The sequence below is a fragment of the Macaca thibetana genome, chromosome 1 (genome assembly GCF_024542745.1).
Source record: "Macaca thibetana thibetana isolate TM-01 chromosome 1, ASM2454274v1, whole genome shotgun sequence".
Classification (NCBI taxonomy): Eukaryota; Metazoa; Chordata; class Mammalia; order Primates; family Cercopithecidae; genus Macaca; species Macaca thibetana.
Window position 1 is genome coordinate 81,806,226 of NC_065578.1, and position 72,089 is coordinate 81,878,314.

General features: G+C 35.8%; 1 long non-coding RNA gene across 1 annotated transcript; it reads right to left on the reverse strand.

Annotated features, from left to right (window-relative positions):
* Nucleotides 1–7,571: 7,571 nt before the first annotated feature.
* On the reverse strand, nt 7,572–59,724 carry LOC126943000 (uncharacterized). Its single transcript, XR_007721680.1, has 4 exons — nt 59,531–59,724; nt 11,956–12,090; nt 9,137–9,380; nt 7,572–7,676 (listed from the first exon to the last, which is right to left on the reverse strand). It is a non-coding gene; the product is annotated as an uncharacterized LOC126943000 (long non-coding RNA).
* Between the last annotated feature and the right edge of the window lie 12,365 nt (nt 59,725–72,089).

Below are 72,089 nucleotides of genomic sequence, written 5' to 3' on the forward strand. Positions count from 1 at the left end.
GCAGGGAAGACTTAAAATGCAAAAGGTCCCATGTATAAGTAGAAAGCGATTCAGCTAGGATGGTCCTAGTTGGAAAGGCAAACCGTTGAACACAGTTTGATTATAAGTGTTCATTTATTCTGCTAAGTTATTAAAAGTCATCATTCTAAGCTAGAAATAATCAGCTTTGATTGACCCAATTTCCAAAGTTGAAAACTGATATTCTCAGTAAATAAATGTGTTCTCCAAATTTATGGAAGAGAATATGATCCACAAATCCAATCATTTTTCAATGTAAGAAAGGGCTTCTAGGCCAGGTGTGGTGACTCTCGCCTATAATCTCAGCACTTTGGGAGGCCGAGGCGGGCAGATCCCAAGGTCAGAAGATCAAGACCATCCTGGCTAACATGTTGAAACCTCGTCTTTACTAAAACTATAAAAAAATTAGCCGGGCGTGGTGTCACGCACCTGTAATCTCAGCTACTCGGGAGGCTCAGTCAGGGGAATCACTTGAACCCAGGAGGCGGAGTTTGCAGTGAATCGAGATTGCACCACTGCACTACAGCCTGGCGACAGAGTGAGACCCTGTCTCAAAAAACAAACAAATGAAACTGAAAGGGCTTCTGGTTTTCCTTAGCAGGTAGGAATTAAATGTTCTGTATATATGTTAAGTCTGTTCCAGGGTATAGTTTAAATCCATTGTTTCTTTGTTGACTTCTGTCTTGATGAACTGTCTAGTGCTGTCAGTAGAGTATTGAAGTTCCCCACTATCATTGTGTTGCTATCTCATTTCTTAGGTGTATTAGTAATTGTTTTATAAATTTGGGAGCTCCAGTGTTAGGTACATTCATGTTTAGGATTGTGATATTTTCCTGTTGGACAAGACCTTTTACCATTATGTAATGTCCTCTTTGTCTCTTTTAATTGTTGTTGCTTTAATGTTTGGTTTGTCTGATATAAGAATAGTTACTCCTGCTCACTTTTGGTGTCCATTTGCATGAAATGCATTTTTTAAAGAACTAAAAGTAGAACTATTATTTGATCCAGCACTCCCACTACTGGATATCTACCCAGAGGAAAAGAAATCGTTATACGAAAAAGATACTCGCATAAGCATGTTTATAGTAGCACAATTCACAATTGCAAAATCGTGGAACCAACCCAAATACCCATCAATTGAGTGGATAAAGAAACTGTGATATATAGGTATCATATATATATATATCATATATATGTATATAATATATATATCACATTAACAGCATTTGCAGCACCCTGGATAAGATTGGAGACTATTATTCTAAGTGAAGTAACTCAGGAATGGACAACCAAACATTCCATGTTCTCACTGATATGTGGGAGCTAAGCTATGAGGACTCAAAGGCATAAGAATGCTACAGTGGACACTGGGGACTTGGGGGCAAGAGTGGGAGGAGGGTGAGGGATAAAAGACTACAAGTATGGTGCAGTGTATACTGCTTGGGTGATGGGTACACCAGAATCTCACAAATCACCACTAAAGAACTGACTCATGTAACCAAATACCTTCTGTACCCCAATAACTTCTGGAAATTTTTTTTAAATTTAGTTACTCAACTGCCCCACAATTTTTGTTTAGAGTAATTGTGAGGTGAAATTACCTACTGCTGGAAAGCTTTGCATGGGTACAGATATTCACATTAATTGGAGGACTCCAAGATATTTTTATTTCTGAATTCATCTACAGGATAAACATGGGCCTTAACTAGACACATTACATTTTTATTTTATTTAAATAGAAGTCAACAAACTTTCTTCCAAATTGCCAGGCAATCTGAATCAATTGAAGATAAGTACAATTTTTATCTTTAAAATATGTTATGGCCTTCTTGTGTTTTAGCTTCATCTTACTTTAACTATAAAACAGCATTTATATACAGATGGTTTTTTTTCTGAAAAAATGCAAAGATTCTACTATAAATGCCTCTCAATTAACAGTAAGTTTAATTATATGAAATTATTAGAACTTTTATGTTTATATTAAATGTATTAAATTTTGACTTTATAATAAACATTAATATTCAATATATAGTCCAAATAATAAAGAGATTAATTTCTTTCTTTTTCGGAGAAGTTTAATTATGCATTTCTTTTATTTTTTTTCTTCAAGTTTTATTTTAAGTTCCAGGGTACATGTGTAAGATGTGCAGGTTTGTTACATAGGTAAACATGTGCCATGGTGGTTTGCAGCACAGATCAACCCATCACCTAGGTATTAAGTCTAGCATTCATTAGCTATTCTTCCTGATGCCCTTTGCCCCCCACCCCACCTCCTCTGACAGATCCCAGTGTGTGTTTTTGTTCTCCGTGTGTCCATGTGTTTTCATTGTTCAGCCCCCACTTACAAGGGAGAGCATGCAGTGTTTGGTTTTCTGTCCCTGTGCTACATTGCTGAGGATAACGGCTTCCAGTTCCTTCCATGTCCCTGCAAAGGACATGATCTCATTCCCTTTTATGGCTGTATAGTATTTCATGGTGTATATGTGCCACATTTTGTTTATCCATTCTACCATTGATTGGCATTTGGGTTGATTCTATGTATTTATTGTTGTGAATAGTGCTTTGATAAACATACACGTGCATGTATCTTTATAATAATGATTTATAGTCCCTTTGGATATATACCCAGTAATGAGATTGCTGGAATATCAATGAAATATTAAATTATATTTCTGCTTCTAGATCTTTGAGGAATTGCCACATTATCTGCCACAATGGTTGAGCTGATTTACACTTCCACCAACAGTGTAAAAGTGTTCCTTTTTCTGTGCAACCTTGCCAACCAACCTCTGTTGTTTATTCACTTTTTAATAAGTGTCATTCTGACTGGTGTGAAACGGTATCTCATTGTCGTTTTTCGTTTTGATGTGCATTTATTTAATGATCAGTAATGCTGAGCTTTTTTCATATGTTTGTTGGCAACATGAATGTCTTCTTTAAAGAAGTATCTGTTCATGCCCTCTGCCCACTTTTTAAAAGGTTGTTTTTTACATCTAAATTTGTTTAAGTTTTTTGTAGACTCTAGATATTAGACCTTTTTCAGATGGATAGGTTGCAAAAATTTTCTCCCGTTCTGTAGGTTGTCCATTCACTCTGGTGACAGTTTCTTTTTCTCTGCAAAGCTCTTTAGTTTAATTAAATCCCATCTGTCAATTGTTGCTTTTGTTGCAATTGATTTTGGCATGTCTGTCATGAAAGCTTTGCCTTTGCCTATGTCCTGAATGGAATTGCCTAGATTTTCTTCTAGGGTTTTTACAGTTTTGGGTTTTGCATTTAAGTCTTTAATTAATCTTGAGTTAATTTTTTGTATATGCCGTAAGTAAGGGGTCCAGTTTCAATTTCCTGCTTATGGCTAGCCAGTTTTTCCAGCACTATTTATGAAACAGGGAATCTTTTCCCCATTGCTTGCTTTTGTCAGGTTTCTTGCAGATCTGATGGTTGTAGGTGTGCGGTCTTATTTTTGAAATCTCTATTCTTTTACATTGGTTTTTGTGTTTGTTTTTGTACCAGTACTATGCTCTTTTGATTACTGTAGTCTTGTAGTATAGTTTGAAGTCATATAACCTGATGTCTCCAGTTTTCCTCCTTTTGCTTAGGATTGACTTGGCTATTTGGACTCTTACTTGGTTCCATATAAATTTTAAAATAGTTTTTTCCATCTGTGAAGAACGTCAATGAAGTTTAATGGAAATAGCATTGAATCTACAAATTACTTTTGGTGGTATGGCTATTTCCATGATATTGATTCATCCTATAAATGAGCATGAAATGTTGTTCCATTTGTCTGTGTCTTCTCTGATTTCCTTGAGCAGTGGTTTGTAGTTCTCCTTGAAGAGGTCCTGCACTTCCCTTATGAGCTGTATTCCTAGGTGTTTTTATTCCTGTTTGTAGCAACTGTGAATGGGAATTCATTCATGATTTGACTCGCTGCTTGTCTGTTGCTGGTGTATAGGAATGCTCATGGCTTTTGCACATTGATTTTGTATCCTGACACTGCTGAAGTTGTTTGCCAGCTGAAGAAGCTTTTGGGGTGAGATGATGGGGTTTTCTAGATAAAGGGTCATGTCATCTGCGAAAAAAAAGACAATTTGATTTCCTCTCTTCCTATTTGAATGTACTTTATTTCTTTCTCTTGACTGATTGCCCTGGCCAGAATTTCCAATACTACTTTGAGTAGGAGCGGTGAGAGAGGGCATCCTTGTCTTGTGCCCATTTTGAAGGGGAATGCTTCCAAGGGGAGTACTATTTTGCCCATTCAGTATGATATTGGTTGTGAGTTACTCATGTATGGCTCTTATTATTTTGCAGTATGTTCCTTCAATACCTAGTTTATTGAGAGTTTTTAACATGAGGGGATGTTGAATTTTACCAAAGGCCTTTTCTGTGGCTGTTGAGATCATCTTGTGGTTTTTGTCTTTAGTACTGTTTATGTGATGGATTACATTTATTGATTTACATATGTTGAATCAACCTGGCATCCTAGGGATGAGGCCAACTTGATGGTGGATAAACTTTTTGATGTGCTGCTGGATTTGTTTTGCCAATATTTTATTGAGGATTTTTGCATCAATGTTCATCAGGGATATTGGCCTGAAGTTTTCTTTGTTGTACGTCTGCCAGGTTTGGGTAGCATGATAATGGTGGCCTCATAGAATGAGTTAGGGAGGGAGTCCCTCCTTTTCACTTGTTTGGAATAGTTTCAATAGAAATGGTACAAGTTCTTCTTTGCACTTCTGGTAGAATTCAGCTGTAAATCCATCTGGCCCTGGGGCTTTTTTGGTTGGTAGGCTGTTTATTACTGCCTCAACTTCATAACTCATTTTTGGTCTATTTAGGGATTTAATTTCTTCCTTGTTCGGTCTTGAGAGGCTATATGCATTCAGGGATTTATCAAGTTTTTCTAGATTTTCTAGTTTATGTGCCTGTAGGTGTTTATAGTACTTTCTAATGGTTGGTTGTATTTCTGTAGGATCAGTGGTGATATTTCCTTTATCATTTCTGATTGTGTCTCTTTGACTCTTCCCTCTTTTCTTCATTATTAGTCTAGCTAGAGGTCTATATATTTTATTAATTTTTTTCAATAAAACAGCTCCTGGACTCATTGATTTTTTTTAAGGGTTTTTTATGTCTCTATCTTCTTTACTGCCACTCTGATCCTAGTTATTGCTTGTCTTCTGCTAGCTTTGTTTGCTTGCTCTTGGTTCTCTAGTTCTTTTAGTTGTGATGTTATGTTGTTGATTTGAGATCTTTGTAATTTTTTGATGTGGGCATTTCGTGCTATAAATTTCCTTCTTAACACTGCCTTATCTGTATCCCAGAGATTCTGCTATGGTGTCTCTTTGTTCTCATTAGTCTCAAAGAACTTCTTGATTTCTGCATTGATTTTGGTATTCATCCAGTAGTCATTCAGGAGCAGGTTGTTCAGTTTCCATGTAGTTGTGTGGATTTGAGTGAGTTTTTAAGTCTTGAGTTCTAATTTGATTGCACCGTGGTCTGAGAGATTGTTTGTTATAATTTCAGTTCTTTTGTATTTGCTGAGGAATGTCTTACTTCTGAATATGTGATCAATTTTAGAATAAGTGCTGTGTGGTCATGAGAAGAATGTATACTTTATTTTGGGTGGAGAGTTTTGCAGATGTATCTCTCAGGTTCACTTAATCCAGAGCTGAGTTCAGGTCCTGAATATCTTTGTTAATTTTCTGTCTTGATGATCTGTCTAATATTGTCAATAGGGTGTTAAAATCTCCTAGTATTATTATGTGAAAACCTAAGTCTCTTTGTAGGTCTCTAAAAACTTGCTTTATGGATCTGGGTGCTCCTGTGTTTGGTGCATATATATTTAGGATAGTTAGCTCTTCTTGTCGAATTGAACTCTTTACCATTATGTAATGCCCTTCTTTATCTTTTTTTTTTTTTTTTTTTTTTTTTTTTTGCTTTTTGTTGGTTTAAAGTCTGTTTCGTCGAAAATTAGGATTGCAAACCCTGTGTTTATTTTGTTTTCCATTTGCCTGGTAAATATTCCTCCATCTCTTTATTTTGAGCCTGTATGTGTCTTTGCATGTGAAATGGGTCTCTTGAAGATAGCATATCAATGGTTCTTGATTCTATCCATCTTGCCATTCTGTGTCTTTTAATTGGGGCATTTAGCCCATTTACATTTAAGGTTAATATTGTTATGTGGAATTTATTCTGTCATCATGATGCTACCTCGTTATTTTGCAGACTTGTTTGCATGGTTGCTTCACAGTGTCATTAGTCAGTGTATTTTTATAGTGACTGGTAACGGTTTTTCCTTTCTGTATTTAGTGCTTCCTTCGGGGGCTCTTGCAAGGCAAGCCTGGTGGTGATGAATTACCTCAGGATTTGCTTGTCTGAAAAGGATCTTACTTCTCCTTTACTTATGAAGCTTAGTTTGGCCAGATATGAAATTCTGGGATAGAAATTATTTCCTTTAAGAATGTTAAATATTGATCCCCCATTTCTTCTGGCTTGTCAGGTTTCCACTGAGAGGCCCACTGTCAATCTGATGGACTTCTGTTTGTAGGCGAGCTGGCCTTTCTCTCTCTCTGCCTGCCCTTTACATATATTTTTTTCTCATTTCAACCTTGGAGAATCTGATGATTATGTGTCTTGGAGTTGATCTTCTCATGGAGTATATTATTGGGGTTTTCTGAATTTCCTGAGTTTGAATGTTGACCTGTCTTGCTAGGTTAGGGAAGTTCTCCTAGATGATATCCTGAAGTACGTTTTCAAACTTGATTCCATTTCCCTGGTCTCTTTCAGGTACTCCAATCATAGGTTCAGTCTTTTTACATAATCCCATATTTCTTGGAGGTTTTATTTGTTTCTTTTCATTATTTTTCCTCAATTCTTGTCTGCCTATCATATTTCAGAAAGATAGCCTTCAAGTTCTGATATTCTTTCCTCTGTTTGCTCTATTCTGCTATTGATCCTTGTGATTGCATTGTGAAATATCTTGTGTTTTGTTTTTCAGGTACCTTAGATCAATTATGCTCCTCTCTAAACTGGCTATTCTAGTTATCAGCTCCTTTATTGTTTTATCATGATTCTTAGCTTCTTTGCATTGGGTTAAAACCTGTTCCTTTAACTCAGTGATGTTCTTTATCACCCACCTTCTGAAGCCTAGTCATTTCAGCCATCTCAGCCTCAGACCAGTTCTGTGCTCTTACTGGAGAGGTGTTGTGGTAATTTGGAGGAGAAGAGGCATTCTGGCTTTTTGAGTTTTCATCGTTTTTGCATTGATTCTTTCTCCTCTTTGTGGGCTTATCTACCTTCAATCTTTTAAGTTGCTGACCTTCGAATGGGGTTTTTGTGGGGTCTTTTTTTTTGTTGATATTTTTGTTGTTGCTTTCTCTTTGTTTGTTTTTCTTTTTAATAGTCAGGCCACTTTTCTATACGGCTGCTGCAGTTTTTTCCCTTACCTAGAGGTATCACCAATGAAGGCTCCGAAACAGAAAAGATGTCAGCCTGCCCTTTCCTCTGGGAGCTCTGTCCTGGTGGGGGGAGGGGGAAAACTCACCTGATGCTGACCCAAATACTCCTGTAGGAGGTGTCTGGAGACTTCTGTTGACAGGTCTCATCCAGTCAGGAGGAATGGGATCAGGTACCACTGGGTGGCCATTGGCACAGCCAGTGCACTGCAATGGGGGGAAAATCCCATGTCCAGACCACCCAGACTCTCTAGAACCAGAAGGTTGAGAGACTAATTTCTTAATATGATATTGAGTAGTAGCTTTGAACATGGTCTCAGACTTAGGTTCTAGTCTGCATCCACTTTTTAACCGGATAGATCTTGGGCATGTATCTTAACTATGCTTCATATTTCTCATTTGTGAAATGGAAATTATAGTGGTAACTAGAGTCAGGTATTGCATAATGACATTCTGAGTAAGAATGGGCCATATACACTGTGGTGGTCCCATAAGATTATATTTTTACTGTACCTCTTCTGTGTTTAGATATAGTTAGATAAACAAATATTAAACACTGTGTTACAATTGCCTATAATATTCAGTATAGTAACATGCTTATAAGTTTGTCACCTAGGAGCAATAAGCTATACATATAACCTAGGTGTGTAGTAGGCTATATTGTTGTGGCGTTTTGACTCTCACAGTTTGGTGGGCAGGAGTGTTATAGCTCTTTTACTCTTGCTGTCCATGGCTCAGTGAGCAGGAATGTTACAGCTCTTTTGCTCCCACAATTCAACGAGTTACGAGTTCTCGTCCCATAGCCAAGAGTAATAAGGTACATGGACACGGGGGCGGGTGGTGGGGTGGGCAAGGCAGAGTAGAATTTGTTGAATGAAAGAAAAGCTCTCAACGGCAAGAGGGGACCCCAAAGAGGGTAGCTGTATATGAGGCTGAATCCAGGGTTTTATGAACTTAGAATGGGGGGAATGCATGCTGATTGGTTTATGGGTGGGCTTGGGAAAGGAACCATTTGATTGGTTAAAAAGCATCATTCAGAAAGAACCAATAGAGAGAGAGTAGGTAAGATGGAAATAGAAGTTCTCATTCTGGTCTGTGAATTCTACCTGGAACTGTTGCTTGGTTTTCAGGCTTTAGACTGTTCTTTCTTGAAGGTTGAGTTTCAACCGGGACCCCATCCCTGTCTGCCTTGTCTGTTTCCTGTTGCTATCAATATCATCTAGGTTTGTGTATGTATACTGTATGATGTTCACACAAAGACACAATTACCTAAAAGTGCATTTCTCAGAATGTGTCTTCATTGTTAAGTGATGCATAACTGCATATTTAAAAGTTCTGTCAGAATTAAATGAACTAGTCAATGTAAACATATTATCAAAGTTTTTGGCATATAGTAAAAGTTCAATACATTTTAACTATTACTATTATAGCATAGATGAATATCTTTCTACAATTCAACTGTGGAATACTCTTTTTTCAGTTTTCCTAGATTAACTTAATTTTAAACTCTGTGACCTGATTTCACTTCAGTGAAATTTAACTTCAAGTGGAAAATTTTACTTCATCTAACTGTGGGGTTTCTCTCTATCTCTGAGTTTTGCTATGATGCCAAGATCCCAGAATTTTTGGTAGTATCAAAAATGACATGGAGAAGATTATCTGGTTACCCATGATCTGTCCAGGTCAGTTAACAAGGAGGCACCCGTTGTCCCATCCTGTAGTGTCCCTTAATATCCTTTGCTGTATTGTGACCTGTTTCAGGCAGAAGAATCTTTGGCAAGTCTTGGATTTCCAGGCCTCATTCACTCCCTGATGAACACTAGGGCAAATGTTTATTCCAAGCTCTGGATACCACCTCTAACCTGTGACCCCATAGCCCTCTCTCCCTCCTTCTTCAATCTTGGAAACTTCCTAAATCAAACAAAGAAACAAGAACCTGTTAACAGCTTTGAACGAAGAAATGGGAAAAAAAATTTAAGGGAGAAAGCGTAGATTTGATATTTTTAGAAAGTCTTTCAATAATATTTAAGATATACTTAATATATTCTAAAGATATTTAAAATATACTTTAGAGAAACTGTACCTTTGACCATGCCCTCACCTACTTAGCACCCCTGGTTTTTCTTTATAGTCATATCCTTAGTGATATATTTTCCCATGGCATGTAAAAGATATTGAAAACTCATCCATGAGGGAATATTATGTGACTCTTCTGTTATTGTTCTTGCCTTAGCTCTTATTGTATTCTTTCTCCCACTCCACCCACCTCATATTGAAGAGGAGTTAGGTGGAATCACCATTTTTACAAATAAACATTAAATTCTGTACTTTCTCATTTCCTTCTTTTTCATGGCAGAGTCCCAACAGTACCCATGTGAAACAGGCAGACCTCATATCAGGTGCAGAAAACAAGAGAGGGCGGTGCTTGTTGTAAGAAAAAAATACTGGTTACACTACCCGACAAGATATCTTTAAATAAGTGCATTTAAATAAATGGCCTTATTTAATTTGAATATTAAATGACATTGGGATACATTGATGATTGCTATCTGTTAAAACTAAGTTCCAGAATATACTTCAAATTTTCCAAATTTGAGAAAAATTGCCAACATAGGGTTGTAGTATATTAGCTCTCAAAAAAGCATACCTTTATTCCACCATGGGAAGAAGCATAAAGGACCCAGAAAAAGAATTCAGATATTATACTGTTAAAGTTAAGAAAGGGTAAAATTTCATATTAATATGTCCTTCTGGTTATTTGAAGAATTTTACCTTTGAGGTGACTATATTAATAATAAAAGTTTGCTTTATGTTTATTTATATGGGGCTCAAAATTTGGAAATTTATTTTGTTACTTTTATCATTTGATCTTTAGAACAACTCTATGAGATAAGCAGAGAAAGTATTACAATTATTTATTTCCAGATGAGAAAATCTAGGCTTAGAGAAGCTTGATCAGAGAAGAGATGCTCAAGGTTATATATAGAGATTTTAAGTGCTGGGCCCAGCACCTCAAATCTGGCCTTTTGATTCAAACCCAGTACTCATTTCATTTATAATCTGAGGACAGGTTATAAATCTGAGGTGGCAAATAGCATCCACTTTGCATGCCAACCCTGATAAATTGGAAAGTGTGCTTGAGATGAGTCCTGAAGGACATACAGGACATAGTCAGGTGCACCTGGGGCATTTCAGGTGAAGATGACTATATAGATACAGGCGCAGAGATAGAAGACTACATATGACATTTAAGGATCTCCAAGTATTTCTCTTTAAACTAAAAATGCCTCTTATTTTAATATTGTTTTCTTTGCCTTCTGACTCTTCAATGGAAAATCCTCCTTGATTATGCCAAGCTCCTTTGAGCCTCACCATGGCTCACTACAGCTGGGTCTCCACAGTCATGTCAGGCCTCTGGATCATTTATTCAGAGTTACTGCCAGGTTAACCCGATGGCAGTTAATTGATGTGTCTTTCTAGAAATTTGTTCTGGATAATTAGAGAAAGACTTCGTCACGCTCAGTGTCTGACTATGAAATATTTTCTGATTCTATACCAATATTATGAACAAAATAAACAATCTACCTTGGTAATGAGGTTCAAAATGTTGTTATTTAATTAAAAGATTTGGGAGATTTAAAAAAAACATTTTCACTTAGTAATTTATGATAGTTGTGGCTCTGATGAAAATTAACATGATAATAATAATTATTACAGCCAAAATTATTTTGCCTTTGCTATGTTTCATAAACTGTCTTAATCACTTTACAAGAACTACTATATTACTTGTAATCCTTACAATAACATACTTATCTCCATTTTATAAATGAGGTAAATGAAGCCTAGAGATGTGAGTAACTTGAGATAAAGTCACAGAATCATTAAGAGATGGAACAGGTTTGCAAACTCATGTCTTTTTGTTCCCAGTTATGAGTGCTTTAACTATCACCCTTTTTTAAAATCATAGATGCTCAATTTTGCAGGTAAAATGACGAGAGCAGAGAGAAAAAAGAAAATCACCTTAAAATATATAAATATTTGAAAAAATAGAAAGTCTTTGCTCAATATGCATGTATGATGCATATTACTTATTATCACATGTAAACATGTCAATTTGGTTTAATTATATTCAGACTATTTTTTTCATCGTATCTTCCAGCAACCTTGCTTTTACTAATCCCACTTTATATTCTGACTCAAGAGTTTTTCTGAAATTCTGCTCCCAAATCAGTTTTTTAGGCCTTATTTGCCATAAGGACACTCTGAACCTGACTTGATTTTTGCTAAAAACAAAACAAAAAAACCACAAACAAACAAACAAACAGACAAACAAAAAAACCACTGGACTCCAGAATCATATATACTCAGACTCCCTTTGGCTTTTTCTAATGCTTGATGTTGTTTTCATACCAATATCTATTGACTGGTTTTTCTACTAACAGCTAATTTCCTTGGATTTCCAGAATATTGCATAAAAGAACATTACCAGTATGGCAAGTTTTCTGGTCAGCATTCAGACTTGTTCCTCCTGTGAATATCTTCCACTGCATGTGAGGTTAGCCTGAGTCAGGAAGGTGTATCCAAGAGCTATAGTGATTCAGAATCACTGGCAAATCCACTTCTGCTAAGACAGAAAGCAAGAGTTCCAATGGATGATTACCAGATGGTTATTTTGTCTATGTTCTAATCTTGATGAGCAGAAAGTTGCTCAAGATAATAGAATCATTTGCCTCATATTCCTTGTTATGGAATAAACCTATTGATTGCTTTGGAATATTAGATATGATATAAGTGAAGTGCTTACCAGAGTACCTGTCACAAAGTATATGTGATAAAAAAAAAATTCACTCCATTATCCTTCATTATTTCTTTAATAAGACCACGTGAATCATTACTTTCCTTTTTGGGAAACTCATGCACTGTCTTTCATGTAAAGATTATTAAAAATACCTGTTTAGCTCTGCTCTTTTGGCCTATCTAAATGGTTCAGTCTTGAGTTCTATCAATTTCAACATTATCATGCAATTTTAAGAAACCATACTTTGGAGTGCTTCATGAAAATAGGTTATTATAAGGTAGATGTATACCATAGGTAGTGATGTTAACTGCCTCTTGACCTGAGAACTCCTTTGTACCTTAATTTTAAGAGTAGAGTCATGAACACTAAGAAAGGCATCGATAATGGGAATAAAAATGCATTCTTTCCGAATTCCTACCTTTTGGTCTAGGGCATGTCCAACAAGCCACTTTCCAAGTGTTTATTAAATCAAGCAAGACAGTGTTTTTCACATGTCTTAATGCTTCTAGAATCAAATCAATTCAAAATAGGCCAGGAAGGGAAGTGTGTAAATCACAATTTACATTGAGAAATTGATTCCTTTCCCCAAATGAAACCGTGCTCCCTGTCAGAGTGCAGGAACATCAAAGCAACTATGAACAACGAAAATAAAATAGGGGTTTTGAAATGGAAACTGAACTTTTAATGCTTTGCTTATAGTGTACAGGATGTTATTTCAGGGTAAAAACAGTCTTCTTTTAAAATTTTTTCACTTTGGAATAAATTAATGATTTTATTAATGTTCATTGTTCTTTAGAATGACAACATTTATATTTTCTTACTGTGTAATCTTTCATAGATTTTTAAGTCTGTTAAAGGAAAATCAAGAAGTTTTTGGGTTTCATTTTGTTGTTTGGTTTGGATATTTTACAATAAAAATGCCTAACTAATCTTATGGGGATACAGACTCACGGATTTTAGCCAAGCCGAAGGCTTTGTTATGAAGTTTTTGGCCCAGAATAGTCAAGTGTGGTCTTTACAGGCTTATGCCTTTTTGATTTGACCCTCTGATGTATAACTTATAAATAAGTTGTGTAATCTAAATTCCAAATGAAGACTGGGATAATTATATCCAGTCATCTTTCTTATTCCTAAATTGCAGCTTAAGTATGAGAGTTCAAGAAAAATTATGTTATATACTATGACATTTTATGTGATGAAAAATGATTCAAGTACTTTATACTGAAAAAATTAGTTTCCATGTTTTCTTTTGGTGAAATGAATCTTCTATCAGGTGTGACCACAATGGTAAAAGTAAGACACTGCACTTTAAAGGTCATATTACTAATTTGGGCACATTTACTTGTTAATCTGCATTAGTAAATAAAAAATCCAGTTTTTAGTTGAATAGGTTTTGGACAATAAAATGGACATGTAATATAAAACTTTATATGCTGTATTAAGTTGGTGTGTCTAGGTGTGAGTATAAACAAGCAAACAGAATGCTTCAAGAGTTAAAGTGGCATTTGAAAATATTATAAGAGGGCTTACAGGAATTATGGGAAATCATAATGCAATTATACCTTCACATAATAGAGGTTTCCAAAGAAGAAAAGGGAAAAGGGCCAAGAAGGACTGGTTGAAAATTTCCCTAATCTGTGGATAGATGCCAACAACCAGGTAGAAGGATAATATAACTCTCCGGTAAAGTTGAAACCAAAGAGGAATCCATGAAGACACATAATAATCAAGCTAACATAATCAAAAACAAAGAAAAAATTTGGACAGCATCACAAGATAAGAAACACATCACATACAAAGGTGTACCAGTGCAATTGTCAATGGATTTCTCAGCAGAAACCCTACAGGCCAGGAGAGAGGGATGATATATTCAAAGTGCTCACAAAAAAATCTTGCTAAGCAATAATAGTTTTCCCAGCAAAACTGTCTTTCTGAAATCAGGTAGAAATGAAAGCTTTCTCAGACAAACAAAAGCTAAGGGAGTTCATCACTGCTATACTTGCTTTATAGAAATTGCTATTGGGAGTTCTTTAAGCTGAAACAAAAATATAATAATAACATGGAACTACAAAAGTACAAAACTGAAGGTATAAAAAAACAGGGCTATATTCAGAATACTCTAGCGTTAAAATAATGATATGTAAGGCAATTTTATCCCCAGTATGAGGGTCAAAAGACAAAACTATGTGATTAGCTATAGATATTATAGCTAATAAGAACAAGAATAATATCTACAGCTATAATTAATTGTCAAGAAATACACACTGAAAAATGACAAATTCTAAGGTCAAAAACATAAAATGTCAAAAGAGGAATAAAAGTGTAGAGTTGCTGTATGAAAAGTTAAGTTATTATTAGCTTGAAATAGTGTAAGAAATTCTACATAAGCCTTATGGTATCCACTAAGAAAAATCCTTAGTAGAAGTACAAAGCAAAAATGAAGGGATTCAAAGCATATAACTACACCGAAACATCAAACTACAAAGGAAGACAGCAAACAAGAGAGAAAGATATGAAGTAGCTACAAAAAAAAAGAAAAAGAAAAAGAAACAAACAAAAAACAGAAAACAACTAACAAACTGGTAGTAGTAAGTCCTTACCTATCAATAATTACTTTCTATGTAAACAAATTAAATTATTTAATAAAACATCATAGAGTGACTAAAGGGATAAAAAAAATAAGACCCACTATATGCAGCCTAGAAGAGACTTGCCTCAGCTTGAAAGACACATAGACTAAAAGGAAAGGGATGGAAAAAGCTATTCTAAACAAATAAAAAGGGAAAGAGAGCAGAGGCAGCTATATTTATATCAGACAAAAATAGACTTTAAGTCAAGAACTATAAAAAATGACAAAGAAAGACATTATATCATTATAAAGGGATCAGTTCTTCAAAAAGATATGACAATTGTAAATATGTATGTACCCAACATCAGAGCACCTACGTATATAAAATCAAATATTAAAGAATCTGAAGGGAGAAGAGGACTGCTCTATAGTAGGTGTCTTTCAACAATAAACAGATGACTGAGACAAAATATTAATATGAAAACATTGGACTTGAACAACACCCTAGACCAAATGTACCTGACATTTACAGAACATTCCATTCAGCAGCAACAGAATACACATTCTTCTCAAGCACACACAGATAATCCTTCAGGATAAGTCACATGTTAGGGCAGAAAACAAGACTCAGCAAATTTAAGAAGATTGAAGTTATATCAAGTATCTTTTCCAACCACGATAGCATGAAACAAGAAACTGACAACAGAGGAATTAAAGAAAATTCACAAATATATAAAAATCAAACAACATGCTCCTAAATGAACAGTGGGTCAATAAATTAATACAGATATTTTAAAATATCCGAGACAAACAAAAATGGAAACAGAACATATCCAAACTTACAGGATGCAACAAAAGCAATTCTAAGAACAAAAGTTATAGCAATAAATGCCTACATCAAAAAAGAATAAGTATCTCAAATAAACAACCTAATATCGTATCTCAAATAACTGGAAAAAAAGAAACTAAGCCCAAAGTTAACAGGAGGAAGAAAATAAAGACCAGAGCAGAAACAAATGAATTAGAAACTAGAAAAACAATACAATGAAACAAAAACAACAAAAAAACTAGAGTTGTTTTTTTTTAAAGTTAAATAAAACTGGCAAACCTTTAGCTAGACTAAGAAAAACCTCAGTAAATAAGATCAGAAATAAAACAGGAGACATTACAACTGATACCACAGGAATGCAAAGAACCATAAGAGCCTACCATGAACAACTATTTGCCAACAAATTGAATAACTTAGAAGAAATGGATACATTCCCAGACAAATGCAACCTACCAAAACTGAATCATGAAGAAATAGAATATCTGAGCAAAAGAATAATGAATAAGAAGATTGAATCTGTGATAAAATCTCTCCCATTAAAGCCCAGAACCCAATGGCTTCACAGCTGAATTCTATCAAACATCTTTAAGAACTAATATCTATCCTTTTCAAACTCTTCCAAAAAAAAAAAAAAAAAAAAAAAGGAAAGAAATATTTCCAAACTCTTTTTACAAGGCCAGAATTACCCTGATATCAAAACCGGACAAGGACATTACAAGAAAAGAAAATTGCAGTCTGATATTTTTGATGAACATAGATGCAAAAATCTTCAACAAAATACAAAAAAAAAAAATTCTACAACACATTAAAAGGATCATTCACCATGATCAAGTACAATTTATCCCTGAGATACAAGTATGGCTCAAAATATGCAAATCAATACGTGTAATACAGTACATTAGCAGAACAAATGACAATAATGTGCCCATATGATCATCTCATTTGATGCAGAAAAAGCATTTGACAAAATTAAACATCTTTTCATGATAGAAACTCTCACCAAATTAGGTATAGAAGGAATGTATCTCAACACAATAAAGGACATCTATGAGAAGCCCACAGCTAATATTACACTCAATGGTGAAAAGTTGAGACTTCCTTTAAGATCTGGAAAACAAGGAGGATGCCCACTGCTACATTTCTATTCAACATAGTATTAGAAGTCCTTCTCAGACCAAGTAGGCCACAGAAAGCCATAAAATGCATTTAAATAGGAAAGAAGGAAGTGAAATTGTCACTGTTTGCTAATGATATGATCTTATATTTAGAAAACCCTACAAACTCCACCAAAAACTTGTAAGTGCTAATAAATGAATACAATAAAGTTGCGGGTTAATAAATCAACACACAAAAATCAGTACTGATTCTATACACTAACAACAAACTATCTGAAAAAGAAATCATCCAACTTACAAGGGATGTGAAGGACCTCTTCAAGGAGAACTACACACCACTGCTCAATGAAATAAAAGAGGACAAACACAAATAGAAGAACATTCCATGCTCATGGATAGGAAGAATCAATATGGTGAAAATGGCCATATTACCCAAGATAATTTACAGATTCAATGCCATTCCCATCAAGCTACCAATGACTTTCTTCACAGAATTGGAAAAAACTACTTCAAAGTTTATTTGGAACCAAAAAAGAGCCCACATTGCCAAGACAATCCTAAGCCAAAAGAACGAAGCTGGAGGCATCATGCTACCTGACTTCAAACTATACTACAAGGCTACAGTAACCAAAATACCATGGCACTGGTACCAAAACAGAGATATAGACCAATGTAACAGAGCAGAGCCCTCAGAAACAATACCACACACAGGCCGGGTACGGTGGCTCAAGCCTGTAATCCCAGCACTTTGGGAGGCCGAGGTGGGTGGATCACGAGGTCATAGATCGAGACCATCCTGGCTAACACGGTGAAACCCCGTCTCTACTAAAAATACAAAAAAAAAACTAGCCGGGCGTGGTGGCGGCGCCTGTAGTCCCAGCTACTCGGAGGCTGAGGCGGGAGAATGGCGTGAACCCAGGAGGTGGAGCTTGCAGTGAGCCGAGATCGGGCCATTGCACTCCAGCCTGGGCCACACAGCGAGACTCCGTCTCAAAAAAAAAAAAAAAAAAAAAAGAAACAATACCACACATCTACAACAATCTGATCTTTGACAAACCTGACAAAGGCAAGAAATGGGGAAAGGATTCCCTATTTAATAAATGGTGCTGGGAAAACTGGCTACTCATATGTAGAAAGCTGAAACTGGATCCCGTCCTTACACCTTATACAAAAATTAATTCAAGATGGATTAAAGATTTAAATGTTAGACCTAAAACCATAAAAACCCTAGAAGAAAACCTAGGCAATACCATTCAGGACATAGGCATGCGCAAGAACTTCATGTCTAAAACACCAAAGCAATGGCAACGAAAGCCAAAATTGACAAATGGGATCTAATTAAACTAAAGAGCTTCTGCATGGCAAAAGAAACTACCATCAGAGTGAACAGGCAACCTACAGAATGGGAAAAAAATTTTTGCAATCTACTCATCTGACAAAGGGCTAATATCCAGAACCTACAAAGAACTCAAACAAATTTACAAGAAAAAAACAAACAGTCCCATCAAAAAGTGGATGAAGGATATGAACAGACACTTCTCAAAAGAAGACATTTATGCAGCCAACAGACACATGAAAAAATGCTCAACATCACTGGTCATCAGAGAAATGCAAATCAAAACCACAATGAAATACTATCTCCAACACCAGTTAGAATGGCAATCATTAAAAAATCAGGAAAAAACAGGTGCTGGAGAGGATGTGGAGAAATAGGAACACCTTTTACACTGTTGGTGGGACTGTAAACTAGTTCAACCATTGTGGAAGACAGTGTGGCAATTCCTCAAGGATCTACAACTAGAAATACCATTTGACTGAGCCGTCCCATTACTGGGTATTTACCCAAAGGATTATAAATCATGCTGCTATAAAGACATGTGCACACGTATGTTTATTGCAGTACTATTCACAATAGCAAAGACTTGGAACCAATCCAAATGTCCATCAATGATAGACTGGATTAAGAAAATGTGGCACATATACACCATCGAATACTATGCAGCCATAAAAAAAGGATGAGTTCATGTCCTTTGCAGGGACATGGATGAAGCTGGAAACCATCATTCTGAGCAAAGGACAGAAAACCAAACATCTCATGTTCTGACTCATAGGTGGGAATTGAATAATGAGAACACTTGGACACAGGAAGGGGAACACGACACACTGGGACCAGTAGTGGGGTTGGGAGAGGGGTGAGGGGTAGTATTAGGAGATATACCTAATGTAAATGATGAATTAATGGGTTCAGCACACCAACACGGCCCATGTATACATATGTAACAAACCTGCACATTGTGCACATGTACCTTAGAACTTAAAGTATAATACAAAAAAATTTAAAAAAATTAAAAAAAAAAGAAATCGAAAGCACAATTCCATTTATAATAATGACAAAATTAAAATACTTAGGAATAAATTTAAACAGGAAAGTGAAGGAAGTGTACACTGAAAACTGTGAAACATTGATGAACAAAATTGAACAAAACACAAATAAAGCAGAAGAAACCCCATGTTCATGGATTAGAATAATTCATTTTGTTGGAAAAATTAATAATATCAATCTTTCATACTATCCAAATCCACACTGCCATACAAATTCATAGTAATCCGTACTTCTCAAAGCAATCTACAGACTCAGTACAATCTCTATCAAAATATCAATGTTATCCAATGTCATAGTAATAGAAAAAATAATACTAAAATTCATATGAAACCACAAAAAATCCTAAATAGCTAAGGCAATTATGAACAAAAAGAACAAAGCTGGAGGTATCAAACTGTCTGATTTTAAAGTATATTACAAAGCAATAATAACTAAAACAGTGTGGTATTAGCCAAATGAAAAGACACATTGACCAATGAAACAGAATAGAGGGCCAAGAAGTCAACATACATATATATAGTCAGCTGATTTTTCACAAAGGCGCTAAGAGTACACAATGAAAAAAGGACAGTCTCCTCAATAAATGGTGTTGGGAAAAGCAGACTTCCAAGTGCAGTAAAAGTAAATTGGATTGTTATTGCATGCCATATAAAAATCAACTCAAAATGGATTAAAGAATTGAACATAAAACCAGATACTCTGAGACTAAAAGAAGAAAACGTAGAAAAAAACTGTATAGCATTGATCTGGACAATTATTTTTTGTATTTAACCACAAAAATACAGGCAATGAAAGCGAATAGACAAATGTAATTTGAGCAAATTAAAAAGTTTCTGCACAGCAAAGAAACCAATTAATGTTGTGCAGAAACAACCTACAAAGTGAGAGACAATATTTGCAAGTCACACATCCAATAAGGAGTTAGTATCTAAAATATGTAAGGAGCTTAAACAATGGCAAGAAAACAACCCAGTTAAAAATGGGAAAGGGGCCTGAACATACATTTCTCAAAAGAAGACATATAAATGTCAAATAGATATATGTAAAAAATGTTCAACATCACTAATCATTAGGAATATGCAAATTAAAATCATAATGAGATATCATCTCACACCTGTCAGAATGTTTTTTTTATAAACAAGATGAAAGGTAAGTGTTGGTGAGGATGCAGAGTAAAGGGAACCGTTATATGGTGTTGGTGGAAATGTAAATTAGTACAGCCATTGTGAACAGTATGGAAGTTCCCCAATAAACTAAAAATAGAATTACTGTATGACCCAGCAATTCCACTTCTGGGTATTTACCAAAAAGATTTAAACTCAGGCTGTCAAAAGATGACTGCATTCCCTTGTTCACTGCAGCAGTTTTCACAAGAGCCAAATTATCGAATCAACCTAAGTGTCCAAAAACAGATAAATGCGTAAAGAAAATGTGGTACGTCTACACAATGGAATCCTTAAAGAGAATGAAATTATGTCAGGTGCAACAACGTGGGTGAAATTGGAGAACATTATGCTAATTGCAATAAATCAGGCATGGAAAGATAGATACATGTTCTCACATATATGTGGAACCTAAACCAGTTGAACTTATAGAAGCAAAAAGTAGAATCATGGTTACAGAGGGTGAAGAGGTAGGGGAAATAAAAAAATGATGGTCAAAGGGCACAAAATTTCAAACATGAGAAATAACATTTTTTTTCCACCAAGATGGAGTCTCACTTTGTCACCCAGGCTGGAGGGCGGTGGCGTAACCTCTGCTCACTGCAACCTCCATCTCCTGGGTTCAAGCAATTCTTATATCTCAGCCTCCTGTGTAGCTGGGATTACAGGCACATGCCACTATACATTTCAAAATTGCTAAGAGAGTAAATTTTAAATATTCTCGCTATGAAGTATGTTAAGTATTTGAAGCAATGGATATGTTAACCTAGCATGATTTAATTACTCTACCTTGTGTTCATAAATTATAACATCACTTCATATCCTATATATTTATACAATTATGGACAGTATACAATAAAAAGATGCAAACATATATTCATTGAACATTGAAAAAGGTACTATATCATAAAAGAATACTGTTTTCTCATGATAATCCAGGTAGGTATGTGTTATTTTGTTTTGTTTTAGTGTGTTCATTGAAAGTACTTCAGTTGTCAAGAACTTTCATGTGTGAGTCTGCATACTGTTTAGAGTATTTTCCATTTTTCTCCCAGATATGCTGTCTATGCTGTTCTGTGCCCAGTGAAACTACCTGTGTGGTGTGCATCCGTGAACTCTCTTACCCTCTGGTTTCCTGGTTGGTTAAGCAAATGAGGAGCATCAGAAAGAGAGAGGGAGTAGAGCGAGTTTCTCTGGCTTCCTCATGACGGCTTTGCCAAGGGCAGTATCAGCTCCAGCCAGGCAGTCCTCTTCTCATAGCGCTCTCTCTCCATTTCCATTATTGTAGTGTCTTTTTCTTTTTCTTTTTTTTTTTTTTTTTTTTTTTTTTTTTTACTGGAGAACTATAAATTCTTACACTATCCACTGTTACTAGACCCAGGTATTGCAGTATCTTTTGTGCTTCCCTTACATCTTATTCAAATCTTTATAAATGGTCCCTTTACTAAACTATTCATAAATTATGCAACTTGAGTGTACCACATATTTTCTGTCAGAACTGGGCTGATTCACATTCTTCTTCACAAGATAATAGAAGAAACTCATGCGTCTTCTAATTGCAAGTGTTCTTAGGTCTAGTACAATGAAACAGAACACTCACACAAGTCAGGCAAAGCAAATTTACTCCTCACAAATAGGCAGAGGATAAACAGAAGCCTAGAAGCCACGGCAAGCAAGTCCCTCCATGTTTAGGAAAGCTGCTGAGGGAGTATGGAGTCTTGTCTGGCCATACCCCGTATTGCACTGATGCTGAGAGACCCCGGAAGTGCTCCACTCTGGGTTTTATACCCTGGGCATAACTTTAATTGCTAGGCACAAGTGTTGCAGAACATACTGTTCTAGAAGAAATGAGAATATAGTCTGGGATGTTCTGGATATATCCTCCTTATCTTAGGGTATTGCATTCTCAATGCATTCTGCTTGAGAACTGAAAGCAAGAAGGGGACGATCTGGGTTGGTCAAACTCATCTAGGGACATTCCCTCCTACACTAATCCATCTTCATAAACCTGGCAGCTCTTTGACTCCAGGAAACTAATGAACATTCATTTTAGGATTCTCTTCCTCATCTCAATGACCACACTCCTCTTTGGCATTGATGTTCTCTCCTAGAAGTTTTAGTTTCATGGATATTGGTTTGCTTTAATTCTTTATCGATGAATTGAGATCCAGCATAAATACATCCTCTTCCATAAAGTCTTATTCACAGTTCTGCCACCTTGTGCTCCTAGTCAGAATCAGGTCTTCGTCTTGGCATTGTATTGGTTCTTTGTTTAAAACACCACTAAGGAGCAATCTCGTCCATTAGCATAGCAGAGTCATGTTTTTAAATGTAGGTTTCTTGAAACCAAGGACTTTCAACAACCAAGGGGCTCTGCTAAATACATTGGAAGGAGGATGTGAAAAAAAGAATGCAAGTTAGTAATCAGATTCAGTTTCTATCAACTTGCTCTAAAAAGAAGGCTGCCAGTAGAACTTAGGTTCTTTGATAATAATTTTCTCCAAACACGAGTATAAAACATTACTATATCACTCCTCTGGCCAGCAAACAAAACTCATAAACAACCTTTGATGTCTTTCCTTGTTTTCAAACTAAAATTTAAACTCCTGAGTATCATATGGAAGCACTCAAAGAATGGGACTCCAGGCAATGTAGGTTTAGTTTTCATTCTGCCATATGACTACTTCCAACACTGCACCTCACTGGATTGCTCAGCACTACATTTCATGCCCTATGCCTCTGAGGTTGCATGCTTTTCTTTTTCTTATCTTTTCCTTTACCATCATTTCTATCTGTTAGAGGAAGGGTGTTCCTGTCAGGAGCCAGACCAAATGCCACTGTTCCCACCAAATCTTTCCAACTCTAATGAATGGCAATATGTTACCGTAGTTTGCCTTTTACCAGCACCCATGGTGTGCTGTACATCTTTCCCATTAGATTCTAACCTCTTAGGTGAAGGAATCAAGTTTATTAATACTTGTAGCCTGATGGTGTCTAGTAGAGGGCCTCTTTTGTACATGTATTTTGAACTCAGTAAGTATGTCTAAAGTGAAATGACTTACTGATGCTGTAACTAAACTAGAGCCACCATTCTTCAGATGATAGCAGCAAATTAGCTGCACAGCATGAGGAGTAATATAAAGTTAGTTAAATTTGCAAGTTTTAGCCTTATTAGCCTTTATTTAAATTAAAAACTGCATTATTTCAGTTTCCGCCTCTGGCACAAGACTATGTTTGGCTTCCATTTCTTCTCTTTCCACATAGAATTACTCTCAAAAGCTGCAAAAGACAAGTTATACAAGATTATCTTTTTTACTTCTTTTGAATTTGCCTTGCACCTTTGAAAATGTGTCTTTCAAAACTTATTGGCCTGCTTTTAAAAATAATTATATAATTAAGTAAAATATGAAAAAATACATACTTGACTAAGATGCAAATATCCATGATTTATAAAATAAAGAATCAGCTTTGGTCCAATTATTAAACCTTAAAAGTATTAAAGGGGCTTTTTTTAAACATCTAAGGATGTTCTTTTTTTTTTTTTTCAAAAATAAATCTCCAAAGCTACCTATGGATTTATTGAAATATTTATGATGAAACGAATCCAGAAGCTTTATGTTGGTGGCATCAGAAAGAGGCTGAGTGATAGGCATGATCTGATTCTTAGGGTGAATTATTAAAAATATATTCTTCTTTTCAGATCAAGAATTGAAAGATCAAGCAGCACAGTTCAAAAGTTGAAAGAGATTAGATAAAAGATGAGTTGTGCAGAAGAACCCAAGGAAGAGATGAAACAACTGGTGAGTTGGTCACTAAATTTCATTGCACCATGTATGAGTGAGAGAGAACTTATATTTCTAAAAAGAGACTATTCCTGGTTGATTAGTGGCAAATATTAAGTTTATATTTGTCCTGTATAAATAAAATATTCTCTTAATACTGCTATTTCTAATAAAAAAAGTATATATAATTTTTGAGCATTTATCAAAGGCCTCGTGTATTATTTTATTTAATCCACATAAGATCCCCTTGAGGAAGACACTGTTATTTCTCCTATCATAAAAAAGAGAAAATAGAAGGAGAAAAATTTCATAATTTGCTTAAAGTCAAACAGAGAGTAAGTGGCAGAGAAAGTATTCAATTGTAGATATGTCTGTCTTTGAGGTCTTAATTATTCTATATCCTGGCTCCCTTATTTCACATATAATATGTAAATGAAAATTAAAACCTGGCCCAGAGTACTCTGATAAGAATTTAAATGTACCCCTAGGTTTTGAATCCATGTATCACATGCCCTATAGTTGTGATATTCTCTGATTATTCACTAACGCATTCCATAAATATTGTTAGGTAACTGTCACAAATCATGTGAACCCAAGCAACTGGAAATATAACACTGAAAAAATTATAGTCTTCCACTCAAGCAGTTCTTCATTTAGGAAGGGATATAGGTAAGTTAATACGTGGTTGTGACATTGCAGATAAATGACAGTATAAAGATAAGTACAGGAAACCCAAAGGGGCCACCCATCCCAGACTTGTCTCTGTATGTGTTTGTAGAGGGGCATCAGATAAAACTTCGTGAGGGAATGTCATCCAAGTTGAGATCAGAAGGATAAGAGTTGAAAGTTAGCTGAGTAAAGGGAAAGAGATCCAAGCAGAAAGATGAGCCATCACAGAGGCATGGAGTTGAGAAAGGATTAAGCATTCAGATAACAGCACTACAGAGTGGCCTGGCATATAACTCGCAAAGACAGAGAGGGTAGAAGGTGGCCTTCCATGTCACTCAGTTCACACCATTGATCCCAAGTATGGAAGATGCTGCCTCTGAAACCAAAAGATATCTGCCTGGATATTTCATTTTGCTTTTAGTGATAGGAAGGGCCACATATCCCAAACTACTGCAGACCGCTGAATCTTTATAATTTTCACTGGGCTCCTTATTAAATAGAGTTTATTTCTCAGGATCTATATACTATGAGTCCTATTAAGACCTCCAGTATACTTACTAATTCTTGCTTAGCTGAACTACTTAATTGATGTCAATGGTAAAGTGAACCACTGTGGCATTCTGTGAAAAGTAGAGATAGTCAGATCCCTTCAAACCATATTATGACAGAGGTTGGGTGTGGTGGCTCATGCCTGTAATCCAAGAACTTTGGGAGGCCAAGGCAGGTGGATCACTTGAGGTCAGGAGTTAGAGATCAGCCTAGCAAACATGGCAAAACCATGTCTCTACTAAAAATACAAAAATTAGCCAGGCATGGTAGCCCTGCCTGTAATCCCTGCTACTTAGGATGCAGAGGTGGGAGGATCAGTTGAGCCCAGGAGGCAGAGGTTGCAGTGAGCTGAAGTTGCACCACTGTACTCAGCCTGGATGACAGAGTGAGATCCTGAAAAAAGAAGAAAAAGAAAGAAAAGAAAGAAAGAGAGAAAGAGAGAGAGAAAGAAAGAAAGAGAACGAGTAAGAGACAGAGAGAAAAAGAAAGAGAAAGAAAGAAAGAAAAGAAAGAAAGAAAGAAAGAAAGAAAGAAAGAAAGAAAGAAAGAAAGAAAGAAAGAAAGAAAGAAAGAGAAAGAAAGAAAGATTCCATAGAAATGTATCTACCACTGAGGCAAAGTACTTTGAGAAAACAAAGAGGATGGAGGAATAGGGATTTCCTCTACATTTTTCAGGCCAGAGCAGTCTTTTTTTCCCAGTTAATTTGGCCAGAGAAACAGGCTGGTGAACATGACAAAACCCCATCTCTGCTGAAAATACAAAAATTATCCAGGTGTGGTGGCATGGGTGTGTAGTCCCAGCTACTCGGGAGGCTGAGGCAGGATAATTGCATGAACCTGGGGTGGAGGTTGCAGTGAGCCGAGATGGTGCCACTGAACTCCACCCTGGGTAACAGAGTGAGACTCTGTCTCAAAAGAAAAAAACAAACAGCTAGCCCCCCTCAAAAAAAAAATACCAAAACTATATTATGACAGAACAAGGGAAAGTAACAAGTCCAGGGTTAGACCATAAATGTATATTGTTGCAGTATTGGGGGCTACATGAATGCAAACTGGTCACATACTATAAAAACTAAGGCTATTCTAATCTAGTCTAGCAAAGATACTAACACAGCAGCTGCAAGTGGGGCTATTACTTGATTGAATTTGTGTTAATATATTGTCATTCTCTAGGATTCATCTGGGTTTTGTGTGGTTATTGTGATGAATTAAATGGGATATGATTGGGACTACCATCTCTGAAACCTGTAGGTTCTAAGGATCACACTAAACTCTGATATTTTCTCCAGAATGCTATCTTGTTTTTAACTTCTATTTTGGCTTAGGAGGGGATGGAGGCAGTTTTAGAGGCTTCCCTGGGTCCTCTCTACTATGGTATAATTAATTCACAGTCCTAAGAATCCATGTAAGTATTCTGCCTACTGCAAAATGTTTCTATTCCACTTCTAACTTGAATGTTTGGAAACTGACCACTAGGTTTGTCTGTGGAAAATGTGGACCTACTGTCAAGTGGTCCTGGGCTAAGTATCTATTTATTACCAGGCTCCCATATCCATATGCCTGCATCCTAACAAAGGGAATAATCTGGATCACCGAGGATCATTGTCAACTAGAACCTTGCGTCTAACAGTCTCTAAATACCTGTATATCTCCATTTTCACAGTATATGGTTACTTAAGGAAGTCATCCCAGTAGCTTTGGAGAAGTTCTGGTGAACTTTCACCATTTTCATAATGTTGCAGGGTACTTCCACCTGGGAAACCAGCCTGTCCTCTTAATGGGTGCTGGATTTGAATACTGGTAAATCCAGAAACTAGGCAAAAGATCATGACTTTTTATTATAGCAGCTTCCCTCAGCCTTATAAGCATGCAATCTTGACTTCTTTTAATTATTTAGATTGAGAACACCCTTGTTAGTTGCTCATCTTCATTGCCCTTGCATATACTATGTTTTGTAATCATCTCCATAGTTTTCTGTAAGTCAGCGCTGCCTCCTACCTACTGTCACTTCAATTTGCTGCTCATTAAGATAACTGTACGCATTGCTCTGATAGTTAAACATTTCCATCTACCTCTATTATCATTATTATTTTAGTCCTATAATCTCCATTATTATCATGAAGCCCTATTCAGTATAACATATTCTATGGTCAGTTCTGGTTTAGACAGCTATCACTGAGATTCCTGGAATATTCCTTACGGTTTTGATAAATGGAGTGTCTTTGGAGACTCTCTGTGGAATATAATTGGCAAGTAGTATTTCCATCCTTAAGAGTATAACTCCTACCATATGCATTCTTCTGACCTTTTGGCCACTTCTTCCACCACCTTTCATGCTAATTCCTGCATTTCTATTTTTTGGTTTTTTGTTTTGTTTTGTTTTTGTTTTTGTTTTTGTTTTGAGATGGAGTATTTCTCTGTTGCCAAGGTTGGAGTGTAATGATGTGATCTCAGCTCACTGCAACCTCCGACTCCTGGGTTCAATCAATTCTCCTGTCTCAGCCTCCCAAGTAGCTGGGATTACAGGTGCCCACCACCATGTTTGGCTAACTTTTGTATTTTTTAGTAGAGATGGGGTTTCGTGATGTTTGCCAGGCTAGTCTTGAACTCCTGACCTCAGATGATCTGCTCACCTCAGCCTCCCAAAGTGTTGAGATTACAGGTGTGAACCATTGTGCCTGGCTTGATAAACTCTCTCTTATTCAACTTTATGGTCTACTACCTACTCTCTGGACACCATACATACTTCTCTGGCTTCTATGGACATATGTTGGCTAAGTTCTGTAGTTTCCTTGGGGTATAGGTTCTTTGTTTCCTCTATAGCTGCAGCATACCCTCAGCTAAGTTATATTGTACCTTCACCTTATTTATTGGTCTGGTGACCAGGAGGGGTGCATTGTCTTGCAAGACAGAAGTCTTTGATGTGTCTTCAAATGATGATTAGTGCTACCCCTTAGCAGGAAAAAAATAGGCCATTTCTGGAGGCCTGGGTAGTTCAGCAGAACCTAGAGATTAAAATTCTGCATGAATAGATCCAGATGTTTCCATCTCAAAAGGTTAGGTTCCACTCCTCAATCAGGGCCCTGATCTTGTCATAATAGAATTGCTAGAATTGAAATTCAACCTTTCCGAAAGTTTAACTACCCTTATAACTAAGCTCTGGGCCAAATCCTTAGCAGTTTTATTCCTCTATGTGCAGGAGAGGAGATTCTTTTTATATGCTACTTATAACAATGCCTGGGGAGGTACTCAGCTGTAAGCCATCAGCAGTAAGTACTCCTAGCTACTAACTAGCAGAATAAATGCCTATGTTCAGAAAACAACAACCTCAGTGACTGGTCATATCATCCACCAGAAAAGAAGGGACTGCTTCTTCTTCCTCTTCTTCTTCTTCTTCTTCTTTTTTTTTTTTTAAGATAGTGGATGTTTTATCATTTTAATTATTGATAAAAATGGCCAAAATTGAAATTACAAAGAGCAAAAGAAAAATTATACAATGGAGTTTTATGAAGGACAAAATACATGAGATCAAAAGCCAATGCAGCAGCATTGGCCTTGGATTGCAGAAGGGCACCTACTCTGTTGAAACCAGAGGGAAAGAGGAAAGATGAGTGTAATGGAGGAAGGTTTCTAGGTTTGTTGGCAAGCAGTGGACTGATTGTTATCTGATGGAAATGAAGTAGGAGGCAGAATTGTGTTTTAAGAAAGAAAGAGTCATTGGCCAGTAGTAATTTTTAGGAGAACAGAGAAATGTTGCAAAGCTTTCATTAATGAAAAAAATTTTGTTTTCCTCTTTTTAAGTTCAGGGGTACATGTGCAGGTTTGTTATACAGGTAAATTGTGTCATGGGTGTTTTTTTTTAATTGTACAGATTATTTCATCACCCAGGTATTAAGCCTAGTACCCTTTAGTTATTTTCCTGATCTTCTCCCTCCTCCCGCTCTCTACCCTCCTCTAGGCTTCATTGTGTGTTGTTCCTCTCTATGTGTCCTTGTGTTCTCATCAATTAGCTCTCACTTATAAGTGAGAACATGTGATATTTGGCTAATGAAAAGAATTTCATTGTGCCCCTACTGTGCGCTTTTATATAAAGTAGGAAAATGAACTATCCAGAGAAGCATGGTAAAAATGACAGGCATTGTTGAGGTCTCAGATGAAGTTGGTGGTCAAGAATGTTTTGTACAGTCTCCCCTGCTTTGTGACTTAAGCCTTCAGTAGTACTCAGCTGAGTCAGAACAGCACAGAAAGAATGCATACCTGACCTAATGTAGAGTGAAATTTTGTCATATGGGCTTAACAAAAGCGGAGGTGAGTGGGATACTGGTGGAGTGTTATACATGGAATTAGAAGAAAACAGGACAAAATCAGAAGATACTAATAAATGGACATGTAACAGACAATCACAATTATATGTTACAATGGCTGCATTAAAAAGAGTTGAACATGCAATCTGAAAATACAAATTGTTTTAGAAAAGTGATTTGGGCACAGGAGTGAATTAGATCATAAGATCTAAGGTGGCCCTTAGAGTAGATGGTGGAGGTGAGATCAAGAGAAGTCATTGCAGATGACGAAGTCAGTGAACCCACTGCCAAATAGTGAAATCAGCAGTTTTTCTATTCTCGTCATGATTGGCCTTTCAGTCGTATTCAATATCATTAATATCTTGTTCCTGAAATAATCGTACCTTAATTTCTGTGCCATCGCACATAACTGGCTTCCCTCTTACCTCTCCGTTCTCTTCTTCTCTCCTGCCTTTGTTAGTTCTTCTTTAACTTCTTTAATGTCTTTTCATGCAGTCCTGTTCTCACTCTAAATTTCTTCCTAGGGTGATTCCATTTAAACATATGGATTCAAGTACTTCTGTGTACTGATGATCCTCAAATTTACTTCTCTTGTCAAGGCATTTCCTTTCAGCTCCAGACTCACATGTGGTCATCCACATCTATATACGGCTTTGTCTCATCTTCTCATCAACATCTTCAAAACTGAATTTTTGATCTTTCCCATGAACTTGGTCCTCTTCCAGACTTATCCATCTAATTAGGTCATTCATATCTACAATTGGATGTTTCATTTTTATCCATACCTGTAAATTTCAAGATAGGAATGCAGCATATTCAGTTACCTTTCTCAATTCTTCTCTTCTCCTTGTATCCATTCCCTGTGACTTGTGACTGCATTTTCCCCACTGGAGACAGAGTGTACTTCTCTACTTCTTGACTTAGGGCTCAGCATGTGACTTGCTTTGACCAAAGAGATTTTATCTGATGTGTTGCAAGCAGAGGTATGAAATGTGTTGTCACGGCTGGGTTTGCCCTTTTACTCTCTGCCATCATTACTAGAAGAACAAATCCTGCTGGCTTCAGGAAATCGAGATGCACATAGAATAAACCTCTCCCAGTAGCCAGAAGTACCTGTAGCCTAAAGGAAAGCCATCCTGCCAACTCTTAGACTGCAGTGTGAGAATAACTGTCTCAAGTCACTGAGCTTTAGGGTGGTATGTTGCTCAGTAATATCCTGTAGCAGTAGCCAACTGATATAGTGAGTATATTAGGGATTTTGGTGCAGGGCAAAAAAGACCAGTTTGAAATGACACCCTCAATGATTTGATATACCATCAGACCTCTGTTAGGTGTTATGTAACCCCTATTTCTTTCCTGACCACTGGCTTACTAGTCCCTGGGTTGGAAAACAGATACAGATTTTAATTGAAGCCATGGGAGCAGATATGATTATTACCAAAGAGTGAGACATGAAAGACATATGAAGTAAATTTCAAGCAGCACTCATATCTAAGTTTAGGTAGAGTAGGAGAAACTATTAAAGGCAGGAAAAGACAATAACCAGAGAGAAGGAAAACTGGGATTTTGATTCTTCATAGAAGACAGTCAAATAGTAAAATGGAAAAAAGGACACAGAGTTTTTTTTTTTTTCCATAACCAAGTATTACAATTATATTCTAGGACATAACCAACATTAGCAAAAGAAAGTTTGTCTTTTTGCTGTATCATTATGAATTATCTGGGTGAGCTAGTGCCTTTTAGGAAATTATAGGATATGAAGAACTAAATATTTATTCTCCAAAATGGATGCAGGACCTTGTGGGGAGTGAGGGTAAAGTTGTTGAAAAAGTCAGATGGAACTAAGGCAAAGGAGAACTGTGTATGAGACTAGAGGGAACAATGACTCCAGCAGGCCTGTCTGTGGGGCACACTGAATGGTGAAGCAGCAGCATGGCACAGCAAGAAGGCCGGGCCCTCAGCTTGGATTTCTCTCCTGGTTCTACCACCTACAAGCTATGTGACCTTGATTCACCTTATTAACTTATGACATGGAAGCACCAACCTTATATGACTGTTTTGAATATTATGTGAGTTAATTCAGATAAAGTGTCTAGAACTGAGCCTGTCATATAATGAGTGCTTGAGTTGTTAGCCATATTATTGTGGACCTGTTCGATGTGTCAGAATCTGGTGACTTTTAGCCAATAACTGTTTGCTTTTTTCCCTGAATGCAGAGTTAAGTTTCATTTCTCAGATCGTCTTATAGTTAGATATGGCCATATGTGTAGTTCTTGCCAAAGGAATGTAAATAAATGATGGTTTCAACGTAAAATGAGGATTCTAAGGTTTGCCTACTCCATGCTGATGACAATGAGACCTAAGGGGGCAGTGAAGTCTCCTACATGAGGTAAGAAGCCTGAATCCCTAAATCACCATGTGTTGAAGAGACACCAGATATCTAGAAATATCTACATGTACAGGCATGTACAGGCATACCTCATTTTACTGCACTTTGCTTTATTACACTTTGCAGATATTGCATTTCCTTCCCTCCTTCCTTCCTTCCTTCCTTCCTTCCTTCCTTCCTTCCTTCCTTCCTTCCCTTCCCTCCCTCCCTCCCTCCCTCCCTCCCTCCCTCCCTCCCTCCCTTCCTTCCTTCCTTCCTTCCTTCCTTCCTTCCTTCCTTCCTTCCTTCCTTCCTTCCTTCCTTCCTTCCTTTCTTTCTTTTTGATGGAGTCTTACTCTGTCTCCCAGGCTGGAGTGCAATGGCACAATCTCGGCTCACTGAAACCTTTGCCTCATAGGTTCAAGAGATTCTCCTGCCTCAGCCTCCCAAGTAGCTAGGATTACAGGCACCCACTACCACACCCAGCTAATTTTTGTATGTTTAGTAGAGGTAGGGTTTCACCATGTTGGTCAGGCTCATCTTGAACTCCTGATCTCTGGTGATCCACCCACCTCGGCCTCCCAAAGTGCTGGGATTACAGGTGTGAGTGACCACGCCCGGCCCAGATACTGCATTTTCAGCAAATTATAAAGATTCATGGCAAGCTCACATCAAGCAAGTCTATTGGCACCATTTTTTCCAATAGCTTGGGCTCATTTCATATCTCTGTGTCAAAATTGGGTAGTTCTAGAAATATTACAAACTTGATTATTATTATATCTGTTATAGTTATCTGTGATTAATAATAATTTATCTTACTATTGTAATTGTTTTAGGCAGCAAAAACGGTGCCCATATAAGATCACTAACTTAATTCATAAATACTATGTGTTCTGACTACTCTACTCACTGGTTGTTCCTTGGTCTCTCTCTCTTTCTTCTTGGGCCTCTCTGTTTTTTGAGACACAATATTGAAATTAGACATATTAATATCCCTAAAATGGCCTCTATATGTTCAAGTGAAAGGAAATGTCACACATCTCTCGCTTTAAAGCAAAAGCTAGAAATGACTAAGCTTAGTGAGGAAAGCATGTCAAAAGTCAAGCTAGGCCAAAAGCTTGACAGTTAGCCAAGGTGTGAAAAGTTCTTGAAGAAATGAAAAATGCTACTCTAGTGGACACATGAATGATAAGAAACTGAAACAGTCCTATATCTGATATGAAGAAAGGTTTAGTGGTCTGGTTAGAAGATCAAAGCAGCCACAACATTCCCTTAATCCAAAGCCTAATCCAGTTCAAGGCCCTAACTTTCTTGAATTCTATGAAAACTGAGAGAGGAGAGGAAGCTACAGAAGAAAAGTTGGAAACTTGCAGAGATTTGTTCATGAGGTTTAAAGAAAGAAGCTGTCTTCATAACATAAAAGTGCAAGGTGAAGCAGCAAGTGCTGGTGGAGAAGCTGCAGCAAGTTATCCAGAAGATCTAAGATAATTAATGGGATGGCTACACTAAACAACACATTTTTCATGTAGATGAAACAGCCTTATTTTGAAAGATGCCATCTAGGACTTTCCTAGCTAGAGAGGATGTCAGTGCCTAGCTTCAAAGCTCCAGAGACAGGCTGACTCGCTTGTTAGGGGCTAATGAAGCTGGTGACTATAAGTTAAAGCCAATGCTCAACTTAAAAGGGTCCCCCAAACCCGAGAGTCCTTAAGAATTATGCTAAATCTACTCTGCCTATTATATCTGACCCATTATATCTTTTCGGGACTATCTCTTTTGAGGAATATTCTCACCTAAAGAAATGCAATGGGTAAAAATAACAAAAAAACCTTACATCACATTCTACATTCTGATATCTATGTATTTCCTTCATAGTATGAGCCTAAAAAGCACTGGCATAATTCTAAACAATTCATACATCATTTGTCACATAAACAAATAGAACATTGCTCTTTAATTTGTTAATATAACTATGGTAAAAGCATTGCATATTATGCACCCATATCAAAAATTTATAATGCACGGAAACATGCAAACTTTAGTAAAGAAAACTCCAGTGTTTTCTCAAATTTAACTGAGCAAAATATCTTTTTTGTAAAGCTTCTGTAAACATTTTTGAAGACATAGTTTTGCTGACTTCAATTTGAATGATGTTGGCAGAATATCCATTTTCAAAAACTCTAGGTGAGAGGGTGAATTGGCAAATACTTTTTGGAGGGCAAATTGGTGTGATGTCCATAAAAACCTCTAAATCAATAAGTCCACCTCTTGGAATTCCTCTTAAGAATTAAACCCCATAGGAACATGAGTGCAAAGGCTATCAGTATTATTGTATTAATAGCAAAACAAAAAACTAAAAATCACCTAAATTTATTTTAATAGGGGTTTGGTAAAAGAGCTTAGGTTATATTCATACTCTGTATATATTAGTTATTAGTAAATAATAAGCTATACATCAAAGAGAGTGCAAGCTTCAAATGGGCATGCATTTTTGTTCGCTAATGTATCTGTCTCCAGAAAATAGAAAAAGGTTCTGGCACATTATAGCTGCTTAGGAAATGTTTGGTGAATAAATGAAAATGCATTGTGATAAAAAGGCATCTGAGACATATTAAGTAAAAAAAGTAATTTTTAGAATAATTCATATTCAAATTCATGGGCAAGTTCCAATTCATATTCAAAGAACTAAACATAAGAACTAAACATAAAGAACTAAACATAAAGAACTAAACATAAAGAACTAAACATAAAGAACTAAACATAAAGAACCAGATGATACCCTTTACACTGCAACCAGAGGTTACCTCTGAGGTTTGGAATAGGAGTGGTGGGAATTAAGGGGAGAGCTTTGGTGGTACTTCCTGTACTTAGTTAGCTATTGATTGCCTCTTTTAAAACAAGTATATATTCATATATTATTTAAAATATCATCATGGGTCTTTTGAAAATAATTTGAAATGATCCGGCCACTGCACTCCAGCCCGGGCGACAGAGCAAGACTCTGTCTCAAAAAAAAAACAAAAACAAAAAAAAAAAGAAAATAATTTGAAATGATAATATAGGGTATTTATATTTTGAACAGGAAATAGTAATGTTAGCTAAAAGCTTGCTGAGTGCTGATCATGCGCTAGGCACTGTTTAGATACTTTACAAGTATTAACTCACCTATTCCTGACTCATTTAATCTTACGAGGGAAGTACTGGAACTATTACCATTGTACAGGCAAGGACACTAAAGATAAGGCACTCGTCTGCAGCCACATAGCTATCAAATGGGGAATTTAGGCTAGAAACCATAGAAATTAGGCTTCAGAATGTACTATATCAAACATCCCATTGAAGCTGTGTTTGAATATTAGGTTGGTGCAAAAGTAATTGTGGGTTTTGCCATTATTGGCAAAAACCTTTGTGCTAACCTAGTAAAATCAATATTCTGAGTCAATGAGGAGCTGTTTGGAATAATGAGAAAGAAGAGAAGTACAATAAGTCTATGAAGGTTGGTAGCAAATCTCAAAATCAAATGCTGAAGTATTTGGATTGTTTTGATACTTAGCAGAGCAATAGGATCATGAGCTCCTTTAAGCTTGTTGATGTTTTTTGCAAGGAGAATAGAATAATTAGAAGACAGTAAATAAAATTTTTTCCCCACCCATACATCTTAGCTAATGTATTGGTAGGGGAAATGGATAGTGGTAAAGTATTCCAAAATCCGTTATTGGAAACAAAGGGAGCAATATTTGGCAATGGTGGTCATAGTGCTGGTGAATAGAAACATCAAAACTAACTGAATTGTGTATTTTAATAGTATTAATGGTAATGGTAACAATAGAGATATTTTCAGGAAAGATTATTTCCTTAGTAAAGCTAAAGTCATCAGGTGGTCTAGCCAGGTCTGAATCACAGTCCCTGGCATCAGACATATGTGAACACCTCTGAAGCATTGTTCATTTCTTTGGCTGGGAATTCCCTTCACCTTCTTGAAATGGCAGATTCCTACTCATTTTTCAAGGTCACACTTGGAGTTATCTCTTCTATAGAATCTCCCTTGAGTATCCTCCAAGGAAAAGATAAAATATTCCCTCTTCTGTGTTTCCTTGCTCCTTTAGTCATCTTTGTACTATCACACTTGTTAGGTTGTCTTCTTGTCAGCTATCCACATAGGTATCGCCCTGGATAGACTCCATGTGTTCTTTGAAATCTAGGGTCTTATTTTATTGTATCCTTGTTTGCCAAAAAAACGTGTTCAGCAGATTAGGTACTTATGAAATAGTAATTGAATAAATGCATGTATTTTAATTTATTTACTTAAGTATAACCCCACCTTATTAAAATAATTAAGATGTCCTAGAAAGTTAATAATGAGATAAGAAACATTCTAGCTTAAGTTTATTGAATATTTTATGACGGGCATTCTGTTAAATTACACACACACAAACACACACACAGTATCTCATTTCACCATTGGCCCATATAACTTCACCATTTCACAGCTGAATAAACTAAGGCTGAGAGAGGTTAACTTGGCCAAATAAGCAATAACTCTCAAAGTTTGGCTTCAACCTCCGGTTTGTTTGACTCCAAAGCTTACGATTTCATTAGGCGAAAATTAGAAGCCGTGAGAAAGATAAGCAAAGGCAACTTAAGTGTAAGAATAAAAAGTCTGCTGATTAGAGAAATGTGATCTCTACCACTTGTCTAGCAAAACAGCATGATGACTCTGGCACACACAATGTGCTAGTTCAAACCTCCATGCCAATCTTTCTAAATAAACCAGGGAATAAACCAACAATGATTGGCTGTAGCAACACTATCTTCTTCCCTGTATTTTAGTAACACTGACTCGTTACACTCCGTCTGTTCAGTTCACAATTTTGTTTCTTGTTCTATCCAGAAACTTGTCTTTGTTTTGTCAAAAGGTAGAAATAGTGCTAAAATAACTTCGGACATCTTATTTCCAGGTTGCAAAAGTAGAGACTCTAGCTGTAATGCATCAGGAAAAATAATATACTGTGGCTATTAACCATTAACTTTCAGTCGAGATACACATTCTAGCAGTCAGTCATCTGAAGCTGATAAATTCCAGACAACTTGCTTTGCATAAATTTTCAATGATTCTGTAGGATAAAATACTCCGAAGAAGAGTTGACTGATACAAATTATTTTTAAAGACCAGGGACAGCCAAGACCAGATTGTCTTACCTACTAATATTTTATATTTAGATAGATAATCTATCTGAATAATGAACAGGATGAAGAAAAATTCTCTAGAACTTAAAGTCTTTAATCATCTTATAACATATTGTAAGTTATTCAGGGAAGTATTTATGAGATGACTATTATTAATTTGCTTAGTTGATGACTGAAGTAGCATGGATCCTGCATGATAGAAAGTTTTACTTTAATTACCACAAGGTTAGCTGGAGATGCATCAAGCAATTTGAGGAGGCTCCTCCCCAAATTGGTTGGGAACAGGATTCATCATTCTCTTGTTTACATAAGAATTGATTGTGAATGGCTGATGTTGCATCTGCCTCTCACAAGATGTACTTTTAAAAAATACAAAAACTAGGTAATCTGCTTACTGGATAAGATAGTGGCCAACCTAATGCAACAGTAAAAATGGGTCCTGGTCATTCTGTCAAGCATTAAATATTTTGCAGGTCTTTCTGCTGAGTTGCAAAAAAAAAAAAAAAAAAAAAAAAAGGAAGTTGGGTCTTATATTAAATTTTGCCCTGGGGCATTATTACTTTGAAAGTAATCCAAATATTTTGTTTATATTGGAAGGGTTCAGTGAGACATAGTTAACTGTGAATAGAATTCAAAACAATAACTCTGGAAAAGAACTATTCCCTTTGGTCAGAGGCTATTGTGTCAGCCGTTGTGCCGAGTCAATCAAAAAGAAGAAAGAGAGAGAACGCCAACTGTGAGAATGGAGCTGTCAAGCTGATTGACTAGATAGCAATATAAAATTTGAAATGTTCTATGTGATAAGGTAAACACGCAATTTTTATCTGAGCATTGGCAAAAGCTAAATGCAACTTGAAAATCTCATGGAAGTGTCATTAAGAAATATAGAGAAACAAAATTATTTCTGTATACAATTGAAAACAACAAAATTCACCTATTTAATGTCATTGTTTGATACCGTAGAGAGCTTTGAAGAAAAGTATTAAGACCAAATTTCAGAACTGAATGCATGTTTATAGTGGCTTTTTCTCTTTTCTACCACTTAGATAAACAAGTGCCTTGTCAAATCCACAAGGTTTGCTTTAGTAGTCAGTTACATTTATGTCAAGTATTTGACTTTTAGGAAAAACATTTTAATAGTGGAGCATTAGAGAACTCTTTTATTCCTGTTGATTTGAGTAATAAGACTGAAAACAATAGAAAATGTAACTTATTTCATTTGTGTTTTATTGCAAATTGCTGTTGAATTTCTTGTGCACTGGCATCAGCTGACTTTTCTGACGTTGTTAAGAAATAAAGCATGAGACATCACGCTGTCAGTAATAGGGCTGCCCTGGGCAGTCATTCACCACAAAACTCCTTGGATTGTTACTTTACTATAACTTGTGTCTTTTTTTTTTTTTTTTTTTTTTTTTTTTGAGACGGAGTCTCACTCTGTCCCCCTTGCTGGAATGCAGTGGCCGGATCTCAGCTCACTGCAAGCTCCGCCTCCCGGGTTCAGGCCATTCTCCTGCCTCAGCCTCCCGAGTAGCTGGGACTACAGGCGCCCGCCACCTCGCCCGGCTAGTTTTTTTGTATTTTTTAGTAGAGACGGGGTTTCACTGTGTTAGCCAGGATGGTCTCGATCTCCTGACCTCGTGATCCACCCGTCTCGGCCTCCCAAAGTGCTGGGATTACAGGCTTGAGCCACCGCGCCCGGCCTTGTGTCTCTTCTTTTTCTTCACTTCAGATCTTAACTTGCCATCCATTTTCTTTTTTTTTTTTTATTTGGCCTATATAGTTTTTGATTAACTTATGCTTTGCAAATTTAATTAAAATGGTCCATCTCATCACATTATTCATCATTTTTTCTGTTTCTTGATAGCTTTCATCATTAAGTCAAAAAATGTTTTCCTTCTCTTATTCAACCTTCTTGTTTAATCATTTTAATCACATATAAAATAATCTTCATTTGGCTTGTTCTGTTCTTCTGGTTCACTGACTGTCTCCCTTATTTTGAACTCTTTATATAAATTTGCAGTTTTGGTTTCAAGTTCACTGCCACATGTAGAAAATACATCTTTTGCCCCTCATTTTTATTTCATCTCTTTCTTTAAAATGCCACCTGAAAACACATTTTGCTCTATTTGCAGTTTTACAAGTTTCTGTCTATATTTCAGTATGTTTATAAAAACATTTTAAAGAGCATTTATATCTCCCCATTTTTCATTTTGTGGTTCAGTATATCATTTACTTTTTAAAGTATTTCTCAAGAAAATGTGCTTGTTATTGTCGCATCATTATCCCAATTGATGTCTGTGTGACCATTGAACACGTCAATCTAGTGTTCAACAGTCAATCATATTAGAAAGAAGCTAAAAAAAATAAATCTGTAAAATTTATATTCACTGTTGAAAGAATTGTAACTGAACATTTGAAAAGATTTCTTTGGTTGAAAAAAGTTAGGAAATAATATGCTAGCATTTCAAATGCATTTTTTATTCATCTGTGAAATACTATGTTTTCTCAAATTCATTACTTGTATTTATTTTCTTGGAGAACAGTGAGTTCTAAACTGACAATTATTTTAATATCCTGTGAAAACTTATTTGTTGTAACTAGCAATCTTTATTTTAACCCACTGAGCACTGTACTTTATTAAATATATATTATTTATATATAATTACATTATTTATATATATGACTATATATAATGATTAAATACTATATAAACTTATTTCAGTGGTTATTCATCCAATAAAAACTACAGTACTATTTCAAACCTTGTCTGAAAATTGTAGCCTTTATTGGATGAATAAAGGTTAACTTGCAAGAACTGGATTTCGTATAGAAAGCCCTGCCAGCTACACTGTTCTTTGGATGCAGTGTGGTGTCTTGAAAGTCCTGGGAACCAGAAAAAGCCTGTCTCTGTTAGTGAGCTTTGTAATATTGAACAAAATATTTGTTCTTTCTGGTCTCCATTGCTTATTTTATAAAATGAGAAGATATGATTAAATTACCTTCAAAGCTCTTAATAGCTCTAAAACTTTGATGATCTTACAACTTTACACCCATTTTTAGAGAATCTTGATGAGGCAACATTATCTTTGGGGAAATCTTAAATATATTTATATGAAAACGTGCACAAGGAATTTATGGTAAATAGGAATATAGTGTAAACAAGTAGTTTTATGAAGTGTAGGATGCCATGACTTTTTCAGTTAGTATTTTATATTAGATTGATAAATACAGTTATTTTATTCTGTGGTTTTTATGCAACAATCCATGATTCTTTAAACTTTGTAAAGACTTCAAAGTTTATAGTATAAAACTGTGATTACCCAAATAGCATCACCAAATCACTGTCTCTGTCTTTGCTCTGAAAACTCGCGTTGGCTGCTCTTGATTAGAAATGGAGATAAAATTAATTGCCTGATTTTTGATAGGGATTTTCAAAAGCTTAGCAGATTTTATTAGCTAATCCAAACAATCTCTGTGCAAGACAATTTGCTGCTTCTTTTCTCCTTCTCCCTGCCCCCTTCACTCTTTATAGTCTGGATCTGGAACAGCGGATTGACAGGCGAACACTGGGGCCAGAGAAACTGGTGCCTTTCCTTTCACAGAGTCCTTGCTCTTCTTAGCTTGGCTTATATCCTAATAACAAGGAAAAAGTCAGCATTTCACATCCCAAGGGCATGAACTTCCTGCCCTGCTTTGACTCAGGCAAAGAACATCTCCAGGCCCAGTGTCCTCTGGTGGGTAGAAGTATCCTTGCAATTTTTATCACATGGCCTGCCCTGCAGCTTCTTCTCCAGTACCATTCCATGATTACTAAATGCACAGATGTAAAAGAAACCTGCCAATGCCTTGAAGTGAAATCTCAGAACATCATAACATATCACGCTGAAAGCAATGTAATAAAAACAGGTATTCAGGTCTGAGGAAATAAGAGAAATCGAACACCTCAAAGACTAGGACAAGGATCTTTAGTTCAACGCCTCAGCAGTCAGCTTTGGCATATGTGAGAATGTAAAAGAGGGTGGTACACCTTTTGCTTTGAATGTTTCACCAATTGATTCCCCTGGCTGCCTTCCCAGAGTCTATGAGTATCATAGTCCCTTAATGAAGGCTTCATCGCATTCTTTTGAACTGATTCCTGCCAATATCAAAGAAGCACAGCAGAAACAAAAACACTGCTGTGATGTTAGAAATCACAATTGTTAACTTTGAAAAGAAATCTTGGTATGCAGGTTAGAACAATATCCAAGTGGTTCAAGTAGTAGACTGATGAATTCACCGGAAAACTCTCTAAAAAATGAAGTGGGTGGGAAAGAATAATACTCTTTGTCTGGGTACCTACTTAGAAAAGTAAGGGAGAATTTAAATATCATGATACCACGGTAAATATTTTTAAGCATTTGCTTCTTGCAGTAAACTTTGTATAAGAATTGGAATAAAAGATGTAAAATAAGAAGTTAGCAATTTTTATAGTAATCTTTTAACTAAAGTTGAAATACATGAAACACATAAAGAAAAAAATGTAGTGGTTCTAGCAAGGTTGTGCTATTTCTTGAAAAATATATAAATGCAACAATCTTATTTTTAAGATTTATAACATCTGTTATCAATACTCTGTTTAATATATAAGAAAATACTGAACTCCCGGCCGGGCGCGGTGGCTCAAGCCTGTAATCCCAGCACTTTGGGAGGCCGAGGCGGGTGGATCACGAGGTCAGGAGATCGAGACTATCCTGGCTAACATGGTGAAACCCCGTCTCTACTAAAAATACAGAAAACTAGCCGGGCGTGGTGGCGGGCGCCTGTAGTCTCAGCTACTTGGGAGGCTGAGGCGGGAGAATGGCGTGAACCCGGGAGGCGGAGCTTGCAGTGAGCCGAGATCACGCCACTGCACTCCAGCCTGGGAGACACAGCGAGACTCCGTCTCAAAAAAAAAAAAAAAAAAAAAAGAAAATACTGAACTAAACATAATGTTTCTGGATTTGAAGGAACCTTAAGGAGCTATTAATAGCACCTTAGAATATGTTCTTGTTCTAGATTTCTCCCTTTGAAGCTAATTACTGATATAAGTAATAGCTGTCTTTCTCATTTTTAAGACTTCCTTCAATTTATTTTAGTATATATAACTAAATTATATTATATGCATCATTTAATGATAAAGCCACTATATCTGATGCTATTGTATGGATTACATCTGGTGAAAATTCTCATTTTATATTAATTACCAAATTCACCAATTAGCTGCAGATTTCTAGTTCTGCTGTGGGGTGAGTCAGATAAGTGCTCTGTGCCACATTTATGTGCTATAGCAGGTCACCAAAATAACTTTATAATGATCTCCGTGTAATGCCAACATGATCCCAAATAATGCTTAATATATATACCTTTAGGGTGAATGTATGAGCAGATGGTTACTCCTCTGCCCTATGCTCTGAATACAACTGCCTTTCTTTAGAAAATATATTCAGTGAGACTTTGCACCATTTAGTGTATCACTCTAATCATATACTCCTTGTTATGATCTATTAACTGTTCACATTCTTCACACTAGCCTTGTGCCCCTTAATGATAAGGACCATGCCTCTCTCTCATTCTTTTATTTCCAGTCCCATTACCAACCCTGACACATTACAGACTCTCAATAAATGCTTTTTAATACATGAATAAATGAGTGAATGTATGCATGGATGCTTAGAATGACCCAGGCCAAACATGCAAATGGAAAATTTGTTTTAGTAGGCTGCTTCTTTTGCTTTCCTTTACACCTGTGTTTATATTAAAATTCACATCATCATAAAACCAGGGTGCGAATCACAACACTCAGCAAGATTACAGAGATGGATCTATTTTTAAAGTAAAGGAGAAAAACAGGATGGAAAAGCTTTCGTAGGTACGGGTAGCACTATTTAGAAAAGAAAATAACTTTGCTATTATTGCAGACTTATTAATGTTTGCAGTTTTCCTGATTATTCTAATGCAAACCAAATGGCATTTAATTTGGGAGAAATTGCTCTGGACGTGCAATCTAAAGAGGCGAGAAATGAAACAGACTTTCTTTATGCAGTGTTTGGGATGTGGTTAAATTATTTTAGGATGTTCAACAATATAGTGTAAATTCAAATCCTGTGGGCAAAGCTAAACAAGCAATGCTAGGCAGCTTAGCCACTTAATCTTTTGGTGTTCAGTCTGTTGGGTCTATGCTGTGAAATGGCTCCTGTGGCTTTCATGTGGAAAATGAGAATGTTCTGTAACGGCTGATGTGGGAATAAAGAAGTAAATACAAGGAAACTCTTACAAGCTTTTAATATTAACTGCACTAAGTAAGTGTAACTAACTGCATTAAGTTATTGATTTATCAGGGCTTGACCAAATACTATTTCCCTTTATCCTTTTTGGGGACAAGGACAAAAAGTACAAAAAAAATTCAATGAGCCAGTTGTTAACTGATGAACGTACTGATTATTCATCTAGCTATCGTAGGAGAATGTCCATGGGGCCATTTACGATGGCTGGAAAACTGACTAAGGCTTATTGATCCTGATCATTTAATGATTGAAGTACCGATAAATACAACTTTTCTAGAAATTTTGTAGCACTCTATCTCCTCAATAAATGAAATTCGATAGGATCATTTGGACTGAAACCACAAATTTCAAGGAGTTGCCTCATTACTTTTTATTTTCCCCTTTAAAATATTACTAAGTTTCTTTAACCCTGGTTTATAATGATGGAAAAGAAACACAGTCTGTTTTCCATGGCTAAAGGAAATAAACTATTAACTGGTAAATAAACAGTAGATTGGTGTTTAGGGATGGATTTTAACACGATATATTTAGGACATGCAAAGGACACTTAGATTTCAGTCACATTTGGGTAGGTTCCAGACCCTATTAAAACTGACAATGAGAGTAACTTTATTTACGTAGAAGCATGAAGGTCTTCTTGGGGTCTTGTCTGTAACTGCCATACTCAAAGGAGCTGCAGTATCCACTCTCTCAAGTTGGTGATTAGACTTTTAGACCATTTCAAAGGATGCAGAGGGGGTTTCTCTCTAAGTTTCTAGGGCTTTTAAGCACAAATCCCAATTGTGAACTTCAACGCACTTGAATCCTGATTACCTTTTCAGTCCCTAATTACCCAGGAATCAGGTTATTGGCAGGAACTGTTAAAAACAACAAAAACAGAAAGCAGTGTATATTGTTTGCTGTCTGAAGAATGAATTGACCTTCAGTTTGTGAACATCGCATAAATTATTTGGTGTGTCAGAAACCTCCCTAGCCTTACGCCCCCCAAATAACAAGCAAAACAAAACACACACAAAACAGGTTTATCTCTCCAACTTGCTGTCCTCTTGAGACCTAGACATGTTTAGGCTGAGAAAGTCAAGTCTTCTGACCATCAGATATTTAAGTTACTCGTGATGCATATTTGTGAATCAGGTCTTTGAATGGCTTTTTTTCTAGTATCTCATTGCTAGTACAATCCGTTAAAACAGAATTCCCCGCCATATCATTGTTTTTTTCTATGAACCATACTAAGAGAATTTCCACAACTGGATTTTCTTGATGACAGGGACTATATCTTATAATTTTCCACATCTTAAAGTTTTGTATATCCTTTCTAAAATATAGTAGAAGGTCAATAATAACTTACTAGCTGATATAAAATAAATGTACGTTTGAGTATTTTTAATCCACAGCTCTGATTATCTTCTTAAAGACAATGCAAAATGTTAGGTTTTGAGATTATATTTTAGAAGTCATAACCAGGGATAGAATTTTCTCTCTCAGAGGGAGGTTTATAAAACAACACAAAAAAAGACTTCTTTTTGTCATTTTATTATTATGGAATATTCATATTTTCATCTCAAAATACACGTTTTCACACTCATAAAAAAATTGCATTTTGGCCCGGAGCGGTGGCTCATGCCTGTAATCCCAGCACTTTGAGAGGCCGAGACAGGCGGATCACGAGGTCAGGAGATCGAGACCACCCTGGCTAAAAGGGTGAAACCCCGTCTCTACTAAAAATACAAAAAAATTAGCCGGCGTGGTGGCGGGCACCTGTAGTCCCAGCTACTCAGGAAGCTGAGGCAGGAGAATGACGTGAACCCGGGAGACAGAGCTTGCGGTGAGCCGAGATCGCGCCACTGCACTCCAGCCTGGGTGACAGCACCAGATTCCGTCTCAAAAAAACAAACAAAACAAAACAACAACAAAAAACTTGCCTTTTGTCAGCCTTAATACATTTGCACTGTAATTTTTTCTATGACTGTATTGCTGTTTGCAATGTTTCCAAGGCTTTGGCCCACTTAAATACAGAGGTTTTGGATATAAGTTGTAAAGGTCTAATGGATTGTAGACTGCAGAAATGGATTGAAGAAATGTTGAGAGAATATTAGATGAATGTCCAGTTAATCACTTTAAAGAATAATATTTCAAAATTACATTGAGAAGATCACCTCCAGCCATTTACCTAAGGTATCATTAATATTCTCAATAACAGCAACGAATACAGCATTTTTTTTGTTTCTCTACTCTTTCTCAGTAGCATACAAATATAATATTGTAATTTGCAACTAAAAAAGAGTGACTATTTTCATTCTACTTACCCTTCCAATTGCTACCTATTTTGTATCGCTCCCAATTTCTTTTGTTTGCAAAATTCCCGGAAAAAAATATGTGTACTGGCTGAAAAATTTCTCTCCTCCCATTCTCTCTTGAGCCCATGCCATTCAGACTTTGGCCTCTCCTAGTACAAAGAAACTGCTCATGCCAAAGCCAACATTGACCTCCATAATATTAAATCCAATCGTCATTTCTGAATCAGGTGATCTCTGTCTCCTGATAAACTTTCATTACTTGGCTTCTGGGGAACCATGCTCTCTAGGTTTCTACTTCTCTGTCTGATTCATCTTAGTCTGAGTTGCAGATTCTTCCCATATCCCCAAGCTCTTAAAGCTTCATCTTTGGAGAGCATCTCTTTTTCATCAACACTTACATCTTTATTGAACTCATTAGGTGTTATGGGATTAAATACTATCTATACACCCATGACTCCCAAATATTTAACTCTAGACTCAACCTCTTCCATGAACTCCACACACATGTATTTAATTACCTACTTGGAATCTTCTCACCTCTACCCAGCACCTCAAACTTGGCGTATTCTACCCAATTTTCTACCCACACATCTCTTTTAGCAGATGTCATCATCCTAGTTAATATCTATTTTAGTAGCTTGGGCCAAAACCCATTAATTTACTCCACACTTACCTCATGGTCTTACACTATACATCCAAAATTTCAGCAAACTCTGCTGGCACAATGCTCAGAAATATCAAGAATCCAACCTTTACCACCACCTCAGCTATTATCATCCTGGTTCAGACTGCCATGATCATCTCGCCTGGATTACTGTGCTAGCCTGTTTACCCATCTTCCTACTTGTGCCTTTGCCTATTATTTTAGGCTGGATTCCCTCTCAGGAACATCTTGAATGAAAATTTTAGTACCTGTTTGGGAGATGATACTGTTAGGAGGTGGTACTAGGAAACCCCACAAAGGAGTGCAGAAATGAGAAAGAGAAAAAAAACAAAATGAATGAATGGTTATTATTGAACACAGTAGGCAACTGAGGTTTGATCTCTCTGGTGAACTCTAGGAGACATACAGCCTGTCCTATTGGGTATTCTGGGGCACAGGGATCACTTGACATTTCCCTCCAGTCCCATATGGACTGGATGGGCTCCAAGGGTCAAAGGAAGTCCTTAAGCGAAGTCAGAGGCAGCATCTTCCGCATAATTTGTGGGGCCAAGTGTCAAATGAAAATGGGAGGCCCCTTGTTAAAAATGATTAAGGATTTCAGGAAGGTGAGAGCAATGCATGAAACCAAGGCCCTTCTGAGCATGAGACCCTATGCCACTGTATAGGTTGCACATCTGTAAAGTCACAGGAACTGGCATTTGGGATGTGTTGAGACAGAGTGCACAGGAATGATGAATACCTCAGTGATGTGAGTGGGCTACCATCAGAGTCTCCTACAATCCACCCAAATGCACTCAACTACAACTCTGATTATCTCTTTTAATTGGATGTCCAGAAAGGGAATTACCAGATAAAAGCCTATAAATGTGTTTATGTCTCTGGACATCAATTGCCAAATTCTATATAGGAAAATTACATGAATATTCCTGACAGTAGCTCTGTTCACTGTATCTTTACTAAGGTGAGTATAATTTTTCTTTATTTATATAAATTTGAAGGTGTCAAAAATGGCATTTCAAAGTTGTTTCTACCGTGCATTGTTTTTGCTAAAGATAATATGGAGAATATTTGCATATATTTTCGGTCATTTGTATTTTGTATCTAAAATTCATGTGAAAATGCAAAGGAGCCACAAAAGCTAAAATAACTTTGACCAAAAAAACCACTTTGTACTTACACTACCTGATTTTAAAACTTACTATAAAGCTACAGGAATCAAGACACTGTGGTGTTGGCATAAATTTGGCATCAATGAAAAGGATGAGAGTTCAGAAATAGATGCACACGAATATGATCAATACATTTTGGGCAAAAAATGTGAAGGAAATACAATGGAAAAAAGATGGTCTTTTCAACATATGGCAATGGCACAATTGCACATCCATATGTAAAACAACAAAAACAAAACTTCGCCCTTAGCTTAGACCATATAGAAAATGTGGTATCTATCTATCTATCTATCTATCTATCTATCTATCTATCTATCTATCTATCTATCTATCTATCTATCTATCTATTTATCTATCTATCGATACAGCCTGTTTACCCATCTGCCTATTTGTACCTTTGCCTACTGTTTTAGGTTGGATTCTCTCTCAGGCTCTCAGGAACAAACGTTGAATGAAAATTTTAGTACCTGTTTGGGAGGTGATACTATTGGGAGGTGGTACTAGGAAACACCCCACAGAGGAGTGCAGAAATGAGAAAGAGAAAAAATGATATCTCCATATATATATACGTGCACACACACACATGCGCGCACACACACACACTAGGGAATACTATGCAGCCATAAAAAAGAATGAGATCATGTATCTGCAGGTACATGAATGCAGCTGGAGGCTATCATCCTTAGCAAGCTAACATAAGAATAGAAAACTAAATACCACATGTTCTCACTTATAAATGGGACCTAAATGATAAGAACTTATGACCACAAAGAAGAAAACAACAGACACTGGGATCCACTAGAGGGGGAGAAGGGGAGGAGGGAGAGAAGCAGAAAAGACAACTATTGGGTATTGAAGTTAATAGCTGGGTGATGAAATAATATGTACAACACACCCCCATGACACATATTTACCTATGTAACAAACCTTCATATGTACCCCCAAACAGAAAATAAAAGTTTTTTAAAAAAAATTAACTCAAAATGAGTCACAGAATTAAAATAAGACTGAAAAGTATAAAACATCCAGCTGAAAACAGAAAAATTTTAGAGACAACAAAGATTTCTGAATAGAACATAGCACAAATTATTAAAGAATAAGTTGAACTTCATAAAAATTAATATGATAACTTTTCACCTTCAAAAGTCACTGCCAAACAAATGAAAAGACAAGCTGCAGACTGGGATAAAATATCTGCAAAAGGCATACCTGATAAAGGGCTTCTTTTAGATATAAACATTTTACAACACAATTAATAAAAAGACGATCTAACAAAAATCGGCAACATATTTGAGAAGACATTTATCAAAGATGTATGGATTGCAAATAAACAAAAGAAATGGCCCTCAATATCACTGGTCATTAAACAAACACAAAATCACAATGAGATACCACTACACATCTACTGTTACGTCTCCAGTTAGAGAAACGAACAAAGTCATGTGTTGGCAGAATGTGGTACAAATGGAACTCTCATGTATTACTGTTGGAAATGTAAAATGGAACAGCCACTTTAGAAAACATTGTCGTAGTTTCTTATACAGTTAAACATACAATTATCATGTGACCCAAAAATTTCATCATTAGATAATTTATTCAAGACAAATATTAATAAAAACATACCCCCATACATGGACTTGAACTTGAATGCTCACAGCAGTTTTAAGCCAAAAAGCTGAAAACAATCTAAATGTCCATCAGTTTCTAAATGACTAAGCAGATTGTAGCATATCCACAGAAATGTTACTCGTCAAGAAGAGTACTGATGAGGCCACAATATATATACATCTCAAGTAGTATGCTTAATGAAAAATATATACTGTATCATATTAAATATATAGCAAATTATCTTAGCATCATTATCTTTCCCATTGATTTATAATGATTTGATACTCTATTACATTGTGTGCGTGTGTCTATTTCAAGACTCATTTTTCATTTTATCTGTCAGTTTACATGCCAGTAACCCTTCTTAATGTATAGTTTTGTATGATATTTAATACCTTTCACGTCAAATTCTCTCATGAAATTCTTCTTTTACAAGATTTCCCAAGTCACTTTTTTTTGAAGCGGGGTTTTGCTCTATCGCCCAGGCTGGAGTGCAATGGTGTGATCTTAGCTCAGTGCAGCCTTGAGCTCGTGGGCTCAAGCGATAGTCCTGCCTTGGCTTCTCAAAACATTGGGATTACAGGCATGAGCTGTTGCACCCAACCCCAAGTGAGTTTTAATAGCTTTGGCTTTCAGATGATGTTTAAGATAATTTTACCAAGTTAATAGAAAAAAGCTGACAACAATAAATTACCAAACTACCTCCAAATGATTTCTCAATAAAAATTGTGATAAATTGCGGATTACTTTAGAATAATTAAGATTTTCAAATCGGTAAGTCCTTCAATTATGATATATAATATATTTCTTGATTTAACTAACTACAGTAAATCCTCCCTTAGCTGTGGGTAGATACGTTCCAAGTCCCCCAACGGATGTCTGAAACCAAGGATGCTACCAAACCCAATTGCCATCCATTGGAACAGACTTCTGTTCATGTCTTCCACACACAAATTTACTGTCTTTTTCATCTTAACTAAATGCCCACCAAGCACTGCGGCCTTAACTTTTTCAGTGTGAGGTACGTCAGCAAAACTAGCATGCATTTCTTTTTGCTTCTTTGCAATTTCACAGATAGAAGATCCATTTTTACTCTAGATCTTAGTAACCTCCGCATATAATTTTTGAATTTATTTAGTCAAGAAATTTGACCTTTTCATTTGATGCCTTCTCTTTAGCCTAATTGCTAGTATCACCACTCTTGTGCTTTGAGGCCATTCATAAGTAAAATAAGGGTGACATGAACACAAGCAACCACAACAGTCAATCTGAGTCCACACATGGCAGCTAAATGACTAATGGGCAGGGAGTGTTTACAGCATAGATAACCGGTGGAAGAGAAGATTCACGTCCCAGGAAAGATGGAGTGGGAAGGTGTGAGATTTCATCATGCTACTCAGAACAGTGTGCACCTTAAAGCTTATCAATTATTTCTGGAATATTTTATTTAAAATTTTTAGATCACAGTTCACCATGGTTAACTAAAACCATGGAAAGTGACACCATGAATAAGGGGGACTACTGTATATTTTCAGGCTTAGGTAACTTGTTAATTCCTATCTATGTATACAGATTTATATGCATATACATTTCAAATGTATTTATGTAGTGTGCACAAACACCTGTATGTATGCTACAGATTTTAAATTGATATTATCCATATACATTGTATAAGTTTTGTTGCGTTTTCCACATTACATTTTCCAAATGGTTATTGAAATATATAGGAATTCTTTTTTGTCTATTCATTTTTGTTCTAGTAAATTCAGTATACTTTCTAAGTAGTTCTAAATAATGTATCTGTTATTTCTGTTGCTATATGTTATTTTATCTTAAAAAGTAACAATTTTGGCTGGTCACAATGGCTCACGCCTGTAATCCCAGCACTTTGGGAGGCCTAGGCAGGCAGATCAGGTCGGAAGTTCCAGACCAGCCTGACCAACATGGAGAAATCTCATCTCTACTAAAAGTACAAAATTAGTTGGGCTTGTGGTGCATGACTGTAATCCCAGCTACTCGGGAGGCTGAGGCAGGAGAATCACTTGAATCTGGGAGGTGGAGGTTGCTTTGAGCCAAGATCGCACCATTGTACTACAGCCTGGGCAGCAAGAGCGAAACTCCACCTCAAAAAAAAAAAAAAAAAAAAAAAAAAAAAAAAAAAAAAAGAAGAAGAAGTAACAATTTTTACTTTTTCCTTTCTAATCATCATAAGTCTTATTTCTGTTACCAACCTCGCTGCAGTGAATAGAGCATTCAGAACATCAGTCTTACTCCTGATTTTAATAGAATTCCTGGAAAAATTTGCCATTAGTAAGAGGTTAGGGAAGATGTTAAAGAAGAATCCTTATTGAAGCAAGTCTAGGGATGGGGGTTAGCTTTTATCTAATATCATTTTAGCATTGAACTAGGAGTTTGTCCAGATCACAGCATGGACAAGAATTATACCAGAAACATGGATGAGGCTGCTTACACTTTAGCATCCTATTGAAGAAGAAAACAAGCAGTGCAAATAATGCACATAATATTAAGGGTATGTGAAAGCGGCAGCTCCTTGATGCCTTCCCAGTTAATCAGAGTGAGAAGACGGCTATCCTGAAGGAGTCTAGGACTAGAAGTTCCCAGTTTGGGCGTGAGGTGAAGCTGGAACAGGGAGAAAGGGGACATGTAAGCACTCAAAGTCCATTCTATTACCACATGAAAGCATTATGCACTGCCATGATATATTTTCAAATTCTATTTCTTCATATATCATTGTTCTTACTTGAGTGTTCAGTATAGTATATCTGGACACAGCCTAACACAAGAAACTATTAAAGTTCCCATATTTTATTTGTTCAAATATATACAATGTATTATAGTAATGTATTGCCTTAAAGCTAAGTGAGCTTTTCATTCTTTATAGAGTTTTTACGTGGTTAGGGTAGATATTGTTTAATTTATAATCCAAATATTTTATAAAAGATTTTGACAACAAAAGCAGATTTCTCAAGTTTTACATATTTGTGTTAAAATTTTGGCAGCAATTGGCATTAGGGTTTTTAGAGCTTCTGAAATAAACTTGAATTTTTTCATCATAGTTGATGCTCTGGAATAGATGGTAGGATAAGGGAAATACCTATATCTTAGAAAAACTGTGACAGTATAAACCTAAATATTTTTTGATGATGTTTGATTTTCAGTCTCCTACATGATAATTCATCAGTATAGTTTGCTTTTCTTGAATAAATATTTATTTCCTAGAAAATTACTCTGTTTATTGAAAATTTCAAATATTTAACACATATTTTCAAAAAGTAAACGTACAATTTAAAACAAAAACTCCATCTTTGTTGCTATAGTTTCTTCTTTATAATTTACTGGGTCATGTTTTATTTTTCTAATTCATTAATTTGTCTTTATATTTGGTATTATTTTTCCTTGCAATTGCTTTTGTTGCTGTTCTGGCTTTCAGTTCACATCTTTAATTGAACTTTAAATATTGATTTTAATTACCTTGGCTAACTTTTATCAAAATGTTTTACTCTCATTAATTCCTATATAGCTTGTATTTATATCTTTAACGTTTAATTTTTTTGTCAAATTTTATGAGAACATTGTTTAACCTCTATTTTATTTATTTACTTATGCTTCAATTTCTGCTTTTATTAACAGACATTATAACATGGAATCTTTATATTTCTATCTGGTAGAATTTTCCTTCTTGTTTAGTCCATGACTGATTATTAAAAATAATCCAATTAATTAAAAATAATAATAATTATTAAAAATATATTGAAATTAAGATATAATCCCTATATTCCTTAAAGTTGAAAAAACCCATCAATTAAAGTGTTGATCAAACTGCCTTTCTGCCAAAAATTCTATCTTTTAAATATTAATTATTATCTTTGTTTACCTTTATTTGCCTAATATCATCCATATCTTGTCTGCTGCCATGGTAACTATAAATCTGTTGATTATCAATTATAAACAGGAGTTGTACATGCATTTAAGTTTGGACCTTTAGGGGAATCTGTATGCAAAGAGATAATGTATTAGATATTTCCCTATCATTTTATCATTTAAATAATATAGGGCACAGAAATAAACAAAAGCATCAAAAGTCAAAATTATCTGTAATTATCTTTAGTTTGCCTACAACATCTGTATTCAGAGTGCAGATATAGGGCACTATGTATGATTTAATGTGAAAGGCAACATCTTGGAGTTTTAGAAATTCCTGTAAAAATTAAAAAAAAAAATCTTCATGATACCCTGCAAACAAATAGTAAAACAGAAATGATATATTATATGAAAGATATATATCATCATTCTTTTAGAGGGTCAGTTCAGTTTCACAGAAATGCGGAAAGTTGACAGGATCAACAAAGTGTTTTTCTTTTCATGTTAAGTCATCTCATTTGCCAAATAGATCCCATTAATTAAGTAGAGCAACCACAAGGAGAATAAAACAGTAAAAGAAAAATAAAGCACTTTTTAAAAAGTTGTCATGGACAATCAGCTATTTTTAGTGACTGGTTATATAGTCACAGCTACTACTTAGTCCAGTGATGAGACAGTGAAAACCCAAATTTAGAACGTTTACACTGTAGCTCAGTGATGAGACAGTACCTGTCCAACATAATTTTCATATCTTCGTACCCAGACAGGAGTTTTCTTTTCTTTTCTTTTCTTTTTTTTGGTTTTTATACTACAGAACAATGGTGAAACTGTTATAAAAAGCTCCTGCTGCTACTTCTGAGCTAGCTGTGCTACAGTAAAAAAAAAATAAAAAACAAAAACCACAACTCGCTTTAGAACTGAAAGACAGGTTTGAGATTTAGTTCTGACACTACTAACAGTTTGACATTGAGAAAGCCATTTAACCTCTAAGTTTCTGTTATATTACTTGTAATATGAGAAACTTTAGGAAAGAGACAGAAACATATTTAATGAGACCCTCCTCTTTTCTAGACTCAGTATCAGGAGATTCTTAAACACTCTCTTATGTAATCTACACAGTAATTAAAGTGTTATGTGTGATTAGTGGCAATTTATAGATTTTGAAATTAATATTCCATAAGTTTAGAACTAAGCTATTGGTCACACAACTACTAAATATTTTGGATCTAAACTGTGGTCTGACTCTGAAAACATGTGGACATACTGTGTTAGGGCATGAGGAACCAAAAGGAAACTCTAGAAATAGCAGAAATGAAGAAATCACTGTTTGGCTTTAGTAGCTGACTAAACATTGTGGATAAAATCAGTAAACTTGAAGATAGGTCAAGAGAAAAATTCCACACTGAAAGAGAAAGGGATGATGATGATAATAACGTAACAATAATATCAACAAGAAACTAGTGTATGAAATATGTGGGAAGTATAAAATAATCAAAAGTACTTGCATTTGGATTCCCAGAAGGCTGGAAGAGAGAGAGACAAGGGGGCAGAAGAAATATTTGAAGACATAACAGGCAATAACTTACAGAACCTAACGAAAACTTCAGCTCACAAACCCCAGAATTTCACGGAGTCCCAAGAGTGATAAATACCAAGAAGCAACATTAGCTAGAAAACAATAAAATGACATTTAAAAAGTGTTGGTAGAAATTAAAAAAAACCAAACTGTTAAATATTCTATATATAGTGAAAATATCCTTTTGTATTAAAAATATATATTTATATTTATTATATATTATATATTATATATTATATATATATATATATATATATTATATATTATATAAATATAATATATATTTATATTTTTAATATTTAAAAAATCATTTTTAAAGTGTTAAAGCAAAACAAAGCTAATTGCAAACAGAAAAAAAAATGGAATAAAATTTTTTCTACTTGACCTGTACTTTAAAAGATATTAAAAGACAATTCTTCAGATGAAAGAAAAACATTACCATATGAAACTTTGACTCTTCAAGGCAAGAATGAAGAACAGCAGAAAGGGTGAGTATTTGGGCAAATATTGAAGGCATTTCATAGTAGATATATTTACATAATAAGATATATTATGATGCTATAGTAGATCTATTGATGCCTCCACTCCCCCAGTTTAATTCTTTGTTTGTGTTTGTATATTAATGGCCCCCAATTAATCACGCCTCCCAGTATTAATGCTCATGAGAAGTCTCTTCTCAGATTCACTCAGTGTTACCATGTGACTTTCTTTGGCCAGTTAACATACATGACATAAGCAGACACTCAAAAAGAGCTGGCATATAAAGGCTAGTCCTGGAATTCTTCGTGGAGTCCAGCTCCATGTTGTTATAATGAGGTTACCTTGAGACAGACCTCGGAGGAGGAGAGGCCTTTTTGAGCATTCCAGCTCCAGCCAAGCTCACAACTGAATTCAGCCATTTGACCCAAACTAACATCACAGAGAGTAGAATTGCTTAATTGAGCACTGTCCAACTCCTGACCAACAAGATGTAAAAAATCAATAAATCATCATTGTTTTCAGCTACTAACATTTTTTTCTGGAGCAGATACATATCTATAGAAATGGAATTGTGTGATAAGATTCTTATCTTGCTCATGAAGTAGGATATATTAGTTAAGGTAGACTGTGATAACTTAAAGGTGAACATTTTAATTTTTAAGTAACTATTAAAACTTCGTAGTAAATGTAGCCCAAAAAAATCAATAGAAGAAATAGAATACTGAATAATTTCCAATTAATTCTAAAGACATCAGGAAAGGATGAATGGATAAAGAATAAATGGTATAAAAAGGAAAAGAGAATGCCTGCCAAGATGGCAAGTTTAAATACAAAATATCAACTAATATAATAAAAATAAATTACCTAAACCCTCAATTGAAGGCAGAGAATGTCAGATTGAAAAACAGAACAGGACTTTTCTAAATTTTGTTTATAAGAAACAGATGTAGATGGTATTAAGAGATACATAATTTAAACATGTCAGATACAACTAATGCAGTCATTTGTTGGAAATTTGTAGCCTGAAATGCCGGTTAGAAAAGATACGCTAACAATTAATATGCTAAGCGTCTAACTTAAGAAATTTGAAAAAAAGAAAGGAAGAAGTCTAGAAAATGTGGAAGGAAGAAAATAATAAAATAGAAAACAAAAATGCATTCAAGAGGATATAAAATGTAGTTCTTGGAACAACTAGAAAAAGCTACAAATCTCTGCAAGATTGATTAAAAAGAAAGTGATAGAAGACAAAAATAACCTATATAAGGAATGAAAAGGAGACAAATTAAGATAAGGCAAACAGTTTCAATAAGGGAGAAACACTGTGAACAACTTATGGAATTTTATTTGACAATCAGGTCAAATAAAAATTTTATAACACATTATATATTACTAATCTAATTTAATAATATAGAAAATCTTGATGAACGTGTAACCATTACATAAATTGAACCATTTGTTAAAACCTATCTTCTAAAATAAAACAAATCTCTCAGAGATATAAACCTATAGTAACAATTAAGGCAGTGTGACACTGGCACAGGGATAGAGAAGGAAACCTACAAAACAAAATATAGACTCCTGAAACTGACCCCTTAATAAAGCAATACTGAAAGTGACTAGAATCAATGACTGCCCAGTATACACTTTGGAAAGACCAAGTTTTAAATCAGACAAGAAGGGTTGGAGTTTGCTTAGGTTCACTTTTTTTCTAGTTTCTTCAGTTATAAAATTGGAAAACAAAACCAAAGAAAAGAAGAACGATGTGCAGTCTTTTTATATGTATTGAATAAAAGGATTTGAGAAAAAAATTGATACTTAACACATTCTCAAGTAAGTAATGTCACTGTTCTCTTCAACTGAGATCCCCACACATTAAAGGAAAGGATGCTGGATTAAAGAGAAGGTAAGTAAGAAAAATGAGACAATTCACATTTATTATTGTGTTCTTCCTTTATCTGTGCATTACTTTCTTTGTGTTTTTGACAGTTTCACTGATTTATAAAAGTTAAAATTAGCAAAGCGAAACCTAGATTTGATCAGTAAGAATATAACTAGTTTTCTCTCTTTTAAATTTTCCTCTCCCTCATCCCTCCCTCCCTTCCTTCCTTCCTTTGAAAATGATTGCTACAGTTTTCATGAAAAACACGTAGTGAGTCATGATATGAAAGCATGCCTTAGGCAAGGGACAGAGGGACTTTGAGAAGTCTCAGAGTCATTGTACAATCCAAGAAGCTGTTTTATTGCCCACTTCTTTGCGTGTTAAAATATTCCCAGTTGAGAGCTGGGATAATAACTCCCAATGATAATTTTTATTAATTAATTTTTTGTTAGAATTTAAAAAAAATTATGTCTTTTGTTTTAAAAGCCTCAGGACATAAACGGATTGTAAACAAATCATTAATTAAACATTCTAAACAACCAACAGCAACATTAGTAAAATGATGAGGGGAAATTAAGCTTTTAGGAAAACACTGTAACCAGTAGACAAACTATCTTGTTCATTAAGATCAAGATCAAAAATTGTCAGCTTGCTTAAAATTCAATACTGGACACCTATAAGTGTGTCAGAGAAGCCTATGCAATAATGTTAGATTTCTGAGCTATTCAGCAATTCTTGAGGTTCTGAGAATGCCAAATGCTCACGTGCTACTATTTTGACAGAGTTATAGAGACCCTGAATTAACCTTATAAAGAGATTCCTGTTTTTTCGTGACAGGGATAGATTTGACACCTTGTGGCTTACCATTATCTGCCTTGAGAGTGTTCCAGCTCTGTGAACTTTTTCTAACAAGCTGAAGCAGGGAGTTTTCCGAATACATCCAAATTATATGCAGTAATATTTCTTTTGTGAATAATAGATATGACATTTCCACCAGGCAATTTAATATGCCATGGTGAGATTAATGAGCAAACATCTAATAAGTTTGTTATTATTATATTCCTCTTTGCATTAACAAAATAGAACAATAGTTTAACAATGTGTTGCCACAATCTTTTTCACATTAATACATCTTCTCATTTCCATTTCTACTCAGTGTCCTGTCTCAACTCTCACCTAATACGTTGAGAATAAAGAAGAAAGAAAAAAAGGAATTAGCAGGTATTTTGTACTTAACATATACCAGGAAAAATGCTCTTTTCCTCTTTACTATCTTATTCCATCCTTAAAATAGTTTTATGTGATAGTCCACATACTCTTCTTCATACGAATAAATAAAAAGTAAAACTCAGAAAGGTTATGCCACCCTCCAATGTCACACAGCAAATAAACTGCACAGTGGAGATTCGAGTCCCAGATTGTGAGACTGCAAAAGCTAGGCAGAATATTCAACCAGCACTCATTTTGCATTTCCCAGTCATTGTGTGATATCTTATAATGTCTCAAGCAATTAAATCCTATGGATCCTCATTCTAACCTTGAATATCAGAAAACTTTAAGCCAAGAATAATAAATAATTCACACTTCTTCTAGGTCAAGCCAGATTTATTCCCTAGTAGTAAAGCTTTGAGCCTGATAGTATAAGTAGGGTCTTAATTTAAAGATGAGGGTAAAGAGGTATAAAAAGGGTAAGAAACTTACACAAGGTTACATAGATGGTCAATGTTAGAACTAGACTGGATCTTCTAATGGTTATGTTGTATACTGCCTTCACGACATAAAGCAGCAGAGATAGTTTTAAAAGTGACTAAGAACTTTAATTTTCATTTCTGTTCACATTATTCCAATTATATTTTTTCTGATAAGATACATAGTATGTTGACATCTAGGCTGGGAGTCACTGAGTTACCGCAGCCTAATCTTTGCACAGAGGATGAGAACGCATGGTGTATTTTTCTATACTTAAGATCATGTTTGAAGCTAAAAGGAACTTGCAAATTCAAGTAGGTTAGCTAAAAGAAAAAATAGTACATAAAAAATAACTTAAACTCTCCTGATGCCAGAAATACAGTTTTATATTTTAGTTTTTGAAATTGTTTTTGGAATATCATTACCCAAATATATTACCAAGCAAATGAAAGTAGTTTTAATCTCTCCTATAATGAAGCAAATACTTAAACATTATTTTAAAAGTTATTTTTGATCAAACTAATACTTCACGCATTATAAATTAAAAAGGATTATGACTTATCCAGTAGCCCTAATAGCTAATAATAAATATGTTTTTTTCTCTTTTTTTGATGTACAATTTATAATGGTGAAATTATAATGAATTTGTTTGTCTCATGCTTCTTTCAGTTAATGTTCTAACACAGGAATTTCTCTGTTTTGTTATCCATTGCTGCATAGTAGATTACCTCAAAACCCAGTGGCTTAAAACAATAAAAAATTGCTCAAAATTTCTGTGAATCAGGAATCCTTAGTTTACCTGAGTGGTTCTGGCTCAGGGTCTCTCATGAGGTCACATTCAAGGTGTCAGCCAGGACCACAGTCATTTGGCAACTTCACTGAGACAAGAATCTGCTTTCAAGATGGCTCACTGACAAAGCTGTTGGCAGGAAGCCTCAGTTCCTCACTGGCTATTGGTGAGAGTCCCCACTTCCTCCCTATGTGGATCTCTCTGTAGGACTACTCAGATGTCCCCACGGTGGCATGGCAGCTGGCTTTCCTCAGAGTGTATTTAAAGGGTACTGAGATGGAAATAATAGTGTCTTTTATGACCTAATCTCAGAAGTCACATGTCATCATTTCTGTTCTACCCTTTCAGTTACATAAGTTGAACCTATTCACCATGGGAGAGGCCCACACGAGTGTGAATATCAGAACACAGGAGTCACTGTGGCTTACCTCGGCTACCACATTATTATTAACAATTTAAAAATACTTTAATATACTGGTATAAAGAACTGCTTCTGTTTTCCAGGAAATAGCTTTTATAGCCCTGGAGTTGAAAAAAATGATTGGTAAATATATGCTATTCACAGGTCAAGGAACACTCGGATCTTGCCAGTAGATCCCACATGACCTCTGAGAGTCCTTCTCCTGTAATACCTCTGAGATTGTCATTTCACATAACTGGCATCACTACCTGCTATATTTATTCCCCATTATTTTCTGGGACCACCACATTATCCTTCAGTGTATTGCCCCCAAGAGATCATCAAAGAGGAGATGAGGTGGGATCCATGTCCTTAGAGTCTATTGGGTCTCAACTCATCTCTGGTGACTGCTTAGAAAACAACAGAAGAAAATAAAAAAGAAACTTTGCCTCATGCCTCCCTCTTCTCTTCATCCTATCCCCCTCAAAACAAGAGAAACACATTCAAGAAGAGGAAGGCTGTGTGTGAAAGTAAACCAACATCTGTATGTGGGAGTCATTTGGAAGTGCTCAGTGAAAATGATATCCAAATATTAGGTATTAATAACATTGGCACTCATTCTAGGAAAGAAGAACACATTCTCATTCTGTTGTTTTAAAATCCTTGATTATTACATCTTGGAAAGTGAGGATATAGGAGGACCAGAGAGAGTTTATAAACATGGCAATAAGGAAATAGACCCCCTTAGTCAAAGTCAGTTAGGAAACAGTATGCATTACATTGATAATTATAACTGTTCGATTAAAACTGTGGGCTTGTTAAAGGTATCCAGTTGGAGGCAAGGTTCTATTAAGGGGCAGTATATGGACAGAGTCCTGACTCTTAGGGCCTAGGCCTTGGTCATTAAACCTTTGAGTTCCTAAATCATCATTCTAATGATAAATTGATTGTGTTACATATTCAAAACTGCTTTCTTCTTTTTTAACAGAATGGTAACACATGCATGTCCACACTCAGTAAGCTCCAGAAATGGTTTTCACTCTAGAAATCCAAGTGAGGTTAGCAGACACATAGCAATTGGGAAACTAAAGGCAAATCATGAAACACTGAGATCAATTTCATATTTATTAAATTTTCTGCCTGTGATTTTATTTCATTTTTTTTGCAGTTTTTCAGCGTCAAACAGAAAATGACATTTTCCTGAAACAAATAAAACAATAATCAGTTGTGATCATTAATATAATTCTAACTGTATGCTAGTCACTGCTCTAATTGCTTTACAGATATTATCTCACTGAATCTGCCCAAAGCCCTAAGATTTTTAACCTGGTTTTCTAGATGAAGAAACTGAGACACATACCCATTAAGTTGCCCAAGAGTCACATAGTTGCTAAGCAGAGGAACTAAAATCTGAAAGATGGGAAAGTCTGGGTTCAGAGGTCATAACCTCAAACTCCCCTGTATGCTGCCTCCCAATTACAGAGAAAGTGAGACAAATCAAATCTGTGGAGTTCTTCGAACCTAATTCATTTGATGATAGGCAAACTGTTCACAGTGCTCAAATATTAATTGCCTTACTCTACCATATGTGGAGCATTAGAAAGTTTTCGGAAAAAAATTCGGTATTTTAGGCAAATAGTGATGCATAGGTACGTGATGTAATTCTATTAGAGACCAACATCTGTAATGTGGGTACTCTGCTGTCCTCCTGGTCATGCACATAACAGCAGCACAGGATTGACTTTCATGTGAAAGAGGTCTTAAACCAAAAATAGGTCATTATTTTTCTGTTATATCTTTTTGTGAGAGGTCACTAATTGGAGGATGAATGCCTTTTTGTTTCTGTCTCAGCAGCCTAAGGAAATTTCAGGACTAGACAGTACTTGGATTTGTCTTCCCTCAGACTGAACTTGCAAATGAGGGCAAATATACAAATCATTACATTTAAGAGAAGACAGATCTCTTATCAGTGTCAGAAAAAAATGGAAACTAAAAGCTCATAAAAATGCTAATGATTGTATCTTTCCCAAATGCTCTGGTTTAATACAAAGTTTCTTTTTGATAATACCACTATATAATGCTCTCCTCCCTCTCGCCTGTTAATCTCCATTTCTCAGTGTGAACTTGGAACAAATAACATAAGTCTATAAAAAGATACTCTGAATTATCTTCCAAATATAATACTTAGATAATAATGTGATTGTTGGGAAAAGTAGCATACTTTGCTTGTTAGCAGTGGACTCAGATGTGGATGCTCCTCTGTCCTAGCTCTTCTCTCACCCCGTTACTGCTCTCCAGCAGCAGTGTCTGGGAGCCCGTTGGGCATGTGCTGCACCATGGAGGCCACTCTCTATGCACCCCCATTAGCTTCCGTCCTTCATTTTCAGTAAAGTTCCTTGCCATCATTCCTTTAAAAACCAAACAGAGAGAATTGTTGTTTCTAATTGTGTGGCTATTGTCACCCCTGTAGTTATAAGCCTGGGTTTGCTTAAGTAAATAAATGGGGCCTGATGCACTGAGGCTACCATATTCATTGAGAAGATTTCCATTGAAATCTATGACCTCATCATTTACATACAAGCTAGTTCTGCCTCTTGCTTGAGTAAAATCCATTGACTAAAGTTGAAAAATATAATGGAAAGTAATCAAAGACACAAAACGAATTATGAAGCAATGGTAAGCCATGAGGTAATTTTTTACTGATTCTTAGCAATAAGCCTTTTCCCTAGATAACTGGTATTGTCTTGTTACATGAGATAGAGAAATTCAGTAATCCACAATTAGCCTATTTTTTAGCATAACCTCCCATGAGTGACATCCAATAACCACAATGACCTGATCTATTTCTAAGCCAGTTGGTAAAATGAAGTACCTGCTTACAAATAATGAAAAGCTCCTATTTAAAGTTGTTTGATCTGCTTTTATCCCAGAATTTAAAAAATTTTAAACAATCTGTCAACTACATTTTAAAAAGCTAAGAAAAAATTATGACAGAACAATAATTATACAGCAAATTATATGATATTTAATTTTAAAGTTGGATGTAGAATTCTATTATATTCGAACTTCATATTTTTGCTTTTGTTAAATTTTTGTTTTGAAAATGGACTTACTGCAAAATACCATAGCAATTAACAAATACTGTATCTGGTTTTGTTATTGCTCCAAAAGATCATTTATGACCTTAATAAAGAAGCAGTTTTACATAAATATATAATTCCCATTTTGAAGACTCTTTTTTGTTGTTGTTGTTCTGTTTCTAAAATCAGAAAAACAGTGTAGATCAGACAAAAGTGATTGGCTTGTCCTAGTTAAGACTGGCCTAAATGAAATTTAGTTGGTGATTTAAATTTGCAAGTATTAAGACAAACTCAATCAGCTTCTAAAGTAAAACCTAGTAGAAACACAGCTTCTGTAACTAGAATTTGGTGGTTGGAATATTAAATATTGTTTTATATAGTCAACACTTGTCATTCTATACACTGTCAGATTCTATTTGTTTTTTGACTGGGTTTGTTACTTCTTTCTTGTCTTTATGCTGCTGGGTCATATTTTCCCCCATTTTACACGTTTTTTTCTTAATTTCCTAAAGACTTTCTTCACTTCCTTTCTGCAGTTACACAAAGCAGAGTTTGTTTGCTTGCTCTGTGACTGACTCAGTCTAATATATTGGAAAAACTGCTGTATACACTAAAAATAGAGATACTACAGGATTTTTTGTTGTTGTTGCTGTTGTTATCTGAACACTATTATTATGAGCTAAGAATGCATTTGTAATGAACTCACAAAATGACAAACTACCAATTGCATTTAGCAAGTGTCTTGTGTTTTTAGAAGTGTGATAGAAGATCATAATGTGATGAACAAGAAATACTATAACAGAGTATCTAACTTGAGATCAGGCATGAGATGACATCAGCTTGTGGGTGCTTAGGTCATTCTGTGGAAGGTAGTGGTACCCAGGTTTCATAATGGTTTCCAGTGATCTGGGAATCCTGGTGTTCACACATTGTGTAGTTCCCTCCCACACTGTACCAGGGCTAGCCTGTGTGATCAGTACAATATGGTGGAAGTACTTCCGAGATGGGGTCATAAAAAACAACTCAGCTTCCGTTTCAATCCCTGTCTCTCTCTCAAATCAACTCCTTTGGAGAAAGCCAGTGGCCATGTGATGAGCAGTGTTATGCAGAGGCCCACAAGTGGGGAACTGAGGCCAGGCCTAATGGTCACGTGTGAGAGAATATGAAAGCAGCTCCTTCAGCCCAAGCAAACTTTCAGATGACTGCAGTTCCCGCCAACTTTTGAATACAATTTCATGAGAGATCCTGAGTCAGACTCACCCTACTTGTACATTCCTGGACTCCTAAACCTAATTAACTGTGTGAACTAATAAATGTTTGCTATTTTAAGCTGTTAAATTTGTGGGTAATTTGTTACAAAGCAATAGATAGCTAATATCTTGCATTAGCTGTCTAATACAAGGACTATTGCTAGGGGCTTAGGAAAAGCGTTTAGTTCTCAAGGAGTGGGCAGGACAGTGTTGTAGGTCACCAACCAAGTGAGCTGCCCCAGGGACAATAATCAGTGAAAAAGAGATGCAAAGTCACAGATTTGACTTCATAACCTACAATGGAACCAACATATAACACTTGCTAAGTTAGTTTCAGTAAACATATTAATAACTCCTTTAGGTTAACTCAAAACAGTTTAACAAGAAAGGTTTATTTTCTCATTTTTATATACAAAGAAGGGCAAATCTCAGATTCTCAGTAATTTTGAGGTCGTACAAATGTCAAGTGGCAGAGCTAAGAGTTCAAACTCAGTTTTGTTCGACATTAAAGACCACATTCTGTTTGTTTGTTTGTTTCTTTTACACAGACCCTTGGTCTTTTGCCCCAGCTGGAGAACAGCGACATGATCATGGCTCACTTTAACCTTGAACTCCTGGGCTAAAGCCATCCTCCCACTTCAGCTTCCTGAGTAGCCAGGACTGCAGGTGCATACCACCATACCTGGTTAATTTATTTTCATTCTTTAAAGAAATGGAATCTCACTATGTTGCCCAGGCTAGTCTTGAACTCCTGACCTCAAGTGATCCTTTTACCACAGCCTCCAAAGTATTGGGATTACAGGTATAAGCCACCATGCCTGGCCAAAGATCACATTCTTAAACTGCTATATTTTGTGGCCTCTGATAATTTTTAGTACTTACTGAGCCATAATGTATCCCCGTTACTATGCCATCTCTCTTTCTACAGTGAAACAAACAAATAAACAAAAACTTCTCTAATCCTAAAACTACCTGCAATGTAGGTATTACTTCTGTAAATAAATAAATGGAAAGGGCCTTTTTAAAAGTGCAAATATTAACATAGGAAATGGAATGATTTTAAAAATTCATTTCATTCCTCAGAGTCTCCTGTAAGAATACCTCTGAGCTACACACTTATTTTGTTATATCTCCAAATTAAAAACTCTCATGCCACTATTAACAGATTTATCAGAAGGATTATTTCCTCTTCTATTTTTTTTTTTTGAGATGGAGTTTTTCTCTTGTTTCCCAGTCTGGAGTGCAATGGTGTGATCTCGGCTCACTGAAACCTCCGCTTCCCAGGTTCAGGGATTCTCCTGCCTCTACCTCCAGAGTAGCTGGGTTTACAGGCACGTGCCACCATGCCGGACTAATTTTGTATTTTTAGTAGAGACAGGATTTCTCCGTGTTTGTCAGGCTGGTCTCAAACTCTTGACTTCACGTGATCCACCAGCCTCGACTTCCCGAAGTGCTAGAATTACAGACATGAGCCACCAAGCCCGGCCTTTTCTAAATCATTCACTCTGTTCCTCCTTTCCCTTAGCTTGATATGGAAACATGGCCTGTGTGCCTTCTTTGTAAACATAAATTTGAGAGAAATGGAAAGCAAACTTTTAGATGTATCTGAGACTATTTAGGTAGAAAGCTCTAAGGAAGCCATGCCCTGGCATCAAATTACAGTATCTGGGCCCTGTTCTTAACATGAGAAAATTAATTATTAGCATTGAAATTTACAATAAAAATAAGAGAAAATCTTACACATGAATCCAATTGATGATTGCTAATGACATTTTATTTTATGACACACTTGCTGTTCAGGTGTGACTGTTTAGTCCTGGAACTTAGAGAGACACAGCCTTTTTATAAGGAAGGTCATCTTAAGGGGTAAAGATGAAGCATGTCTTCTAGCCCATCAAACGCTTTTGAAAACTTCACCTCCATTAAAAACAGACATTTGGCAGGGACCTACAAATGTTTAAGTTAAAAGAGATGTGAAGTGAAAAAGATGTCCCTGTATTGTATTAACTTTATTAAGGACTGCATCAGATTCCTCTCAGTGTAGACATATTACTTTGTGATGCAACACACATACACACACACACACACTCTCACACGCACACACACATTTCTTATTCCTCTTCTTTTTTCCCTCTTAACTTTAGAAGGAATTGGCTCTTTTCCCCCAAACTACACAAAGAAGAGACCCTCACAGATTATCAACACCTGGAATAGATTTTCTCTTGGCTGTGGTCAAATAGGCATCATTACTCTGACTTGGGAAATAGATCAGACTCTTGTCTTGCTTGACTTAAACATTTACTTGGTATTAACCTAGTTTCCTTAATTTCAGTGTTTAAGAATTAGATACTCTGAGTATTGAGATCATTTTTCCTCTAAAGTAAGAGTGACCTTCTATTTTCAAAATGTTCTTCCTTTCAATAGCAGATAATGGATCCATGCAGCCTGAAACTCCCAATAACTTCAGCGGCATATGTGATAGAAGCAAAAGTAAATGGTTTGAGAAAGCCTAACAGTAATATTTCCACATCCAGGCTTTACTATTATCAGTGTTAACTGTGATTTATGTTTCAGTTTAATTTCCTAAGTTAAAACGTTCTTGGCCACTGTCCAGTGAGTCTAGCCATCTTACTCCTGATTCTGGTCCCAAGCTCACCCAAAAAATATTTTCAATAAGTCAACAGCTATTTACAGTTTGCTTAACCATTAGTACTATTGAAGTTACCAAAATGTAAAGTTGGTTGAAAACTTAATACACATCCTGGATATCTCAGGGTATCATACTTGGGCTGCCTCAGGGTAAGAAAACATGCCCTGATTGAGGAAATGGAAAATTAGTCCAAGAAGTGATAGGACCATCAAGGAGGATGTAACTTCTTCCAAAAACATGTTAAGAGACAAGCAGAAATGGTGATGGTAGCAGCCATTGATGTTGATGGCAATGCTGTCAAAAAGTTACTATTAATGACTCAGGTATAAGTTAATCTTTGATCGCTCAGCTCTCCAAATTTTTTATACCCCTCTCTCTACTCAGAAAGAGAATTGCTCATAAATACTTCAAAGTAATACTTACCAACATCCTCTGATAAAACTCTACAACCTAGAACTGCTAATTCAAAAAGTTTCCAGGTTTTACAGCAGTCCTATAACTGACCTGCTTGGGAACTGGATTCACTCTTTCTCAAATTGGCCGAACTGTTGAGATAGGACTTAAAGTTAGCGTCATCCATAACACCTTTTTGAAATTTTAAATTTGTCTAATTCTGTCATCTGTTGACATGTTTTACACTTTTTACACTGTTTATTCATGTCATAATATAATTTGTGTGTGTCTGAATCCACTTCAGTAAATTATAAGCGTCTTTGTGTGTTACTCATCTTTCTATTCTGCATTGTAATCAACAGAGCATTTTATCCTGAAAATATGATAGAGCCCTAAACATGATAGCAGATGTAATCAGCTTTATAATTGTAAACCAGGAATGATAATTATATTTGTACTGCATCAATGTAAACATTGTATGTTTTCAATCACAATAAAAAACTAAAATACAAAACATCTAGGAACATCTAGAGAGCTTTCTTATAGATGCAACATATTGTGCCCCAAAGATCTCTGCTGTTTTAGTTACATTAAGTATATTATTTATACACAAAGATGATGCTGATGTGATAGATAGACAGATAGTAGATAGATGACACTTAACAGTACTTAATATGTGTCAAGTTCCATTGTGAGTGCTTTACAAATATTAATTCTCCTGACAACTCTATGAAAAAGGTACTATGATTATATCCACTTAATAACTGAGGACACGGAAGCACAAAGTAACTTTCCAAGGTCATGTAAGTTGTAAATGGAGGACACCAGGTTTCATCCCAGTGCCCGTTACTTGAATCACTATGACATACTGATGGAAAATAAAATAGACATAGAGTACCAGTATCCTCTCTCCTGCTCATCAGTGTTTTAGTTTTTAATTTGGAAGCCAGTCATTATCATTCATCTGTATGAAAAATGCTCATAAGGTAAAATAGAATCAGAACAGGAAAAATATCACTTACCATTTTTTTCCTCTACATAAAAAAACATACATATATTCAAAATTGTCTTAATTCTGTGTGGTTATAGGAAACCATTCTGGAGTAGGGTCAAAGGGTAAGGGCAGTTGGAAAAAATAATTTCTTTTGGTAGAAGACTGACTGAAAGACTTTGCCACCCCCTGTGCAATATTTTTTTTAACCTATAATTCTTTCTCCGCTAGCACCTTAAAATATATCTCTGGTTATTCCTTTAACGCTATAAAATCTAGTGTTTGGAATATACATCTTAAGGAAGTAACAACATCATTTTAAACAATGAAGCCCGAGTAGAATGAATGCCCATTTGGGTGAGCCAATTTTTTCACACATTTCTGTAGTTCTTCCCAGGTAGGTGGCGGGAAGGGAGAGTCACTATTAATGAACTAATAACAAGCAAATAAATCCTCAGGTAGTTAACTTGGTCTAGTCACGACTAACCCTTAGTAGATACAGATCTGGCTCGTGATTCAAGCTAACTAGATTCTATCGATTTTACTTTTGGCGTCCTCATTGTTTGGAAGGCACAAAAGTTAATTAAGCATTTAGCTCCATTTGCTTGGCTATGTGTGTGTTTATTATGCTCCAGTTGGATAGCACATTGTTTAGTGAATGCTTTCTTTGCATCCCTAAATCAATGCTTCTGTTAGACAAAATCCAGTGATGTACCAGCCGTTGTTAATGCACTGAAAGGTCATATAAGTATTGCATGAAGTATGGTCCGGGAGAAAGCTGATCCCATCTTCAAGATGTCACATTAGGAGGGGAACTTGTAAGAGCATATCTCCATTTTATACAGCATCTGGCATATACCCCAAGTGACCACAGGATGCCATATTTATAGGAAGGATGCTGCTGTATTATCAAGATATTTAATAACTCCATCTAGAATTTAGGCAGGAAATATCTTCTAATGCAGGAAAAACAAAGGGAGACATTTAAAACTAATTTTCAAACAATTAAATTATATCAAAACACAATATTTAGACCCACCATTTTAAAAGTAAAATTATTAACTTCTTATTCACGCAGTGTTTTAGGCACTGGGGATGGAATAGTAAACAATGATTATTAAAAAATAAATTCTGCCCACCTAACCAGTTTTAAAAGCAATCTAGAATGCACACTGTAAGTATCTAATAATGCTTCCTATTTTTTATATATTTAATAGATTAAATGTGTTTTAAAGGAATAGATATTTTATAGGGCTTGTACTAGGTCTGCTACATACCTTATTTTATTGTTTTATATACCATTTGTTATGAGTGCTGTTATCTTTATTTTTCAGGCAAGAGAACTGGTATCAGTAAGGTTAGGAACCTTTCCACAAGATTGTTGAGACCGGTACTTGAACATCACAAACCTTAAATGCTACATTTATTTTCGTTGTTTACACACGGCAATTGTATTTCTGCCTAAACATTCCTTTGAATCAAGGCCAAAGTAAAATTTGTTTATTTTTATTACATTTTTTCAGGAGTGTTTTTCTAAATAAACTCTACGCTCAACATTGCCAACCAAAGTTATGGCTTAAAATTTTGCACTAGAATTTCTTAACCTTCTTTAGCATCACAAATTTGCCTATCACATTTCATTTTCAAAGGGAGATTTCCATTATCATGCAGAACCTCAAAGCACTAGAGAATAGATTTTGGGTTACAATGAATAGGAATTTGGTCATTATTATTTTGCCATTTAGAAGTCAGACGTTATATTTCTATTTGTTTAATACTGCATATGTAAATTGCACCATTTCCTGTCATGAGGAAAAAAGAACTGAATTGATTCCTTTGAATTTAGCCCATCGTTTTTAGTTTTCTAGGTCCAAAGCTTAGCCTAATAAAGTAGTAATTAACTTTTAAATCAACCTCCTTTATAGAGTCCAAAAGGCAGTCATCAAATTCTATTGATTTTTTTCCTGTATCATTGTTCCAGGGCTTTATTTTCAATAAAACTTTTTGGATTCGGAAGGGTGCCAGAATTCCCTTTCTTCTGTATCAGACCTTATTTTTTTCTCCAGATGATGTTCAGGAGAATGATAATAATAACTGGCCTCAGTTTCTGAGGACTTGCCAACATTTTTTTGAAGGAATGTGGTAGTCTGGAGTTGCAATCATTTCCACATGTCTTAGCTCTAAAATTGAAGGGAGTAAGTGCCAATCCCAATAGCCTTATCTTAATATTCAGTGAGCCCGGGAGGTTGCAGAAAAATTTGCTTTAGATGCAGGCACTATCGTACATCCCAGCAATTTCTCAACCCCTTCGTCACACTCACTCAGAGGTATTGTACTGAGCTAGCCAGAACAGTTGTTTTATGCTCTATACTGAGCTGACTCAAAGAAAGCTGTCTTTAACATTAGAACAATCAAAGTCCAATTTACAGTTTTTTGACTCTCAGTTTAGTGGTAGATAATATTTAGCTGCTATAACCATATCATTAATCCTTACAAAGTTTACTCTGTAGGATTCAGTTCTAATAGTTAGAAAAATAAAAATGAATAGCAGTATCTATTCACTTAATCGACAGATGCACTCCCATGCACCGTCCTGGCCTGGCTTCTATAATAACTTTTATAGTATATTTGTTTACCTCCCGTGTTCTGACAGCATAGAATATAGTCATCATTCAATTTTCCCTTTTGAGGATGCACATAAGAAAGAGAAAACAACATGAAATAAAATCACATACTTTACAAGGCAAATTTTGCACAGTGCCTAGTAAATTTTGTTGAGGTCACATTCTGCACTTCTATTAATAATAATAAGATTTGTGATTCTAACTGAGCACTCATAAACTTAATCTTTCATCTCAGTTCTTAAAAAATCTTGGTGTGTCAAAGTTGGCAAACTCTAGCTTTACTAAAATGTACTATCTTATATTCTTTGCTGTTTCCTTTCATAGTGATATTACATGCACTGCCAGCACTTACTGCATTGCAAAGTGCTCATCTTTCTATGCACAAGGTTACAAAAAGAATTTATTTTGCAGAATATGTTATAAACACATTTGATAGTTTATATCTGATTTAAATTAGTACCTTTATATAATTATTGGAACCTAGGATCCATAATTCTCACTTCACCATATGGAATAAACACATGCCTTTAATGTTATAGACTTGATCAAGGTAGTGTTGCTTGAAATAAATACCCATGAAAGCTGTTCTGAAGAAATGAACATCACTGAACATATAGCAAACATTTTAAGTTCATCTCTAGAGTTGTGTGTCTTTCAAGTTCAAAGAAGAAAAGAAACTTATTTGTCCTAAACTGGAAGTATACCTGAAGTGCTATTCTCTGCCATGGGGAAAAGAGGAAACCACCGTAGATTTTGGGAAGTGAGTGTGGTTTGTACTCTTCTGGAAGGGGATTCTAGACTTGCTCCTAATATTGATCATTACCACCAGATACCGACCGACTCTCCTCTTTTGCCCTGGGTCAAAGCTCTTTGAAAAGCTCTTAATTTGGAAAGATGCAAGTGATGATGTTATCTATATTTTGAAAGCTTTTTGTGGCAGAAGAGGAAATGTTAAAGACAATGAGAGAAGGATTACTTAGGCAGTCTGGGGTGGAAATTTTCAGGAGTGTGGCAGTGGCTGTGAGAATGGAAAAGAGTGTAAAGGTATAAAGAGATGTAGAATTTGTAGAAGCCAGAAAAGTAGACAAAGTTTAAACATCTTAGAGATCAAAGGATGTATGCTTGCTGGTATCCAAGGAGGTTTCATAGCCCATGTATTTGAGCTAACTCTGGTCTAGCC